This window comes from Dioscorea cayenensis, chromosome 7 (genome assembly GCF_009730915.1).
Source record: "Dioscorea cayenensis subsp. rotundata cultivar TDr96_F1 chromosome 7, TDr96_F1_v2_PseudoChromosome.rev07_lg8_w22 25.fasta, whole genome shotgun sequence".
NCBI lineage: Eukaryota > Viridiplantae > Streptophyta > Magnoliopsida > Dioscoreales > Dioscoreaceae > Dioscorea > Dioscorea cayenensis.
This window is the reverse complement of record NC_052477.1, coordinates 1,573,568-1,645,656: the sequence shown is the minus strand read 5'-3', so window position 1 is coordinate 1,645,656 and position 72,089 is coordinate 1,573,568. Positions and strand designations below refer to the sequence as shown.

The 72,089-nt window shown below is 33.2% G+C and overlaps 7 protein-coding genes and 2 non-coding genes across 9 annotated transcripts; 4 read left to right on the top strand and 5 right to left on the bottom strand.

Moving 5' to 3' along the window:
* The first annotated feature begins 30,140 nt into the window (after positions 1 to 30,140).
* Positions 30,141 to 33,028, top strand: LOC120265980 (polygalacturonase-like). The gene is made up of 5 exons (XM_039273928.1): positions 30,141 to 30,225; positions 30,458 to 30,781; positions 31,366 to 31,655; positions 32,398 to 32,626; positions 32,759 to 33,028. The coding sequence occupies exons 1-5, from the start codon at positions 30,145 to 30,147 to the stop codon at positions 32,996 to 32,998; spliced, it is 1,164 nt and encodes a 387-aa protein (XP_039129862.1). The 5' UTR covers positions 30,141 to 30,144; the 3' UTR covers positions 32,999 to 33,028.
* Positions 33,029 to 35,911: 2,883 nt separating this feature from the next.
* LOC120264512 (multiple organellar RNA editing factor 3, mitochondrial) lies at positions 35,912 to 37,174 on the top strand. The gene is made up of 4 exons (XM_039272322.1): positions 35,912 to 36,275; positions 36,360 to 36,457; positions 36,558 to 36,623; positions 36,747 to 37,174. The coding sequence occupies exons 1-4, from the start codon at positions 35,944 to 35,946 to the stop codon at positions 36,965 to 36,967; spliced, it is 717 nt and encodes a 238-aa protein (XP_039128256.1). The 5' UTR covers positions 35,912 to 35,943; the 3' UTR covers positions 36,968 to 37,174.
* Positions 37,175 to 40,488: 3,314 nt separating this feature from the next.
* On the top strand, positions 40,489 to 42,198 carry LOC120265913 (nuclear envelope pore membrane protein POM 121). The gene is made up of 2 exons (XM_039273869.1): positions 40,489 to 41,762; positions 41,847 to 42,198. The coding sequence occupies exons 1-2, from the start codon at positions 40,563 to 40,565 to the stop codon at positions 42,018 to 42,020; spliced, it is 1,374 nt and encodes a 457-aa protein (XP_039129803.1). The 5' UTR covers positions 40,489 to 40,562; the 3' UTR covers positions 42,021 to 42,198.
* Positions 42,199 to 44,704: 2,506 nt separating this feature from the next.
* LOC120265943 (60S ribosomal protein L18-3-like) lies at positions 44,705 to 47,287 on the bottom strand. Its single transcript, XM_039273893.1, has 5 exons — positions 47,233 to 47,287; positions 47,047 to 47,136; positions 46,839 to 46,967; positions 46,575 to 46,757; positions 44,705 to 45,086 (listed from the first exon to the last, which is right to left on the bottom strand). The coding sequence occupies exons 1-5, from the start codon at positions 47,233 to 47,235 to the stop codon at positions 44,928 to 44,930; spliced, it is 564 nt and encodes a 187-aa protein (XP_039129827.1). The 5' UTR covers positions 47,236 to 47,287; the 3' UTR covers positions 44,705 to 44,927.
* LOC120266258 lies at positions 45,558 to 45,658 on the bottom strand. The gene has a single exon (XR_005538100.1). It is a non-coding gene; the product is annotated as a small nucleolar RNA snoR69Y (small nucleolar RNA).
* On the bottom strand, positions 46,171 to 46,251 carry LOC120266263. The gene has a single exon (XR_005538104.1). It is a non-coding gene; the product is annotated as a small nucleolar RNA snoR53Y (small nucleolar RNA).
* An 8,078-nt stretch (positions 47,288 to 55,365) lies between the features above and the next one.
* Positions 55,366 to 56,522, top strand: LOC120265687 (FCS-Like Zinc finger 15-like). Its single transcript, XM_039273637.1, has 2 exons — positions 55,366 to 55,736; positions 56,086 to 56,522. The coding sequence occupies exons 1-2, from the start codon at positions 55,510 to 55,512 to the stop codon at positions 56,222 to 56,224; spliced, it is 366 nt and encodes a 121-aa protein (XP_039129571.1). The 5' UTR covers positions 55,366 to 55,509; the 3' UTR covers positions 56,225 to 56,522.
* A 1,689-nt stretch (positions 56,523 to 58,211) lies between these two features.
* Positions 58,212 to 61,364, bottom strand: LOC120264388 (dynein light chain 1, cytoplasmic). The gene is given in 3 exon segments (XM_039272203.1): positions 58,212 to 58,592; positions 61,005 to 61,065; positions 61,067 to 61,364. Coding segments are annotated over 3 exon segments (330 nt in total). The 5' UTR covers positions 61,253 to 61,364; the 3' UTR covers positions 58,212 to 58,509.
* Positions 61,365 to 62,427: 1,063 nt separating this feature from the next.
* On the bottom strand, positions 62,428 to 68,809 carry LOC120264738 (Fanconi anemia group I protein). The gene is given in 15 exon segments (XM_039272561.1): positions 62,428 to 62,918; positions 62,988 to 63,178; positions 63,262 to 63,754; positions 64,313 to 64,702; positions 64,704 to 64,729; positions 64,785 to 65,258; positions 65,423 to 65,501; positions 65,592 to 65,783; positions 65,905 to 66,021; positions 66,113 to 66,358; positions 66,449 to 66,608; positions 66,708 to 66,772; positions 67,551 to 67,742; positions 67,844 to 67,925; positions 67,995 to 68,809. Coding segments are annotated over 15 exon segments (3,882 nt in total). The 3' UTR covers positions 62,428 to 62,558.
* Between the last annotated feature and the right edge of the window lie 3,280 nt (positions 68,810 to 72,089).

Sequence of the window (72,089 nt, the reverse complement as noted above, 5' to 3'; positions counted from 1 at the left end):
TCCTCAAGAACAACCCGTGCGGCTTCGATGACAAAGGGTTGTTCACGACATATGACAAAGCAACAAAGGTTGATGCACTGCCAAACAGCAACGCTCCACACCGGGCACGCGACTTTCGAGACACGTCGCAGCGTCCAAAGTAGTTGGAAAAAGGAACATTGATGATTCGGTAACCAAAATTGAAAAATATTCTGCATGTAGAAGGGACGAAAAGTCAATCTTCTAAAGTATAAGTCAACCATGCGATCGAAATCGTTGCAAAATTCACTCAACATGTGTGTTGCCTACGGATCGAGCTGGTCATTGTGTCTCTAACCGGTTCAAGATCTTCGTACAACTGCTATTTCAGCGAGAACCGGAAGTCCTCATATAACACATCTCGGCAACATCACCGAAATTTGGCATCGGAAGCTCGACATCTCGAATTACAGAACGATGAAGATTACAGTAGTTCGAAAGTTGTTAAGGAGCCGCCGCTTTACAAAAAGGAAAGACGTGTATGCGGACCTTGTCAATCGGGACAAAGTCGTGTCTCGCCAAAGTTGTGTGCAAGACATTGGTACAACAAGAGCGCCGGAACTTTTCGCGACGCGATCTTACTGGACCCACACAAACGTAAAAGCTTGCGTTGCAAAAGATATGTATTTAAAGCGTGGTGGACGACTATTCTAGGGTAACACTGAAGCGGTGGACTTCTTGAAAAGAGAAAATCGTGGAAACTTATGAAGCCTCTGGCAGTTACGCTTGCAACCCAAAATGAGAAAGAGCGGCCAAATAGGAAAGATTGTCAAAATCAGAGTCGATCATGCAAGGGAGTTTCAAAACGCCTTTCAATTTACTCGAATTTAGCGCAGAAACATGGGATTCGGCTATGAATTTTCGAAAGCACCAAACGCCAACAAAACGGAGTGGTTGAAAGGAAGAATCGCGCACTTTCCGTTAGAAATGAAGCTAGAGTTGGTGTCGAATTCAAAGAAGCTCTCTTACAAAGATTTTCAGAGCGAAGTCAATCAATACCGCATGCTACATCATCACAGAGTGTACATTCGCCTTCAACCAACATGACACCATTACAAGAAATTCTGAAAGGTAAAGGCTGTAATCCCGCAAATACTTTCACATCTTTGGAAGCAACGTTACATTCTCGAACGATAGAGATCACCGAAAGTTTCGACAAGAAAAGCCGACTGAAGTGATTATTCATGGGATACCCTACTAACCAGTAGAAAGATATCGAAAGTTCAATTCAAGAACCAAAAAGACGATGGAGACCACATCATGCCATGCGCTGATGATTTCTCTCGATAAGGAGACCACAGGCACATCAAGCGAGCCAAACACGCTATTATCACCCAGAATAGCGACAGCAGATGAAGCCTAAAGCAAATAGTGGCGATGTTGCAAACACGTGTTACAACACCAATCGCAACAATGCATTAATCGCCGTGTTTCGCATGCACAACATACAGTTATAATCGATGTCGCAACCGGGTTACAAATGTATGAAGTCATTCCGCAATCGAAGGACTTGCTCGAAGAAGATAATGAAGACAAAGGCCTTGGACCATCCCGCGATATAAAGAAGAATCATCCTCATTGAGATGTGGGATTGCATGTGACCGGAAGGAAGAAGAACTCCACCCACTCCGCGCTGCTGACTGGAGGATTATCGAGAACTCGCGCCACATGCACAGCAGTGTTACATCTCTTATTTGAACCAAAGAATGTCAAAGAGAAGCTTTCAGTCGATGAACACCGGATGGCTCAGAATGCAAGCAAGAGTTGAATCGCTTTGACCGAAATGAAGTGTGGACATCGGTCCCAAGGCCAAAAGATGCAGAATGTTATTGGAATCCATGGATTTTCAAGCTATCAAGACCGATGACAGCGCAACATCACCGTAAATAAAAGCAAAGACCAGCGGCTCAAGGATATACTCAAGTCGTAGGAGCGGACTTTGATGTGAAAGATGTGCACCGGCCAGCACGCCTGGAATCCATCGATTATTGAAAGAAGCAGAGAGACGTTGTGCGGGGTTCAAGCTACACCGTACTGGATGTCAAGAGTGCTTTTCTTAATGGCTTTTCTAAGCGAGTTAAGTATTTAAGAGCAAACCAAAAGGCTTTGAAGATCCTCAACACAGATTATGTATTCAAATTGCAGAAGACACCTATGGCTGAGCAAGCCCTCGGGCTTGGTATGAAAGGCTCACAAAATTTTACTTGATAGGGTACATCAAAGAGGGGGAGCAGGCACAAGACTTTAGTCATGGCAAAGAAGTCTCACTCAGATCTGATGCGCGCGCACAAATTTATGTTGATGATATCATATTTGGTCTCAACCTCACAAAGGCAAGTGGACAGAGTTTGTTCATCTAATGCAAAGAAGAGTTTCGAGATGGAGGCATGCAGGGTGGAACCGAACTACTGGTTTCTAAATCAAACAATGCAAAAGAAGGAATTTTATTTCTCAAACCAAGTACGCACGTAATTTCCGGTGAAAAGATTTCGCTTGGAAAAGGCTAGACATATGAGAAACACCCATGAATGTGGAATCGAGTTGACAGATGAGCATGGAAAGTGATGTAGACCCAAGTCTCTATAGAAGCATGATTGGAAGCTTACTCGGCCCTCGCGCACCAGCAGTGCGTATTATTGGTCTTTCTGTTGGAGTTGTCGCGTAAGACATCAAGCAAACACCAAAGGAGTCTCATTTGGACAAATCAAGCTAAACGCATCGACATGTCTACATGGCAATCACAGTATCAGGATGGAATTTGGTGGCCCAAAAGACTCCAACTCACGATCTCATGCGGTATAGAGATGCAGATTAAGCGTGAAAGCATTGGCGATAGATAGAAAAGCGCCGCCAGACGACGTTTCTATCTCGGGTAACAACGTGCTACATGGTATAGTAAGAAGCAAAGTTCCACTTTCACTCCAATCGCGCAGGTCAACACATCATGCAGCAGAAGTCGTTGTACTCAATTGTTGTGGATGGAAGCAAAATGCTTTCAAGACACGCTTTCACAACAAGGGTTATTGGACTATACTTTATCACAACAAAAGTGCAATTGAGAGTTATCCAAGAATCCGCCCAACATTCCGGCACTCAAAGCATTATTAGCTAGATCTTTCGGATAACTACTTATCCCGAGATTTCGGTGAAAACAAGATGTATTGTTATTGATTATAAGCTGCAACAAAAGCAATTGGCGGACATCTTTACCAAACCCCTTGATGCTACAAGATTCAAAAGTCGAGGCCGAACCCAGTTTGCGCTCACAACGACATACCCATTTGGGGATCAGCATCCACCCGCATCTCTGCCACAGCTTTATTAATGTCGCTTATGTGCCAGAAGAAGGAGTTCGACGAAGTGTGGGAGCCGATGAAGCATGATTTCTCGCAAGATAGGAGGAGTTGTAGAAGAAGTTGTAACAAGACTCTTGCAACAACTGGCCACCGACTTTCAGCAGCATCTATTCGCACACAAAGAGAGAGCAAATTGCCCACGCACGAGTTCCAAACCGGCCGCGTAGTGTATGCTGCTTAATTTGTACATCACTAGTTGCGGTGTAACCTCAGGTTATATTTTGTAAGCAACTGATGATGTAAAGTCTCGCGGTCCCGCTCGAGCCGGTACTGCGGAGTCGTAACTGTGAGTCGGGCCCGCGTGCGTAGGGCGCAGTGCCAAATTACGCCAGAGAGAGATTGTTAGTGCAACCCAAGCACTAGTTGGTAAGTGATTTGACACCTTTGCACTGCGTGACGTGGCAACAAGGCCGACAAAGCATAATCGACGATGTGGCAAAGCATGGTGACATGGCAGTAGGGCGAGGACTGGAGCGCAAGGCAAACATCTCAAGAGACTTTGATGGAGCTATTTTTAGTAAGTAAGTCTCTCAACATGTGGAGCCAAATATCTCGAAGATCATGGTGAAGCTATCTTAAAGATCTTGGTGGAGTTATTTTGGCAATACCTACAACTTGAAGACAAGATCATATCAAGCACCATATTTAGTGCCGATTGAAGATTAAATATGAGAGCTTAATTAAAGAGAAAGATCTATTCATGGTGTGAATGAAGGAGGACATGATTTGAAGAACTCTGATGAGTAATCATCGAAGCCTATTAATCCAAGAAGATTCGGAGGACCAAACTGGGTGAATCGAAGATCAAGTTTGAGAATCTTGAAGATCAAATTTAGGAGAGAAGTTTCGAAGCCTACAAGACGGCGGCTGATGCGCGCCCTCATGGTAATCGCTGCTGCGATGAGCGGGCGTCGGCGGTGAGGCCATAGTCGGGCTTACAATGGATCGGAGATTTACCGCATCGACCCTGACTGGGCACGACCCGGAGGTCAACTGGAGGTCGTCCGCAACGCAACCGTAACCCGCCTGTCGTTGTCAGTGGCCATGTTGGTAAACTTATATATAAACCGAGTTGCAAACAGCTAATTTCGCGTGTTTCAAATTATTAGTAGTCATGCAGATCCCAAGAGGTATGTGCGAGATTTTGGGACGTTAGAGTGCTCTATAAGTACTGGCTCAGATTGGCAAAGTGACTCTTGAGCGACTCTTTGAGGAGAAAGGTGAGCACCAAACAATTTAGAGGCAGTGATCTTCATCGTTGAGAGCTGGCTTAGTCAAAGGTTTGTGACTCCATGTATTTTCACCTCTTTAGTGATTGTTTTTCTCCCAAGCCAGCCTCTGTGACGAGGCTAAGAGAAGCCGAACTCAAGTTACCAAACTTGTGTGTGTCTCCTTCTTGTTTGGTTTGAAACTGTTTTTGTTGTTGTGAGTGTTCACTAAACCACAAACCACATCACCGGAACTAACAGAAACAAAGCCTTTGGGTTTGAAACGCAAAACCTTAAAAAAGAAAAATAATTAAGTTCAAAGAAGTGAAGTATATATTATGCCTACTTTCTTATATACAGTACATGCATATATTGTATGTTTGGATGGAATACAATCCATGAATGACCTGAACAAAGATCAAACAATCTAGGATTAGTTATTTATGCACCGCCTTCGAACTGTATTAAAACATGTAAGTGAAAACTTGACAACTTGAACGAATCTTCTGTTGCTTGAAAAGGGATGCAACCACCAGTTTTTTCAGTGCGGTTTTCTTTGTTAGAAAATAATGAGAATATGTAAGAAAAAAATTTTGGCATTAAAAGGAAATCTTTTGGGCTGGAGTATTGACATATCTGTAATAAATAGGTTTACACTCTTTGGAATGGTGCAGAACTCTCGAAAGTACATATCAATTGGTGTAAACTTAATCTTGTTCATATTCTTCTAAACAAACATTAATGTTATAATTATTTTATTATTTAAGAAGAAAAACAACATAGTTGATATGAGAAGGATCTTTTTGGTGTTATTATGAAAGGTATTAAAAATTTTGCCGCTCCTTAATATTTTTTAAGCAATGGAATATCTCATTCCATCCACTTGGAATATTCATTAAATAAAAATAAAAACAAAAGTTACAACTTGCTTTTAGCCATCATGTACCTTTGCATGTGTTGTATCATTAATTTTCTTATTCTCCGTCGATCATTTCATATAATTTGTTAAATTAATGGTTTAACTTCTAATGAATTCTAAATATAAGATTGATATAATTAATTTAAATCTTTTATTAAAATTTACTCAAAAGAATCAAAGTAGTATTCAAAATATTATAATTTAACTCTAGTCTTAATTAAGAGAGCATTTGAATTTAATATTATCAAAGTTTTATTTTCCTTTTTTAAAATATAATTATTTTTACCTTATTTCAATAATTTCTTCATAATGTTAAAGTAAATAATTTGTTGATCATCATTTGATTTTATAACATTGGACGAGTGATTTAGTATGCACAAGAGAATCATTTGTTTTTTTAACTATTAAGTGAAAATACATTCAACTTTGAATAGATGTATAAGGTCGGTATCAATAAACCAAACATATATAAGATCTATACTTGTTTCCTGCAAAAATTAAAATTAAATAGTCTTTTAAAAAATCACCAACTTATGTATCAAAGATTCATGAAATATAGTATGGATAGTAAGGGTTCGGTTCGATTTGCTCAAATTAAATCTCCAGTTGTTTCATATATGATATTCAATGGATAACACAATATTTTATGTTGTTTGGCATTTCATTCATATAGAGATTGGATAAAAAAATGGTAAAATTACCATGATATCCTTTATACAATTCTCGTGATCTATCGGTGATGATGGCCGAAATAATGTCGATGTTCAATAGTTGGTGAACAAATAGTCAAATGATGCTGGTAGCTAGCCAACATTAATGGTCAACAATGGCCAGTCATAACTGGCCGACGATGGTAATTGGATGACAATAGTGGGTGGCTGGAGTGAGGATCCGGTGGCCGATGGTTTGCCGATAGTGATTATTGGTGGAGTACTAACAACGATTGACAATGATTAGTGAACATGGATGGTGACAAGGGCATCATTATAATTTTTGCTTGAATTTTTGTACCATAACTATGGTGGGAAAAAACCTATCAGATTCTGTTACCCATCACCATTCTTTTGTTCAAAATATAAAAAATAGTTATGTGTTTTCCCATGCTTTTTAAGGATGAAACGCACCCTAAATTAAACAACGGAGTAGATAAGCATTCCCATTTTGTACCATGCATCTTAAGATTCACACAATATTAATTAGATGCTTGCCAAAACTAGCTACTCATACGTCTAACCAATTAAATGAGAATCTAAGTATATGTGCAAAGAAAACCTAAACAGTTAATTAGTGAGAAACAGAACATGTGTCTAAAAAGGCCTAAGTTATCAACACTGTATAAAAATCTGAACATTTAGGTTTAAGCACACTAAGGATTAATTAGATATACAAACACATTCTTTAAAAAAAGGAGATTATAGGAAGAAGGAAAATAAAAGAAGATAATGAGAAATAAAAAAACGTAAGAACAAAAACATTTACAACAACAATAATAGCATATATATATATATACAAAAAAATAATAATAATACTAATAAAAATATTATATATAATTGGATCGTTTACCTTGGAATGAGAGGTTCAGGATCAACTCATTTTTATGACAGTTAAGGTGAGTAGTTTACCTGCTCTATCAAACATAAATAAATAAGATATATAGAAGGAAAAAAAAGTAATAAGATGAAGTTGTAAATCATGGTAGTTTAGGAATAAAAAATTAGTGAAGAAAGTAATAATAGATAATTTTAGAAAAAACCTCTATAAAAAGGACCTACACCTAATTTTTAGCTTATCATTTTGCTTTATGTACCATGTATTGTATTTTCCCCACCAAAAATCATGGATTTTAATCTATTATTTATTTTTTAAAACATTATCTCAGCTTTGTTTTCATAAACAGTGACAGATAGACACATTGCATAAATAGTACATTCAATAATTAAGGATTCCTTGAGCTTTATTCTTTGTGCTATTGATTTCCTTATTATGTGTTATTTGATTAAAAATTTATCATCCTTCATCAATCATTTGACATATTTTGTTAAAATAATGATTTTATTTATAGTTTATTCCAAACCCAAGATCAATGCAATTAATCTAATTAATCAGTTAATAAGACTCACTAAAAGAAAATCAAGTAAATTTAAAAATATAGCTCTTTGCTATAGAAGAGCTATCACATTTAATTAACAATTTCAAAAGTTTATTCTCTTTTTCTAATTTTAAAAAAATATAATTAATTTTATCATAATGTTTTATATCTACATTATAAATAATTTCTTTATTATCTTGTTCAATTAGAGCAAAGTTAATTTCAATATTATTAATTATAATATTAAAACAAATAATTGTTTATTCATTAATCTGGTTTTATAATATTCATTATTCAATGGATAATTTACTATGCACAAAACAAATCTTTGTTTTTTTACTAGCTATCAAATGAAAATTTGTTCAAAATTAAATAAATATTATTTCTAGACTACTTCTAGGTTTTTTTTTATTAACCAAACGTAAAATTTGTACTTATTAGTAAAAATATTAAAATTAAAGACTACATATGATTTTTCCTTTTTTCAACTACTCATGCATAAACTTCCATTTCCTTACCATACATACATATATGCATTTAATTGCATACATACATATTCCCTGTCACGTAAGCAAACTTATATATCAAGATTCATGAACACATGTCAACATGGAATTTAGATTAGCATTCCTATCTATCTAGAGATTCCCACAACCTCCCCACAACCTCCCCCAACCCTAAATTATTTGCATTAGATGCATGCTAACTCTAATTAATATGCCAACTTATCTTCACCATGCTGACACGGAGTCAACAAAAGACAGAGAAAAAAATTCTATATAAACCCATGCTTGCATCCTCAAACCAACTCACTCCAAAAACCCTAAAAAACTCTATACCCTAATTTGCTTTGCATGGCTCCTCAAGGAGATCATCTTGAGAAGGTAGCAAAAGAGGCCTTTGATATGCTTGATGAGCATTTAGGAAAGAAAAGAGAAAGGCAAGTTTATTATTATACTCGTCAAACACAATACTTTTCCGCAACACCGAGGAAAGAAGTGGTGTTTGATAAGAGTGAAGCTTTAAAGAGGGAAATATTTTACCATTATAATAGCAAGCCTGTTGGAGCAAAGAAAGAAGAAGTGATTGATAGTAATGAAGCTGCCAAGATACATGGAGGGGTTCTTCTTGTTGGTTTTCCTTCTCAAAGGAAACGTAGTGGTTGGGCTTTCTAGACTTAACCCTAAAACAAGGTTAAAAAGTAGCTAGTGTGCCTACTTTCTTATATATATGTCCTACGGGTTGTGTAGTTTTCTCTCTTTTCTCTCTTTGTACATCTTACTTTCTGTTTCTCTATGTATATATATATATATATATATATATATATAGGGAAAACATCATTTAGGGACGTCCCTAGATTTCAATTCTAGTGATGTTTTTAAATCTAAGCCGTTGGATCATCATCCGATGGTTGATTGATTATATAAACACTGTACACCTTTTTCATCGTTCACGATCATCGTACAACACCTGTAGAGCGTGGTTTCTACTCGTTTCATAATGATAAGAGCTGTCGATTTTTCATCCGATGGCTACTTATGGACATCCCTAGATTTGAAATCTAGGGGACGTCCCCTAGATGATGGGTTCTCATATATATATATATATATATATATATATATATATATATATAGTTATGTTGTTTGTAATTAACTAGTACTTTTTATTTATAAAAGTTGTATATATATAACTCTCTATGTACAAATCTATATATATGTACTCTCTTCTCACCTTAGTGAACTATCTACTTTCTTTTATGCAGTCGGGTTTGTGTACTATACGTAGTTTTGTTGTCTCTGTGTCTCTCTCTGTGTATGTTATATGTTTTCCTATGTAGCATATACACATACATTTATGTATATATATAGTTATGTGGTTAATTAATTTGTAATTAAGTAGTTAGTTATATATAGGTTCACATATTTGTTTATATATATATATATATATGCCTGTGTATGTATATGAAGAGAGAGTGATATATATTGATGCAACGATATACTTGAGACCTTTGATTCGCGCACGAATACCGGAGCCTTCCAACACTTGTTGATCAACGATAACCAAGATTGTTAAAGATCTTATTACTTAATGAAAATAATGATCACAAAACTGATTTTCTCTTACCCGTAGGCTTACATTAAATAGGCGAAATACCCTTCTATCGAACTTCTTCATGTATGCACATGCTAATTTATCTATACGCTAAGGAAGGCAACGGGTCGGGTCGGGTGCGGGTTTTACTATACCCGTACTCGTACCCGCTACCCCGCTAGTATACCCGAACCTGAATCCGAACCCGAATCCGACGGGTTTTAAAAACCCCAACCCACACCCGCACCCGATGAGTAATTGGGTACCCGCTGGTATACCCGCCCCCGCCGCCATATGAAAAAAATTAATAAAAAATATATTTTTTTTATAAAAAAAGTAACTTAAAAATAATTATAATTTTTTTAATAAAATAAAATAAAATTATTATAAAATTACAATACTAAACAAAGAGGAAAAATAAAACCCCAAATTGTTAAGTTGTAGAACATATTAGTGTATATATATATATGTATGTATATATTATATAAATATTTTAGTAATTTTAATTTTGGGTCGGGTACGGGTTCGAGTGCGGGTTGGGTATTAAAATTTCCATACCCGCACCCGCACCCGCACCCGTTCCATTCAAGTCGGATTTTACCCGAATTCGACCCGAAACCGAGTCAAATCGGGTTTTACCTGTCAAACTCGAAATCGAGTAGGGTCGGGTTTGAGCATTATTGCCATCCCTACTATACACCCGTCATCAAGAGGTCTTTTTGGTGTCAAGATATATCAAAAATCTTGCCCACTCTTCAATATTTTTGAAGTGATGGAATATGTTATTCCGTCTACTTGGAATATTCATAAAAAATAAAAGGAAAAATCAGAACTTGCTTTTTAGCTTTCGTGATGCTTCGTGTATCATGTTTTGTATTCCATTTTACCAATATTTATATTTTTTTAAGCTCTAAAAATTATGGATATTATCTTCAATTCTTTGAAACAATATCTATATTTTGCTTCATTCAATAACTAAAGTTTCCTTGGGCTTTATTCTTTGTTATATTTCCTTAATATTTCATGTATCTTCATCAATCATCTGGTATATAGTTTTTTTTTAAAATAATATTTTAACATGCCTTTAATTCAAAGATTAATTTTATCAATCTAAACATGTTAATTATAAGACTGATCGAAAATATCAAGTATTTTTTGAAAAATTATTTATATATACTCTGATACTTTTGCAGGTCTCGAATACTTTTCTAAGGGAATTATTGAATGTAATATATTGAAAAGTTTTTTTTCCAAGAAATATTATTATTTTTGTATTAATGTTTTATGTCTACATTATAAATATTTTTTTATCAACTTGTTTATATTTCTAATTAAGTTTATTTCAATATTACTTTTCTTAATATTAAAACAACTAATTCATCAATTTGGTTTTATAATATTCGATTGCTTGATTTAATATGGGCAAAACTACCTTTTACCTTTTTGACCTATTGATATTAGGTTTAGTAGACTGATCGAAAGAATCGAGTATTTTTAGAATAATTATTTTTATATAAAGCATGCATGATGCTTTTTGCTCCTATTAGATACCTTTCAAGGAGAATTATCAAATTTAATATATTGAAAAGTTTATTTTCTCTTGTTTTTCATGAAATATAATTATTTTTACATTATATCTGCATTACAAATATTTTTTTATTATCTTGTTTATATTTCTAAATGCGTCTAGTTCAATATTATTTTTCTTAATATTAAAATAAATAATTGGTTGATTATCAATTTGGTTTTGTAATATTCGATGAGTAATTTAATATATATGTGTAAAACTATCTATTATCTTTTTGACTTATCAATATTATTATTATTTTTTTATATAAAACTGGATAAATCACATATCAATATTATGTTTTTTATGAGTCAACCAAACATAAAATTCATACTCATTAGTGAAAGCAATTAAATTAAAACTCCAATATGAATTTGTTGATCAAGTGCTAGATGCATAAGATTTTTTTTTTTTTGTTTTCTTTGGGTTTGTCTTTTATTTACACACCTAAACTTCCATTTTAAATATTCCTTCCTTCTCAGTACAAACAAAAACACTTACATATCATGACTCATGAACAGATATTGACATCAACTTAATTAGCAAGGAAGTTTAGACAAAAATTCCCATCAATCTTAATATTCCACTACCCTAAATGAATCTGCATTTATTAGATGCTTGCCAAACCCACTAACATGCCATCTTAGCTTCACCATGTTGACTAGAAGTCAACAAGAGGTACAAGAAACACAATACATTCCATTAAAGAAAGTAGTGGTTGATATATAGTGAAGCTTCAAAGAGGGAGAGCAAGAGTGTTGGTACAAAGAGGGAAGTAGTAGTGATAATTGATAACAATGAAGTTGCCAAGAAATATGGAGGGTTTCTTCTTATAGAATTTCCTTGAAGGAAACAAAGCCTTTGGGTTCGAGACGCAAAACCTTAAAAAAGAAAAATAATTAATTAGTTCAAAGAAATGAAATATTGTGTCTACTTTTTTAATTATATGTATACGTAGTAAGCGTTGTGTCTTTTTGTATCTTAGTTTCCGTTTTCCTATGTACATATATATATATATATCTAAATATATATACGTGTTTGTTTTGTATAAAAGTTTACATGCATAGTTCTCTATATATGTATATTATATATAAGCTTCTAATTTTACCCTGTTTGTACCCCTCTCTCTCTCTCTCTCTCTCTCTCTCTCTCTCACTCACTCATTTTGGTTCCTACTCCTTCAGAGAAGACAAAAAATTAGTTTTGAAAATTTTATCTCTACTTCTAATTAGAAAATGATCTCTCTTAATCTCTTTCAATGTTGTTTTTTTGAGAATTATGAACTAGCTAGCAACTAATCAAACTCAATTTTAATCTCGTATTGGGGATGACAATTTATAGATTTTCAACAATTGTCACCAATCACCACTGTTATGTTTATTGCAAGAAAAAAAAAATCAATATTTATCTTAATTTATTTAATTTATTATTTTTATTGGCCTAAAAATAAGTTTTAAATTTTAAATCATATATGGGTTTATTTACAATGGAAGTGGTTTATCCGCTTTATTAGAAGTAAATAAATAAATAAAATAGATAAAAACTAGAACTTAATTAAAGAAAAAGAAAATAATTAATTAAAGAAGAGTTGTAAGACAATGTAGTTTTAGAATAAAAAATTAGTGAAGAAAAATAATAATATATAGTTTTATAAAAAAAACACAAATAAAAACGACCTACTTAAGTAAATAATAAATGAGACAAGTTACATAGGCGTCGATCGTTTGGATGGCCCAAATTTGATATGACACGCCAAAGTATAAAGGAGGAGGTCGTAGGTCAAATCCCTCCCCTACTAACGATCTTATTCACCATATCTGTTTATACACGGGTTCTAAGACGATTCAGATCTGCTTTATATTCATATAAAAAGGCGTTTGTCGCCTATTATTCAAAACAAACAAGTTACATGGCCATTGAACTACTCAATTCAATGCACAAGTGTTGATCTAACCATGTGCCCGCATTATGCATTGGCAATGAGTCAAACTCAGAAGAGGCCTTGACACAAGGGTTCCAATTAATGCCATAGACTATAATTAATTGTCTTGATATGGTTTGTTAAAAATAATAGTTAAATTTATATTTAATTTCATCAATTCAATTATTCTAAACCCGTAAGTAAGACCATATACAAAAAAAATTCAAGTACTTTTTGAAATATAACTCTTTACGATAAAAGAGCCATTATATTTAACATTTTCAAAAATTATTCTCTTTTTTATTTTAGAACAAACGTGATTATTTTTTATCATAATTTTTATATCTATATAAATAAATTTGTTTATTGCCTTGTTTATGTTTCTAAAGTAAAGTTAATGTCAATATTATTTTCCATAATATTAAAGTAAATAATTGGTTGGTCATTAATTTGATTTTATAATTAATTTTCGATGAGTGATTTAATATGCAGGATACAATTTTTTTGTCTTTTAATTTCACTATCAAGTGAAAATATGTTTAAGACTAAGTAAATATTATTTCTAGATATTACTAGCTATGAGATTTTTTATAATTAACCAAACATAAAATTTGCACTTATCCGTAAAAACATTCAAATGAAATAGTACACATGATTTTTCCTTTTTACCTTTTATTTTCCACTCATAAACTTCCATTTCCTTACCATACATACGTATATTAATTGCCTCTCATGTGCAACACACTTGTGCGTCAAGATCTAAAATTTATGAAACACATGTCAACGTGGAATTTAGATAAACATTCTTATCTATCTTGAGATTCCCACAACCTCCCTAACCCTAAATTATTCGCATTAGATGCTTGCTCTTACTTATATAGTCATGTAGTTCTCTCTTTCTTCTTTCTTTGTGTATCTTACTTTATGTTTTCCTAGGTACTAATATATATATATAGTTATGTTGTTTGAAAGTAGTGAGTAAACAGTTAACACAAACGTTACATAATTCTCTATGTATATATGTATGGATATGTACTCTCATCTCACGTAAGTGAGGCATTTTCTTTCTTTTATATATGTAGTTTGTGTCGATCTCTCTACTTTTGTGTATATGTTTTCCTATGTAGCATTTATACATACATATATATATATATATATATATATATATATGTACACATGCATACATACATATTTGTAGTTATTTCGTTTGTTAGTAGTTCCTTATACATGTAAGTTCACATATTTGCCTATTTATTGATATATATATATATATATATATATATGGAAAGAGATTTGTCTATGTATATATCTACAAAGAGGGACATGCGTACTCTTCAAACATCTCTTTAATATTTTTTAAAGGAATATGTTGTTAATTCCAACTTCTTGGAATATTCATTAAAAATAAATATGTATATATCTACAAAGAGGGACATGCGTACTCTTCAAACATCTCTTTAATATTTTTTAAAGGAATATGTTGTTAATTCCAACTTCTTGGAATATTCATTAAAAATAAATTAAAATAAAAATGACAAGTTGCTTTGACTTTTTTGTGATGCTTTTGTGTATCATGTTTTTTTTTTATAATACAAATGAGACAAACATAGTGTATATACAAATGGGCCAAACGAGGGGGTATGCTTCCAGAAATTGATCATCTAACTCATGTGATCTTTATCCAGTCTCATAAAATTTTAGGTTATACTAGAGACCAATCATCATCATCAATATCTTGCAAAAATTCAAACTTGGGACACCCCACACCATATATGTTTTTTGTAACGAGGCCGATATCACTGAAATATGAACTCTTTGGTGCTTTGTATTTTGTTTTAGCTCCAAAAATTATGGATTATTTCACCAAGTTTTTGAAACAATATCTATATTTTGCTTTCACAACCTGTGGGAGATGAAAACATAAGCTTAGCAATTCACTCAACAAGTAAAGATTCTTTGGTCTTTATACTTAATTTGTTCTATATATTTCCTTAATTAAGATTGCATGTATCTTTGCATGTAATATATTATTTTTTTTTATTCTTCATCAATGATCATTTGGTATTTTTTTTAAAAATAGAGTTTAACATGTCTTTAATTCCAAGCCAAAGATCAATTAATTCAATGAATTGAAAGAATCAATTAAGTACTTTTGAACAATTATTTATATCTACTTTGATCCTCCACTCCAATATATTGGATGCTTTTCTAAAAAAAATCATCAATTTTAATATTTTCAAAAGTTTATTTACTCTTGCTTTTTAAAAAAATATAATTATTTTTGCCATAATGTTTTATATCTATATTAAAAATACTTTTTTATTATCTTGTTCATATTTCTAAATTTTATGGCAACATTATTTTTCTTAATATTAAAACAAATAATTGGTTCACCATTAATTTAATTAGTTCTATAATATTTGATGAGTTATTTTTTGCATGGACGAAAGTTAATTTTCTTTGCCATATCGAGTAAAAATAAGTTTAAGATTAAAAATACATATGTTTATATGTTGTCGATATTAAATTTCTTCGATCACAAAACATAAGATTTATGTTGATTAGTAGTAAAACAAAAACTAATTTAATTTAAAACTAAAACTCCAAAATGAAGTTGTTGATCAAATAGTGCATAAGATATTCTTTTTTTGGTCTGCCTTACATTTCCACTCCGGATATCCTTATATGTATTCCTTCAATTCCTTCTCAATACAAACAAAAAGACTTGTATATATATATATCATGATTCATGATCTCAATGCCAACTTAGCAAGGAAGTTTACATGAAAATTCCCATCTATCTTAAGATTCTCACACCCTACAATGATTTTGCATTAGATGCTTGGCAAACCCACTAACATGCAATCTTATCTTCACCATGTTGACTAGGAGTCAACAAGAGGTAAAAAAGTAAGTTCTATATAAACCCATGTTTGCAAGAAGTCCTTAAACTGACTCAAAACAAAACCCCCCACTCCAAAAATCCTAACTTGCTTTGCATGGCTCCTCTGTCAAAAGAGGACTTTGATTTCATTGATAAGTGTTTCGGAAAGAATAAAGAGCATCCGATTGTTTACAACCCTGATGACAAGCATGTTGGAGCAGAGAGGGAAAGAGGAGTAATTGATTGCAATGAAGCTGCCAAGAAATATGGAGGGGTTCTTCTTGTAGAGTTTCCTCAAAAGAAACGAAGTATTTTGTTTCGAGACACAAAACCCGGCCCTAAAAAAGAATAATAAGTTCATGTAGTAGTAATTTGTGTACTTTCTTATATGTAGAAAGGGTTGTGTTGTTTTGCACGTGTCCCTCTCTTTAAATCTTAATTTCTGTCTTCCTATGTAATATATATATATATATATATATTGTTAGATGTATATTTTGATATATATATATCTTATATATATGTGTACATACATACGTGTAGTTGTATATGTATACTTATTTGTTCTATAAGTATGACCCAAAGGGGTCATACATAGTTGGGTTGGCTAAATACATATCCATCTTCTATCATGGTATCAGAGAGCTTGGTGGTTTTTCTTTTTTACCCCTCCGGCCGCCTCCGCCAGCCCCCGTCGCCACCACGCATTCCTCTCCTATGCCAGATTCTTTGCTGGATTTGTCCCTTCTTCGCCGGCTTTGTCATTTTAAAAAAAAAATCAGTAAGTTGTCTTTCCTTCACTGGTTTTTTGTCAGTTTTTCGTTAGCTCTTCGCCGGAATTCAGTCCGAATTGTTGTAGCTCTGATCGTTCTTCTTGTTAGACTTCGCTCTTCGATGGCCCTTCGCTGTCAAGGCCATTTATTCTTTGTCGGTGATCGCTTTTAGCCCTTCACCATATCTCCGGCCACCGCACAACACCAACTTCTCCGGGCGATCCATTCAAGTGCACTCACGTCCCGACCAATTGAATCTTTCATGTGCCATTCAACATCTCGAGAAGGACATTTGTCTCATCATTCAAATCCCATAAACACAAGTTGACAAAATGGTGGGTTCTTCTTTGTTTGCAGAATTTTTCCAAACAAGATAATGGCAAATTTGCTAGGGTCCGCCAATCCATCCCATCCCTAGATTCCAGCCATTTCAAACTTGTTTCCCATTGTTTCACACTTGTTTCCTTACCATTTCCCCAACAGTGTCAGTTATTCCTGTCACGATTTCCTACGGTGTGCGTTGTCCCTTGTTTCATCTCAATGCTTCTTTGCCGGTTTGTTTCTTAATTTCACCTGTTTTTACCGGATTTGTCTTTCCGGCGGTTTGTTTCTGGCTGACGTTGAAGTTGTGACGAACTTCCCTTGTCGGATTGTCTCTTGGCCGACATTGAAGTTGTTACGAACTTTCGTTGTCAGATTGTTTATTGGCCGGCGTTGCAAGTTTTCACGAACTTCTTTTGTCGGATTGGACCATTTGGTTTGTTTTTTGGCCGGCGTTGCACGTTCTCACGAACTTTCGTTACTGGATTGTTCGCCGGATTTGTGTTTGTCCGGTTTTGTGCTCAATTTGCCACGACGTGCATCCGATCTTCTCAGCTCATCGTTCAGTCACTCTCCCATTACTGCCCTGCCCGTTTCGTGTTATCCAAACTCAAAATGTTCAACCCGCTTTGAGTTTGAGGAAGGGTGTTAGATGTATATTTTGATATATGTATATCTTATATATGTGTACATACATACGTGTAGTTGTATATGTATACTTATTTGTTCTATAAGTATGACCCAAAGGGGTCATACATAGTTGGGTTGACTAAATACATATCCATCTTCTAATATATATATATATATATATATATATATATATATATATATATATATATATATGTGTGTGTGTGTGTGTGTGTGTGTTTGTTTTGTATGAAAGTATACATGTTTCTCTATGTATATGCATAAATATGTAGTCTTTTTATCAAATTCTTGTGTTGTCTCTATTCCTCATGCACTCATGCATTTTGGTTCATGTATATGAATGATATTGACTGTGATTCTTTAATGGAAGCGGAAAAACAAACCAAAAATGCAAGGATTTATAAGTTTGATAATTTTATCTTCTTTTAGAAAGTGATTTATCGAACTTGATCTTAACCTCTGATGGGGGATGGTAATTTTTGTGTGCCATTATGGATTATTAATTAGCAATTGCCATGAACCACCGTTATGTTTATTGTAACCAAAATTTAATAGCTATTTTAATTTATTTAAAATGAGTTTCTATAGATCATATGGAGGCTTATTTGCAATGCATCAATTTGCTTTCAAAATGATTAAGGTTAGTATTTTATCAACTTTATCATATATAAATAAATAAGACATGCAAAAAAAACTAAATAAAGAACTTCAGCCAGGAAAAGAAAAAGAATGAGGAAGAGTTGTAAAACATGATAGTTTTAAAATAAAAAATAAGTGCAGAAAAGTAATAATAGATAGTTTTATAAAAAAAAAACACAAATAAAAAGGACCTACACTTGCTTTTAGCTTTTTCTTTTGTTTTATCTACCAGGTATTATATTTTTTTAGCTCAAAAAATCATGGATATTATATATTATTTTTCAAACAATATCTCTATTTTGTTCTCATAGCCCATGACAGAGAGACACCTTGCATATATATCACATTTGTTGAGGATACGTAGCCTTTAATTAAGGTTTTTCATATATGACCCTTGATTATATGCTAATCTTTTGTATTCATTCTTTTCCTTTCTCGTTTGATATGATTTGATTTGTAATAGTTCTTCCTTTCTCCGGGATATGATTTGATTTGTAATAGTTATGTAAATGATTATAAATATAACACTCTCACCACCCTTTCAAGTGTGGTGGTTTAACATTCTCATGGTATCAAGAGCCTGTCTGGTTTAGCAACCCTGATCCTTTCTTTCCAATGGCTTCTGAATCTTCTTCTTCTCATCTTCTTCCTTTCAACACCCTAATCCATATGATCACCATCAAGCTTTCTTCGTCTAATTATCTTCTCTGGAAAAGCCAACTTCTTCCTCTTCTTGAGAGTCAAGACTTGCTGGGCTATGTTGATGGAACTATTGTTCCACCACCCCATTTTGAACCAACAACTTCTACCACACTCAGCACCAAATATCAGGCATGGAAAGCAACTGATCAACGTCTTCTCTGTCTCTTGCTTTCCTCTCTCACCAAGGAAGCCGTCGCTGTCGTTGTCGGTCTCTCTACTACCCGTGATGTTTGGCTTGCATTGGAGAATACATTTAGCCATCATTCGAAAGCCCGTGAACTGCGACTCAAGGATGACTTGCAGATGATGAAATGCGGCACCAAACCCGTTACTGAATATTCCCCTATCTTCAAAACACTTTGTGACCAGCTTCATGCCATTGGAAGACCCGTCGAGGACATTGACAAATTGCACTGGTTCCTTCGCGGTCTTGGCACCGATTTTTCCAGTTTCTCTACTGCTCAGATGGCTCTCACCCTGCTTCCCTGTTTTGCAGACTTAGTTTCTAAAGCGGAAAGTTTTGAGTTGTTCCAACGATCCCTTGAATCTTCTGCCCCCACTACTGCAGCACTCACAGCCACTAATCGTGGCTGCAGCAATTTCCATGGTACTTTCTCTACTTCGCTCATAGCAACCAGTAAGGTCGTTCTCATCCTCATGGCAATAATCCTTCCAACCGAGAACGAACCCATTCTGGTCAGGGTCGTCGACCACCTCGCTGTCAAATTTGTCGCATGGAGGGCCATTATGCCGATCGTTGTAACCAACGGTATGTTCTGACTGATTCCTCTGCTCATCTTGCTGAAGCCTTCAACACATCTTGTTCCCTCTCTGGATCCGAGGCTGTTGACTGGTTTTTGGACACTGGGGCTTCAGCCTATATGACAATCGATCCATCTGTTTTGGATCAGTCCAAACATTACACGGGTAAGGACTCTGTGATCGTAGGAAACGGTGTCTCTCTACCCATTACCCGCACTAGTACTCTTTCTCCTCTTCCACATATTCACTTATTAGATGTATTAGTTGTCCCTTCTCTCACTAAAAATCTTTTTTCAATTAGTAAATTAACATCTGATTTTCCACTCTCCGTTACTTTTACTAATAATCTTTTTACTGTCCAGAATCGCCAAACAGGAAGGGTAGTGGCAACCGGTAAAAAAGATGGAGGGCTATATGTGTTGGAGCGTGGCAACTCTGCTTTTCTTTTTGTTCTTAAAAATAATTCTCTTCGTGCTTCATATGATTTATGGCATGCTCGTCTAGGCCATGTGAATCATTCTGTTATTTTTTTAAAATAAAAAAGGACATCTTTCCCTTACGTCTTTATTACCTTCTCCCTCACCATGTACTATATGTCAACTTGCGAAAAGTCATTGATTACCTTATTCCCAAAATGAACGCAGGTCATCGCATGTGTTAGATCTTATTCATTGTGATCTTTGGGATCCTTCTCCCGTCAAATCCAATTCGGGTTTTCTTTATTATGTCATTTTTATTGACGATTACTCCTGATTCACTTGGCTTTATCCTTTGAAATTTAAATCTAATTTCTTTGACATTTTTCTTCAATTTCAAAAATTTGTGGAAATCAACATTCTACTAGTATATATCAAGGTTTTTCAAAGTGATGGAGGTATCGAATTTACTAGCTCTTGCTTCCAAACTCACTTACGTAATTCTGGCATCCATCATCAAATCTCTTGTCCATATACACCAGCTCAGAATGGTCATGCTAAGAGAAAACATCGTTATGTGACTGAGACTGGTTTGGCCCTTCTTTTCCACTCCCATCTTTCTCCTCGTTTCTGGGTTGACGCTTTCAGCACTGCAGCCTATATTATCAACCGGTTGCCCACTCCACTTCTTGGAGGTAAGTCACCATTTGAAATCCTATACGGCTACTCTCCACATTATGCAAATTTTCATCCTTTTGGTTATCGTTTTTATCCTTACTTGCGTGATTATATGCCTAACAAGCTTTCTCCTCGTAGCATTCCTTGCATTTTCTTGGGTTATAGTCCCTCTCATAAAGGGTTTCGCAGTCTTGATCCCACCACCACTAGGCTATATATACATCACCCGCCATGCTCAATTTGATGAAACTCACTTTCCTACTATCCCTAACTCCCAGGCCCAACCTCTTTCCTCTCTCCATATTTCAAATTTTTTGGAACCATGTCTTCACCATATAGATCCATCCCCCTTTTCCCCTGCATCTCATTCCCCCCATATTCCTCGATCCAGCTCCTCTCTGTGTAATATTTGTTCTGACCTTGTGGATGAGTTTGTGCAAGTTGATAATTTTCTTTCAGGATCCTCTTTGCCATCCTCAGTTTCCAGTTCGCCTTCTATTGAGCCTGCTGCCAATTTCTCTTCTTCCTTGGGCTATCATCCTATGATCACTCGAGCAAAAGCTGGTACTTTCAAGACTCATCATCCAGCAAATCTTGGCGTCTTGGGCTCCTCTGGACTTCTTTATGTCCTTCTTGCATCCATTGAGCCAAAAGGATTCAAATCTGCTGCTAAGAATCCTTCTTGGCTTACTGCCATGGATGAAGAAGTTCAAGCTTTACAACAAAATGGTACTTGGATTTTGGTTCCTCGCCCTGCCAATACCAACATCGTGGGCTCTAAATGGGTGTTTCGTACTAAATATTTGCCAAATGGATCTATTGAGCGTTTCAAGGCTTGCCTTGTTGCTAAAGGTTATACCCAGATACCCGGTCTTGACTACACTGACACCTTCAGTCCGGTTGTCAAAGCCACTACTGTCTGTGTTGTACTTTCTCTTGCTGTCACAAATAAATGGCCTCTTCGGCAACTTAATGTCAAGAATGCTTTCCTCAATGGCACCCTTACTGAGCATGTTTATATGGAACAACCTCCTAGGTATATTGATCCTCGCTTTCCCACTCATGTTTGTCTGTTGAAGAAAGCCCTCTATAATTTAAAGCAAGCTCCTCGTGCCTGGTTTCAACGTTTTAGCTCCTTTCTTCTCAAACTTGGTTTTTCTTGCAGTCGCGTTGACACCTCTCTTTTTGTTTTTCATCATGAGTCTAGTCTTATTTATTTGCTTCTTTATGTTGATGACATCATTGTTACTGGCAACAACCCATCTCTTCTTAACAGCTTTATTCGCCAGCTTCACTCTGAGTTTGCTGCCAAGGATTTGGGTTCTCTCAGTTACTTTCTTGGCCTTGAAGCTACGCCCACTCCTGATGGTCTATTTATTAGTCAGTGAAAATATGCTCGAGATATTCTTACTCGTGCTCGATTGCTCGACAGCAATTAAACCTATTCACACCCCGATGGTTATATCCCAACACCTGACTGTTGATGGTTCTCCATTCTCTGATCCTACTCTCTATCGATCTCTTGTTGGTGCCCTTTAGTACTTAACCATTACGTGTCAAGATATTGCCCATGCTGTAAATTCTGTCAGCCAATTTTTGCACACCCCTACTAGAGATCATTTTCTTGCTATCAAACGTATTCTTTGCTATGATAAGGGCACACTTCACTTTGGCCTTACCTTTCATCCATCCACTATTCTGGGTGCACATCCGGACTACTGTATTTATCTTGGTAGTAATTTAGTTTCTTGGAGTGCAAAGAAGCAACCTACTGTCTCACGCTCCAGCTGTGAATCTGAGTATCAGGCTCTTACCATAACTGCTGCTGAACTTCTTTGGCTTATGCATCTTCTGCATAACCTCAAGATCCCTATTCCACAACAGCCGATACTCTTATGTGACAATTAACAAAAGTGCTATCTTTTTAAGCTCCAATCCCGTTTCGCACAAGCGGGCCAAGCATGTTGAATTAGATTACCATTTCCTTCGGGAACTCGTTGTTACCGGCAAACTTCGCACCCAGCATGTGCCATCCCATCTCCAGGTTGCTAACATCTTCACCAAAAGTGTTTCTCGACCTCTTTTTGAATTTTTTTTCTATCCAAGCTTCACATTCGTTCCAATCTGACGCTTAGCTTCCCCCGGGGGGGAGGGGGGGTGTTGAGGATACGTAGCCTTTAATTAAGGTTTTTCATATATGACCCTTGATTATATGCTAATCTTTTGTATTCATTCTTTCCTTTCTCGTTTGATATGATTTAATTTGTAATAGTCCTTCCTTTCTCGTGTGATATGATTTGATTTGTAATAGTTATGTAAATGATTATAAATAGAACACTCTCACCACCCTTTCAAGTGTGGTGGTTTAACATATTCTCAACATTCAACAATAAAGAATTCCTTCGGCTTTATTCTTTATGATATTTCCTTGAGATTGCATGTATTTTTTTTAACAGATAGTCACGTAGACATTGAACTACTCAATTTAATGTAATGCATGAACGTTGAACTACTTTATATATGCTCTCATCCTGTGCTAGCGAGTATTTTTAAATGGCATTAGGCTATAATTAACTTTCTTGGCGCATGCATTTTAATTTTATGTGTTATATCATTAAAAACAATTTAATTTTCATCAATCATTTGATATAATTTGTTAAAATAATAATTTAATTTATATTTAATTCCAAACCCAAGATAAATTTAATTAATCTAAACCTGATGGTTCCGGTGGGGGTGTGATATGCTAAGTTCACTCAAAAACTCACTCAAAGATTAAACACACACACACACACACAAAATCAAACATCAAGAGAAAAGAGGCACGCAAATTGGTAACCCAGTTCGACACAACCTTACCTACATCTAGGGGACCAGGCCCGGAGAAACAATCCACTAAAAGAGGTATAAGAAAAAAGAGTACAACACTCTCTCACTCTCTCAATACAAAGAATATCCTCTCAAGATTGCCCGACGGCCACACACTCAACTCTCACCGAAGAGTCTCCTTGGTTGGCTCATCCTAAATCTTCGAGCAGGATCTAGACGCACCAAAGTCTAATACAGTTACCTCTTTTAGAATTCTCCGTGGCTTCCTAACTTGGACACATTCCAAAGATGTTGCAACACCCAGTTGCAACATGGCCCACCTTACTGAACATGACTGAGTTCTAGCCAGATGCACCTGAATCTGCAACCTTCAACCTCCCGGTTCCTTCAGTCCGCCTCGTAGCAGTTGACTCGACCTGAGCTCCTCCTACCTGCAATTGTTTCCTTCCTCATGTCACTTCAGAAGGTCTCCCTCTCCCGAGGGACGTGCCTACCAAGGCACACGCGACCATCTCACCAAAGATAGCCACAGAAGATCTCCCGATCTTATTTCCAAACTTGGCCCAAGTTTGGTCTTCCCAAATGATCTTCGTTTGACTCATGGAAATATTGTTACTAAACTTGATCTCATCTTCATCCAAGTTTAGCCTTCAATATCTTCAAGCACGATCTTCAATCATCCATGCTTGGATCTCCAAATCTCTAATGCAATCTTCAATCAATCTCCACACATGATAAGTCTCCATGAATAGTTCCGCCCATAGATAGCTTTTGGATCTTCCTTCAATTAGTGAAGCTAAATATGGTCTTGATAATCTCCTTGGCTTGTCCTTACCTTATTTAGTTTATGTCTTTAAATACCTTCACACCAAACTAAATCTTGTGTCTTTCTAGCAGCTTCATACCAAGTTAAACTTTGTGTCTTCTAATAACTTCATACAATCTTCATGATCTTAAATTCTTGCCAATGATAGACTATTCCTCTCTCTTCAAATAGATCTTTCTAAAAAGGAGCTCTATCAAAGATATGATTTATCATCCCGGATCTTACCAAGGATAGATAAACATACTTTAAATAAAACTTGTCTTTCTTGAAGAGATCTTTTAGACTTGATGATCACATGACTTTATTGAGAGGAGCATCTTCTAAATAAAATCTTCACCTTGATCTTCATATCTCTTGAAGCTTCATTAATGTTTTACCACATTATCATCCTAGTCACCTCTTCCTTTGATGAGTCATCACATGTCACGTCACCATTGTCTTGCCATGTCACTACTTGGCTTGTCATATAACGTCAATCCATATCATCAGACTTAACAAAACCCTTAACTAGACTCACAAAAAAAAATCAAGTATTTTCAAAAATTAAAAACTCTTTGTTGTACAAGAGGATTAATATGTACGCAGCTCCAAAACTTATGGATATTATCTCCAATTATTCGAAATAATATCTATAATTTGCTTTCACAACCAGTGGAAGATGGCTAGATAGCTTAGTACAATGATTTCTTATATTTCCTTAAGATTGCATGTATATTTTTGCATGTATTAAATTATTAATTTTTCTTTTACCTCATCAATCATTTGGTATATTTTTTAAAATTATAGTTTAGTATGTCTTTAATTTCAAGCGAAAGATCAATTCAATTAATCTAAACCCCGTTAATAATTAAGACTGACTTAAAGAATCAATTAAGTATTTTTGGAACAATTATTTATATCTGCTTTGACACTTTTGCTCCTATATATTAATTGGATACTTTTCTAAGAGAATCATCGAATTAATATTTTAAAAAGTTTATTTTATCTTTTTTTTACATAATGTTTTATATCCATGTTTACGTGAAAAATACTTTTTTATTATCTTGCACATATCTTGCTCATATTTTTAAAGTTTATGACAACATTATTTTTCGTAGGATTAAAAGAAATAATTGATTCGCAGTTGATTTAAGGTTTTGTAATATTTGATGAGTGACTTTCTGGTATACGTAAAAATTATTATTTTTTTACTTTTTTCTCATCAAATAAAAATAAGTTTAAAATTCAAAAAAATATATATTTTTATTAATTGTCAATATATTATGTTTTTTTGGATCAACAAAGCATAAGATTCATACTGATAAGTAGTTAAAAACAATTAATATTAAAAGTAAAACTTCAAAATGAAGTTGTTGATCAAATAGTGCACACTGTAGGATTTCCTCCTCAAATTAAGGGAACAAAGTGGTTGTGGTTTTTAGTTCCCTGTCTCCCCTCTAGTGTGTGTATCATTACTTTCTTTACTGTGTTATGTACATGGTTGTGGCGTTTGTAAGTAATTATATAAAAGTTCACATAATTCTGTGTTTGTGTGTGCATGTCATGTGTGTATTAATGCATTCTCTTCACCTTAATGAAGCATATAATTTCTTCTATGCAGCATGTTTTCCTATGTTAATATATATATAGTTATGTGGTTTGTAAGAAGTTAGTCACGTCTTCTTACTGTGCATTAGTGTCAAGATCTCAAAAACTCTTGCCCTATTTATTTATTTATTTATTTATTTATTTATTATTTTTTATAAAAATAGACAAATCACATGTTAAGGACGTACATATGCACCACTAAAAATTAATTGTCTGCGTCTCACATGGTTCAGAGTATAAATAATCGAAGTCTTCAAAAGACATTTTTACAGGTGGATAAGCATCGGCATTATTAGATTAAAAGTCCTTTGGCTTATTATTCAATATTTTCTAATTAATAAAATATATAACATTTACTTGGAATATTTATATAAGAAGTAAAAATGAAAATCACAACTTACTTTTACCTTTATTTGTGATTCTTTACTTATCATGCCTTTCATTGTTTTTCTCCAAAAATCATGGATATTATCTATATTTTTTTAAGTAATATCTATATTTTGCTTTCATAATTAACAGACGGATATAGTCTATAGACACATAACCTTAGTGCTTCATTCAATAATATTTAAAGATTCCTCTAGCTTTATTGTTTGGTATATTTCCTTAAGATTGCATGTAGGCTAGCTACATGTAAAATATCATTAAGTTTTCTTATTCTTCATCAATCATTTGATATAGTTTTCTTAAAATAATTGTTTAGCTCGTCTTTAATTTCAAATATAAAATAAATTCAATAAATTTGAACCATTTATAAGACTCACTAAAAGAATCAAGTACTTTCAAAATAATTTTTCATATTTACCCGGTCACTTTCATGGGATACTTTTATAATCGGATCATCTAATTTAATATATATTTTCAAAAGTTTATTTTCTCTTTCTTCAAAATTTAATTATGTCTATCGTAATATTTGATATCTATATTACAACTATCATTTTATAATTATCTTATTTATATTTATAGATTTTATTTCAATGTTATTTTTCTTCATATTAAGCAAATAGTTGGGTTTTCATTAATTTGGCTTTAAAACATTCAACGAGTGATTTAATTAGTATATATGCACCAAAAAAAAATCCTTTGTCTACTAATTTTTTCCATGGAGTGAAAATATGATTTATGAAATATATCTATAATTATGCACACTTCTCCATATTGTGTTTCTTCAATCAACCAAACATAAGTTAAGATCAATTAATTAAAATTAAAACTCCAAAATTAAATGAAGTTGTTAATCAAATAGTGCATAATTTTTTTTCCCCTGGTTAACTTTTATTTTCGCTCTTAGACTTCCAATTTCTTATATTCCTTACTTTTTCAATACAACAAAAACACATATATCAAGATTCATGAACAATTAGATATCATCACTACCAACTTAACAAGGAATTAAGTTTAGAGACAAATTCCCATCTATCTTAAGATTCCCACACCCTCCACAACATCAAATGATTTAGCATTAGATGCTTGCCAAGCCCACTCACATGCCATCTTATCTTCACTATTTTGACCAGGAGTTAAAACTCTATATAAACCCATGTGTATGTGCAAGAAGTCTTTAAACCAACTCAAAACAAAACCCTCCACTCCAAAAACATTAAAAAGCTGTAAACCCTAACTTGCTTTGCATGGCTCCTCTGGGACAAGAAGACTATGATTTCACTGATCAGTATTTCAGAAAGAAGAAAGAAGGGCAAGAAAGGCAAGTTACTTCCTACTACATTCCACTAAAGAAAGTAGTGGTTGATAAAAGTGAAGTTTCAAAGATGCCAATAGTTTACTACTATAATAGTGAGAATGTTGGAGCAAAGAAGGAAGGAGGAGTGATTGATTGCAATGAAGCTGCCAAGAAATATGGAGGGTTGTTCTTGTAGAGTTTCCTCCAAGGAAACGAAGTGTTTGGTTTTGAGACACAAAACCCTAAAAAGGAATAATAAGTTCATGTTGTAGTAAAGTGTGTACTTTCTTATATGTAGAAAGGGTTGTGTAGGGTTTGCACATGTGTGCATGTGTCTGTCTGTCTGTCTCTTTGTATCTTAGTTTCTGTTTTCCTATGTACTATATCTAATATATATGTATATATATGTGCTTGGTTTGTATAAAAGCTTACATGCATAATTCTCTATGTATATATATAGATATGTGTGTCTTTTATCAACTACTTGTGTTGTTTGTATCTCTTTTTTCCCCCTCCATGCATTCATTTAATTAGGTTCATGCATTTTCTTATATATGAATGATAGAGACGATTAATACCTCAATGGAAGCCCAAAACAAATTAACCGAAATGACAAAGATTTATAAGTTTGATAATTATTTTCTTTTCTTAATTACAAAGTGATCTCTCTGAATGCAATTTTTTTTTTCAATGATGTGTGTTTTTTTTAAAAAGTATGAATTAGAAGATACCCAAAAATTGAACTCTTAACCTCTGATAGGAGAGGGTACTTTATAAACACCATTATTATAGGCTATTGTTACAAAACACTGTTATGTCTATTACAGCAACAAAAAAAAAATTTAACAGTTATTGTAATTTATGTATTCTATTATTTTTATTGATGAAAAAAGAATCTTTATAGATCATATATATTTCTATTAGTGAACTACTCTCCACTAATTAATCAAACCTTTGATTTACTTAATTCTAATATTAGATTTTAAATCTTATTTTAAAATAAATGCCGTGGAATCTAAATATATTAAATCTTTGTCAACTAATAATTACCATCCAAACACATAAGAACATCCTTTTATTCTTCTCTCTCTGTCTCTCTCGCTCTCTTTATTCTTTTATTAATTTGTTTATATATAAATGTCTCTCTCTTTATTCTTTTATTAATTTGTTTATATATAAATGTAATTAAAAGCAAAGTTGGATAATATTTTTGTTTAGATTATTTCCAAAGTGGATGCAATAGACATTATCACAATTTTTCCAAAAAATATTGATTAATCTAAGGATGATACCTTCATTCAATAATTGGTAAGTCATGGAGCTTTATTCCAAGGTATATGTCCTTTATAATTGCATATCTTGCCCTTCACTTTATTCATTCCTTCTGAAAATATTCTCTCCTTGCCTTAGTTTTTAAGTATCCACTTGGTCACAAATAATAACAAGATTTTTAAAAATATAACAACCAATTCAAACTACCAAATAAGAAGAGTTATATATATATATATATATATATATATATATATATACATTAACAAAATTCGAAAGCACACGTAACTCTCATTAAATTAATTTGTTTTTCCACGTACACTGTTAAAAAAAATTAAATTCTTTCATATATAATAAACAACCTTATGGCCTTAAATTATTTATTATTATTTAATTATGAGGATTATATATAATCACTTATAAAATAAAATTATATTAAAAAAAAATTATCGACACACTTATTAGATTTATACACCTAAGAAAGATATTTAAGAGTTTAAGGTATTTAAAATATTTAAGTGAATGGCAAATGTATATTTATATTTTTGTTATCATTGTATGTATGTGTGCATAACTCTTAATTCATGAATATATTATTAAACAGAAATTTTGCGAGGATATATGTGTAACTTTATATTTTTCTTGGAGTTTATATTTAGAAAAAAAAAACCTAAAATAGGAAAAAAAAACCAAAATAAGAAATTAATAGAGAGAATAATTTTTTTTAAGCCTCATTTGTTTCAAATAAGAGGCTCAGAGAGATTCTTGGGCTATATGTGTATATTAAGGCAACCTAATGTTAAACCTTTTTCCATTATAAAAGCAAAATAGATTATGAAAATTTAAACAAAAAAGTGGAAGAAGGCAATCTGATTTCATCCACAAACAAAGAGAAGTTCAAACATAGCCATGAAGATAAACATGGCAATCAAGATGATTTTCATGGCTTTTTTAGCCATGAATATGGTTAGAACTTCTCTTTGTAAAGATTTCGTTGTTACTGATTATGGTGCAAAACCTGATGGCAAGACGGAGAGTAGTAAGGTGAATTTTCTATAAAAATTTGTCGTATTTTATTTTTACATAGTGGACAAACCACGTTATTTTATCTTCAATTTGCATAACGGGGATTCAATCCCCAGTCTTTGCTTATGCACAAGAGACTCACTATACCAATAGATTAAGGTGTCGTTGGCATTTGCCGTATTTTATAACATGTTTGAATGTGTTTATAAAAATAATCATTTAATTATTTTTTATTTTTTAAATATGATAGGCATTTTTGAAGGCATGGAGTGAATCATGTGAATACAATGGAAGTGCAAGGTTTATAATACCAAAAGGGACATTCTATTTATATCCAGTGACTTTCGCTGGTCCTTGTTACAATCATTCATCACCAATGGTGGTGATTCAAGGGACACTCAGTGCTCCATTAGGCCTTGCTCAATTCGCTACTACTAGAATGGCTTGGATTGAGTTTAGGGTTTTGAGTAAGTTGGTTGTTAATGGAGGAGGTATCATTAATGGCAATGGTCAGCAAGTTTGGCCTTGTATTCCTAGATGTGGTGCTGGAAGGAAGAGCAATAAAATGCCCATTGTAAGTTCTTCTTCTCTCATTATTCCTAATTATTATCTATCATATCCTTTATATTTACTTAACTATAGAAAATAAAATAAAAAATAAAATATTGGTAAGTATATATAAGTTGATATTGAAATATATATATATATATATAGAATTTAAATTCAAGTATGAAAAAGCTTTTATGTAGAATTTATCATATTTTATATATATGAAAGTGATATGTATTAGGAGAAAACAACTAAAATTATAATCTAATATTCATAAATATAGAAAATTATCGTATATAATTAAAGGTGAAATCAATCAAAAGGAGGGCTAGGGTTTTCCTTTGTTTGTGTTTGACATAAATTCATTTATAGCTAATAAATTTGAGTATGCAAGAACCTTTGTGTATAACATCTTATATTTTACAAGAAATTTATATAAATAAATTTAAAGCGATAATAAAAAATAAAAACAAGGATTTGTTGTACGTAAGTCTATATATTATGAAATTCTATGTCTGATTTAACCATTTTGATGTATCTTTTTTTTTTCTGTGTTGGTTTTATTTTTACATAAAATTGAGATATTAATTACATATCTAATCAATGCAGAATATATTATTTTCCCAAGTTCATGACACAACAATCAGTAATATACATTCGTTGGATAGCAAAGGAGTTCATCTAAAGATACAAAGGAGTTGGAATGTGACTGTTCATAACATTGACATAACTGCTCCAGGGAACAGTCCAAACACAGATGGGATTTATTCAAGCTTGACCAACCTCCTGACCTTATCTAACATCAACATTAAGACTGGTGATGATTGCATTGCAATTGGCCAAGGTTGCACCAATGTTCTTATTTCAAACATCCATTGTGGACCAGGACATGGAATCAGGTGATCATATATATCCTCTTTATTTATTTTATTTTCCTTACCCTTTTTTTTAAATTTTAAAATCGATCATAGGTTTGGTTCGATTAAATTCCGCTCGAGCTTAAATTCAAAAATTAACTCAATAAGTATTTTGAGCTATTAGAATGAGTTCGATCAACACCTTGAGCTTAATTTTATTGAGTTGAAACTTAGATTGCTTATTAGTAACTGGATTAATCAATAATTTACTCCACTAGTAAACCCTTATTTGAGAGCTATGATTTGAATAATTTACACTAATGCATATATTGGTAAGTTATTTATGTTACCATAAACCGCCATAGTAATATAATGTAGTATTTGTTTCTAGTCTAAAATCATTATCAATCCATGTATATATATGTACTCGTATATATATTTTACTAACTTAAACTAATATGGGAATTATCAATTCACCTTTGACTTCCGATCAATATAACAAAATTAACCAACCACTTAAACAAGCTACAAAATCATGTTAGATGAAAGCGGCTATACATCTAGAACTTAAAAATAACTTTTTTATTATAATTTCACTTTTAAGGCTTTATTTTTACTAGCCAGTCTTGAATAGTAGCATTATATATAGATTTATCATAAGAAAACCGGACTAATATACTCTTAACTAATCAAAATTATTTTTTTACTTTTATTTATTTAATTATTTTTTATAATTAATAATTACAATGATAACAATAACAAACGGGGACCATATATAATGCAGTGTGGGGAGCTTGGGTGCCCATGAGAATGAGAGAAACGTGGCAGGATTGGTAGTAAAGAATTGCACCGTGTCAAACACTACAAATGGAGTTAGGATCAAAACATGGGGAGGATCAAAACCCGGCAAGGCTTCAAACATCACATTTGAAAACATTGTCATGAAAAATGTCTCCAATCCAATCATCATTGATCAAGGTTATTGCCAAAAATACAAAAGATGCACCAATGAGGTATATATATGTTCTATAATACATATACATATATACATATATAATTAATAAAAAAAAATTAAATCCTTTTTTTAGTACAAATACTAATTGTTTTGCATGTTTTTTATATGTTCTTATGGGACGTGCATGAAGCCATCATTAATTCAACTAGAAAACATCAAGTACAAGAACATATCAGGAACATCATTTGATGAAGTTGGAGTGACCTTTGAATGTAGCGAAGCAGTGCCATGCAAAGGTGTGAGCCTTGAAGACATTAACTTGAAGTATGTTGGAGATGATGATACCATTGCTAATATCACTTCTTCTTGTACTTTTGCATTAGGCAAAGCTATGGGGTTCCAAAACCCTAACCCTTGTCTTTCTTCCTAACTTTAAAAAACATGTATTGTTAATTTATTCATAAATCCGGTTGTCATCTTAATTTGTATCAAAAGCAAGGGTTATCTTTGATGATAAAACCCATATTCCAGTTTGGATCGGTATGAAATGAATTTACAATTTGATAATTGAATTGATTCAATGATCTCTTCTCATTGTATGCAAGACAAATCTATTATTTTTTTATTTTTTATTATTTTTTTTTGGTGACTCTAGTTAGAATTAGTGGAAACTTATGAATAAAATGATAATTATAATTTATTGTAACTTGTGTTAGTAAAAAATTTAAAAGGAAAAAATATCTATATTTATAACCAAGTAAAATTGAATATCTGTGAAAATTGACTTGATTTCAATTCTTAATTAACATATATATGTTATTTCTCTTCTTAATTTTCTCTTTTTCTTTTAAAAAAAATTGAATTTGTTGCCAATATATATTGAAAGCAATTGCAAGGTTCAATGGAGTAAAAACCCAATGAATAAAAAAAAATAGAAAATAAATAAATTTATTACAATTTATATCAATAAAAAAAAGAGAAGAAAAGATATATAAACAAATAAACTCGAAAGACCGGTGAACTAAATATAAATTTAATTTTTAATTAATCTATATCTCAATTGTGGGCCCCACATGTTTTTAATTTATTTCATTTAATTGTTTTGCATGTAAGGCTGTTATGGAAGAGGAAAAGAAACTTTCTTTTTTTATTAATTTTTATATCTTATTAGGTTTTCAAACCCTAGAATCTTGTCGTGGCATTACTACATATTCTTGTTTAGGGTTATGATATATGTTTAGTGGTTTGATTATTATAGAATAAAACCGGCCATTACACAGTGGTTTTTCTACATTGATTTGAGTGCTTCTTGTTGCCTTCATTCATGCACAAATTCTTTATGTTTTAAAAAAACATTATTATTATTATTTTTGGGGAAAAATCAGAATTTTTTTCAAATTTTGTTTTTCATTTGAATGTGGATTTGCAATTAGTGTGTTGTGGTCACTAAGCACACACACATAATATATATATATATATATATATATTAAATTGATAGGTTATAATGGCTTCATGATCTGTGTAGAGTTGTCCAAATCTTTATATATTGATAATATATATATTCTTTTTATTATAATGAAGCATAGTTTTATAATTTTTGTAATTATTATTTTATTAGTTATTAGAGTTCAGATGCTCATGAATTTTAATGATGATAATGTCATTAATTTTGTTTTTTTCTAACTATTAGAAACTATTCATGTATAGTATTGGGTTGTTGGATGTTTAAGTGTTATGATAGTTAGTGTAGGAATTTGATCTACTGTATATTCTTGTGTATTTTTAGTATGTTTAGCATCTTAATACTTTTGGGATATGCTCTCAATTATAGGGTATTTTGTGGAAGCCTAATTTCGTGGCGCTTATAGTTTTGATGTTAGCTAGTCAGGTAAGTAAACCACTTATAAATATTAATATATGATGTATTTGTGACACTTGTTAAATTGTTTTTATTAAATTATTTCTTCTATTGTTTGGTCACTTGGCTATCTTATTAGTAATTATTATTTTTTTTCTAACATTGATTTCAGACTTATTTTTTATTTAATTCTCAGTATTATTTTATTTTTTTTGGAATTTGTTTAAAAAGGTGAAAAATTCCTGGATTGTTTGATGATTCAATATTGAGTAAATTTCTATATATTATGTTTCAGTAGGTTATTTCTTTTGAATTCTAAGTTATTTGTATGTATATATGTGTGTATAAATATGTATATTAACTTTAGTTATTTATTTGTTGTTTTGTTAAGTGTGTTATTGTTGATATAATTGTTTTAATTTTTGTAAGAAAAACGGGATCACCGAATTTTAGTATTTTTGTGTGGATAATGATTTTGGACCCAACATATTTTGTTATAGAAACTCGTAGTCCCCAATTAACTGTGCAATAACCTTGTCACTGGGGGTTAAACATCGACCGGGTGTCGACACGTGCTCGACATAGAAACTATAGTTTCGCACCGTTCTGTCGGTGAAGAATAATGTCTTCTAATATTCTGGCTCGGGTCACCGAGGGTAAACCCTATGAGTTTCAAAATCCGACTCGGGTCACCGAGTTTAAATAAATGAGTTATGATATTTTTGTTTTGGCATTAGTTGTTTGGGGGACATATATGCTTGTTATTATGGTAAAAGTAAATCATTATGATTTATTTCCGATTTCTAAATTTCACTTTTGTTATTTATTCCGCTTTTGTTACATTTTTGTATGTTTTTGAAATTATTGAACATTTTTGTGATCCCGATATTTTTTTAGTGGTTTGCTTCATCGGGCTCTCAAGCTCATTAAGTTGTTCTCTCTCTTCGGATCGGGAGTAGGGTTGGGTGGTGGGACGACTTAGCGGGGTCGTTGAGCAAGTCGCTGCCTAGTTATATTTCAAGTTAATAATCTTTCCTTGTTATAGACTTAGAACTTTTGTCTTATGTTTAATGTCATATGAGACACTTGTTATTTGTTTTTGTCATATTTCGGGCATTGTATCTCTATGTTGTTTTGAAAGTTAATGTCTTTGTTAAAGGTTGTGTTATCTAGTGTGAGACAGGTTTTGAGGCCTTGCGTGCCTACTTGGTCACGACTTTGTAGGCACGCGGCCGTTTGTCAATGCTCCAGGTTCGGGGCGTGACATCAATGTTCTTCTCATTTTTGTTTTTCCTTTTAAAATGGATGCATATATTTATGAGAAAGTAAGATTGAATTATCTGTGAAAATTAATATGATATTTTTTATTTTCATTTTATATTTAAAAAAAAAGGGAAATTGGAGGTTATATTTAAAAAAAAAAAGTGGGAGTAATAACTAAATATGAAAAATCAAGGGTTTAAATTGAAATAATCCGAAACCCTGCTTCACTACCGAGCTTCTCCCATCGATCTCCAATGGCGGCGGCGTCGCGGCGCTTGCTCTCCTCCCTCCTCGTGCGCGCTCTCCGCCCCTCTCCTCCTCTCCGCCCTGCCGCTGCGGTCGTGCTAGCGCGCCTCGCCCCCCGCTGTGTTCCCTCGCGGCCGAAGACGACTGCGGGGTCGGGCTACTCGCCGCTTAACGACCCTAACCCTAACTTCAGCAATCGACCTCCCAAGGAGACCATTCTACTCGATGGCTGCGACTATGAGCACTGGCTCATCGTCATGGAGTTCCCTGAAGACCCTAAGCCATCGGAGGACGAGATGATCGCAGCGTATGTTAAAACCCTTACCGCCGTTGTTGGGAGGTAAACCCTAAATTCTCGTTTGCAATCGATTCAATTGCTTTGGTTTCGATTTCAATGGGTTTTGGTTTTGTTTTTGGAGTTCAGTGTGGAGGAAGCCAAGAAGAAGATTTACTCTGTTTGTACTACGACATACACTGGTTTTGGTGCGTTGATATCGGAGGAGCTTTCTTACAAAGTTAAAGGTATTGGATTGATGGTGGAGGAGTTGAATTATTGAAGAAAAGATTTGATCTTTGACGATGTTTTAATGGAATTATTGTGTTGTTTCTGCTTTGTTTGCAGGATTGCCAGGGGTTCTGTGGGTTTTACCTGATTCTTACCTTGATGTGCCAAATAAAGACTATGGAGGTTGGTTTTAGGAAGAGAAATGATCTTCATGTTTTACTAATTTGAATTTTTAAAGAATTTGAAGGTTTATATGGTTGATTTGCTGATAAAAATGTGTTCTTTTTTTATTTGTAAATGTGACAGGGGATCTTTTTATTGATGGTAAAGTAGTGCATAGGCCGCAATTTCGGTTTGATGAGAGACAGCAGACGAGAAGCAGGCCTCGCCCACGATATGATCGGCGTCGGGAGACAATGCAGGTTGAGAGAAGGGAGACAATGTATAGAGGAGGGCCTGGCTCACGGCAAATGCCTCAGAATGCGCCTCATGGAGACCAGACTGTTGTGCCAAGAGATGGGAATTAAGGTTTGTTCGAAACTGTTAATTCAGAATATTTTATGGGAAAATGTTCGATTATTCTGGCTTATGAAATATAATTGCATTATCTGTAGTACATTTTCTCATGTCTAATAGTTATATGTGACCAAAATTGATCTTTTATTGTGATTAGACTTTGTATTCTGTAAATTGAAGGAATGGAACCTCTTTTATCGCATTGGATTGCACTTGTATCTTCTGAAATTCTTCTTTGTCTGCTTTTAATGTGCTATGCAGCATCTCGATGTACTTGAGATTTGCTTAAAGATAATTTGGAATGTAATGTATACCTTGAGATGAGATTGAATGAACTCCATAGTTTTATCTTTGTCAAATTAAACATTTGGGTTGCCAGCTTAAAGATAATTTGGAGTGTAATGTATACCTTGAGATGAGATTGAATGAACTCCATAGCTTATCTTTGACAAATTAAACATTTGGGTTGCCATGAGATTACTTGTTGAACTTCTACTAGATAACTAGGGACTCCCTAGAAACAAACCTCTGGACCTGTAGCATTTGAAGTGATCACAGCTTCTGAAAGATCGGATTTTTAACAGTTGGTCAGCCAATCCAGGTAGTTGGCATTTTGTGTAGTATTCATTTTATTATCATGTGATGTAAGTCAGGCTTCATAAATAGATGATGTATCTAAATGATCTCCACATTATTTTAAGGTATTGTAGGAATGGAAATTTATTGATGCTTGTGAAATCTTGAACACACTTACAGCTTGTTTAGCTTTTCACCGATGCCATTCAACACTAGAAATTTACTCTTCTCATAACACCTAGTTTTTCCCATTTAAGTGATGGACAAAAGAAGAGTGGTAAAAAGACGCAATATTCAGATCTTGTTTTCTCTAAATGTATCTTTTCTGTCAAGTATTGGTTCCCTTCAGTGATATTGAACTACCAATTTAAGTGCAAGTAGCTTGACTTTGGCATATCTGAATGAGATTAGTGCATGGTTGACAAAAAGAGTAAGATATATATATAAATTGCTTATTAACAGGAATCTTAAATCCTAAACCTTCATCTAAATGAAGTATTTCTAAGGTGGCCTATAACATTTGAAGAGAAGGAAATTTGATATAAATTAGATATGAATTTCAGCTGAAACTACTGTAACTTATGCGGTGAACTGTCATTTAAGCAATCGGAAGTAGCTTCTTGTGCCATTGGTCCCTTAAAGGTGGTAAGAACATGACCATACTTAAGATTAGAAATATTTATCTTTGTCAGTCTAAATCAGATGGAAACAAAGAAAATTTGAAGTAAGAAGATGTAGTTTATGGCCTCAGTATGTCCTAGATCGTCAGACTATCTATGAAAGTTTTTTGACAAGTGAAAAACACATTTTCATTGCCCCTTTTAGGACTATTTCATGCACTCTGAAAACCATTGACTATCGGTAGCTTATTTCTCATTGGAATGGGCATTCCAACTTGAAAACATCAACATCCATTCCCATGTTTGGTGCCAATTTACAAAGTGAGAATGGGAATCATAACTTGTTCTATGGCAATGTTTGTTCCTGTTGGTTACGTTTGGTGCTTTACCATAAAAAATATTGTGATGGAATTTGATTGATGGTAAAGTAATTTCAGGAAAAATAATGTTCTTTTGTTATTTTTCCTTTGTTTGGTATGTATTGAAAAATTTGATTAAATTGATAGGAAAGTAATATTACTGGGTTTGGCATTGGAAGATATTTTACTGGGTTTGGCATTGGAAGATATTTTTAAAAAAATTTTGGTATAATGACATAAATAGCTTTATGTTATTCTATTCATCAACAATTTGGTAATATTAAAATAAAAAAATATTTTTAAATATACAAAATGTTTTTAATGTTAAATATTTAAATAACAAATAATAATAAATTTTTTTTTGGAAATTAAAATAATAAATAATAATATTTTTAATAAAATATTTAAATATTTTTTTATTTTAATATTTATGTGTTTGAGAAACACCAGGAGGGGAAGTAATTTTGGAAAATAAAATTGAGGGGTATTTTAGTAAAATTAAATAAGTTAATTTTTTTATTCCAATGGAAATCCAACTTTCTAGTCATCTTGTGAGGGAATCATTTTTTTTTTTAAATGGAAATGGTATTTGTCTTCCATGACAAATTACATTTTAGCAAAAATATTTTACTAAACATGATAAATAATGAGATATGTTATTTTTTAGAGAAAGTAATTAACTTTTTCATATATTAAAGGTTTAATCGTCGTACAAGTCTATGTAATTGTCTATTTTTTGTCTTTTTAGTTCTTCTAATATTTTTAGGTACAATTAAGTCTTTATATTTGGTCAAATTGGGTCATTCTAGTCCACTCTAATATTTTTAGGTATAATTAAGCTCTTTATAATTTACACTTCCCTATCTACACTACAGACTAGAATGACCAAAGAAAAATACACAATTACAAGGACTTGTTCAGCAATTAAACCTATATTAAAAACTACTTTAAAGTGAGAATGTGAATTTACCATTAAAACCTTTTAAAAATTTTTTTAATTTTTCCTCAAGGGTGCTTGTGGGATACCCATCACTTGTATAGCTTTCACACTCAAAAACATTTTCTCTTTAGCATGTTCAAATTTCTATATTCTCAAGATATACATATTTTGATGTCAAGTAACAGGTCTTTATACATAAATATAATGAAAAATATATATTTATTTGATAAGATGATAGCATTTGAGGTCATAGTTTCCCAAACATGCAGATGATTAAATAAAATGCAATTTAATTTTTTTTAATGAATTAATTAAATCCTACTTACCTACCCAACCTTTTGATTTTTACCGCCCACTTGAAAAATATTCAAATTGATAACTAAAAAAAGCGGGGGGTTTTCTACATAGACTTCATAGAAATCTTTGTACTTTGCAACAAACTCCCTTCTTTTTGTTTAATTATTTCCTATAATTTCAACTAAAAAAGTTATTCTAGAAATATAAAGAAGTGTGGATGGTACCAAAACAGAAATTAATAAATACCAGGGTGTTTTAAAAAAAATTCAATGCAAAATAAAATAATAATAATTAAAAACATTATAAAACCCAAAAGACGTTAAAAAAAAAAAAAGTTTAATGAGTCCATGTATGAAAACACCTTAAAATTTTTAAATTAAATAACACAATTACTGTTTTACAATGTTTTGGAGTTTTTTTTCTTTTTACTTATCACATTAAAAATTTTATACAAAATTAAATAATATTTTTTAAAATTTATTTTTTAATTTAATATATTTATATAATTTTTAATAAATTATAATTAATTAAGTATTAAATTATATACATCAAGTTTTAAATATGAGTAATTTTGAAAAACAATGAAATTTTTTATAAAATATGAGTAACTAATTAATTTTAATCAATTTTTTTAATAAATATAAATTAAATAAATATGACAACTAATTAAAAAACGAACCGAGAGAGTATTTTATATATATATATATATATAAACCAAGTCTTATTATTCTTCTCCTCAGATCGGTTCACTTTCTCTTTACCATTTTCTCTTCTTGATCACCGACGGTGACCAGATCCCAGATTGCCTCGTGATATGAACTCTCAGCGTGGCTCCTCCGCCTCCGGCGGCTCCTTCAACAACTACCAGTTCGACTTCGGCCTCGCCGGCGCCGGCTCCGGCTCCTCCCGGCCCCTCCGCCCCTCCTCCAAACCCTCATGGACCCATCAACCCGCCCCATCCGCCGCTCCCCGCCCTACCTTCGCCAACCCCTCACCCTCCATGGTCGGCGATATCTTCGGCAAGACCTGGACCTCGTCGTCGTCGTCGTCCTCCTCCTCCTCCGGCATCGGCATCCCCACCTCCAACCCTAATCTCTTCTCCGATCTCCTTGGTCCGGCCCTCGGCTCCTCCCGCGCATCCTCCAACACCCCCCTCAAATCCACGAAGAACTCCTTCTCCACCGGCAGCTTGTCCGATTCGCTTCCCAAGCAGACCGCTCCGCCGTCCACCACCGCCTCCGCTGCTGCTGCTGCTGCTCCGATTAGACCTAGCTGGGGATCGGCGGAGAATCTTGCCGGTTTTGGTGTCTCCAAGGGCGCCGGCCAGGGTCAGCCGATGAGATCCGCTGCTGGGGTTGCTGGATCCGCGATGAATTCCAAGAAGGCAGATCCCTTTGGATCATTGCTCGATTTTGGATCCATGAATTCGAAGAATTCTTCAATAGCATCAGCGAAACCCAAAGCTCCCTCCACCGGCGGCAATGGTTCCGGATTTGGCTCTTTCCAGACCGCGAATCCATCGAAAAAGGACGACTTTGGGACATTCCAGAACGCTAATCCCCCAAAACCAGAGAATTTTGGAATCCCTCCTCCTTCTCAGAAGCCAGCTCCAGCGAAAGCCGCCGGAGCTGATCCATTGGATATGTTCTTCTCAGCATCCGCCCCTGCCGCGCCAGCTCCAACAGAGGCCTCAGGTAGTGAGCCATTCTCAGAGTTGAATGACTGGGATTTGGGATCAGAGTTTGGAGGGAATGACAGTGGTGGTGGGACAACCACGGAGCTCGAAGGGCTCCCTCCACCGCCTCCAGGTGTCTCCTCCTCCGGGGCGAAGACGAAAGGCTTGGATAACTACAAGCAAGGGCAGTATGCAGATGCTATCAAGTGGCTCTCTTGGGCTGTTGCACTGTTGGAGAAGTCCGGGGACAATGCTTCCACCATTGAGGTTTTATCTTGTAGAGCTTCGTGCTATAAGGAAGTCGGAGAGTATAAAAAGGCGGTGGCCGATTGCTCGAAGGTGTTAAGCATGATGTTCTGCATTGTTTCTCTTGATTTCTTTGATGTGTTTTGATGCGAATGACTTTGTTTTGTGGCTCTGCAGGTTTTGGAGAATGACGGGAAGAATGTCGCCGTGCTGCTGCAGCGTGCTCTCTTGTATGAGAGCATTGAAAAATATCGACTTGGAGCTGAGGATTTGAGGATGGTTCTAAAGATTGATCCGGGTAATAGACTTGCAAAGAGTACAATTCATCGTTTGAATAAATTGGCCGATTAAAACATCTCCAACATTCCATACACTGCAAAATTGTGTTGTTGAATAAGCATGCTTTGTTTCAAGATTCTGTTTTGTTCTTTGAGAGTGTTTTTTTTTACATATGATATCCACTTTTGCGATATTATCTTGTAGAATTGTTTGATAATTGAGCTTTTTAGTTGACAGTAATGTTTTTTTACTGCAGCTTCCAAACATGTTATTGTGGTGAAATAGCCAATATCTTGAAATTATTTCTTTCATTGTCACTGAATTTTTTTTGACATCTTGATGTGAAATTTGGTTATTATTGCAGTCATTTATTTGATTCACTATGAAAAATTGCATGTTCTTTAGTGTGATTTAAGATCCGGCACATGCTGACCATGCCTGCAAATTAATGCAAATACGCCAAGCTGAAGTACTTGAACCTATTTATTTGATATTATTGTAGAAAGTTGAGTGTCTTCAACATGGCTATTGAAATCTTTTTCTTGCTTTGTCATGTAACATTGTTTTTCATCTGATTTCTTGCTACCTCGATTGCTGTTTGTGTTTTTCTAGCATTTCGTCTGTGGATGGGAATCGAATTTGTTGTGTAGACTTAGTGGAATAAATCATGCTGGAGAATTAAGTCGGTAATATGAATATGATGAAATAGAGTAAACCATCAAATAAGGTCTGTATCTATTAGCTGGGATGTTTGTTGGTGGAAAACTTGATAGTTGAACCATCACTAGTAGCTACAATAAATTAGCATTTTGCCAACCATTTGAGGATATATTCTTTCATGAATAAGCCCCCTAAATATCTATGCAAATTTTTTTGTCTTCCCTCAAGAACCTTGTTTGAGAAATAGATGTTTTCTTTTAGATAGTTTGGAAGATAAATATGAATATACAATGAAACAGAGGAAATAATGAAATAAAGTGTTTTTATCTATTAGCCATTTGAGGATCTTTTCTTCCATGAATCATTCTTTACCAAGAATTCTTGTTACAATATCTAGGCAAACTTATTTAGGTCTTTACTTAAAAACCTTGTCAAGAGAATGCTGATCTCGTGGAAGAAGTTTCAAAATATTATTTGCCTTTGTTATTGAAATGATTGTTTAAAATAGTTGCAGGTTGGCGTTAAGGTCTTTTCTTGGGATTCTCTCACTCGACCTTTTGATACAAGTGTTGTGTTTTTTTTGTTTAATTTTTTACTCTTTCCTGTGCTTTTTATTTGTCCATTTTAACTAAATCACGCGGATTTAGAAAGTTAGTTAAAATTAGTTTAAGAAAGTTGAAATTAGTTGGTAATCTAAAATTTATAAAAATTATATTAATTTTTCAAAATTATTTTTATTTAAAATATGCTTAAAAATAATGTGTAGTCTAATATAATTTATTGGAAGTTATAGAATTATATTAAATGTGAAAGTAAATTTGAAAAAACAATATTTAATGTTTTAAAAAAATTTAAATAGACAAGTAAAAAGATAGAGAAATTCTCTAAAATGTGACAAGTAAATAAAGACCGGATGGAGTATTTTTTAACAATGCTGATCAGTCTTAGCACCCGTCACCCAAATTCTCTTTTTTTTTTTTTATAAAAATAGAGAACATATAAATAGCTCTTATTCATTGTAATTGATAATCAGATTCAATGAAATTTGTTTCTCTTCTCTTCCAAGCTTTCCCTCTTCTTTCTTTAGGTTTTCTCTTCTTATTAATGGTGTTTGATTGCAGCTTCTTTTCACGTTCTGCAAGGCTGATTTTCATTGCTGTAGGATTTGTGGAAGGGGAGTATTTCTTGGATCTTTTGCAGATCAAGATTTAGCAGTGAGTTTTCTCAACTCTTTTCTGATCATCTCACTGCAGAAGCTTGATCTGCAATGCAAAAGAACGGAGAAATACTCTTTCCACAAATCCAACAGCAATGAAAATCAGCCTTGCAGAACGGAAAAGAAGCTGCAATCGAACACCAGAGAAACGAATTTCATTGAATCTGATGATCAATTACAACGAATAGGAGCTATTTATATGTTATCTATTTTTACAAAAGAAAGAGAATCAGGACAAGTTATAACAAACTCTACTGAGTGGACATTCTGTTATGATAAACTTTGTAAACTACTCTTCTTTTTGCTTTTTAACTTAATTTTAAACAATCTCCAACTTCTATATATATATATAACATATATGCTGGGAGGGAGACAAATTCTCAATCTTTTAAGAGCGAGAATGTAAATGTATGCCCATTTTTCTTCTGTGGAACATAAAAATATCACCGTCTTTCTTTCTATCTAAAATCGATCCACCAGCTATATTAAATTTATTTCTTGAAAATGAATTGTGAAACAGCTTTGCACCAATTACAATTTATTTATAAACTTTGGCGAAGCCGCATAAGAAAGAAAAAAACACAGCAAATCTGATATAGTGACTTGTTAATTTGTTAAACCATGTCTTGCACCAAACTTACAGAATTGGATAAAGGAGCTCGTCGTGCCCATTTTCTGTTATCTTCCAGCTGTGCAGCTCTAAGTGGGAAGCAAATGCACTTTTATTTAATTAAAATATACATTTTGTGATTAAAATTAAACTAGTATTTTACAAGTGCTTCACACAATTTCCTTGACAGCAAATGTCAATGATAAAAGCTGACATAGTCATTTGAGGAAAAGCAGGAGAAGGTAATTTAAAAATTATACATTTATCCCGTCATAAAAATGCATACATAAATTCAGTTAATTATAACAACAAAGGTAATAATACATCTTAGGATAATTTAACAGCAAAAAAAGGCACTTATAAAAATGCTCATTGGAAATTTAGTCCAACACATGGATGTATAAATAGTTAAAAAAAAAAAAATGCATTGCCGGTGGTGCAGCCGAAATGATGAAAACAAAAAATGCATAATTTAGAAATATGTAAGTCTGACTCAAACCCTAAATCCACGGCTCTCTCTCCTGCCTCTGGCTTTCTCAAATTTCCTACCCTTGGCACGGACATATGGCTTTGTGCTGCTGTGTGGAACACCTGGGGCTGGACCGAAGTGTTTCACAGCTTCCCTGGCATTTTTAGGACCTCTCAGAAAAACCTGCAGTGCATGGAAATTTAAACAGCAACATAAATGTATACCCTATGTCAATTTATACAAATCTAGAAGCCCTTTTGAGGTATAGCAATTGCAAGTCTGTAGCAACTTTTACACTAACCAACAAATAAACATACAGCCAAAATATAACAAAAACCAACTGCTGAACTATAACAATAAAAGCATTTCCTAAAGATAGGCATACTTCAAAATTGCATCTTCAAGTAAAAGTATTGCATAAAAAAGGAGATAGATACCCAACCATATGCCATACTTCTGGACAAGTTTGACAAAAAAAATCCTAACCCTCAATGGTGTTGAATGTAAGCACCCTTAGAGACTGATATAGAATTAATAGTCCCTCCTTTAGAATCTAGTACATTTTGTTGCAACAAGCAGCCTTAAAAGGGGAAAAAAAAAGGCAAAAACGGCAAAAACAGCAAAACTTAACCAGAAGGGGGGAAAACAAAGCAACACTGAGCTCAGATAATGTTATAGCAACTTTTCCTTGATCTTCCACTAAGGAAGATCTCATAATGAGCTGGGTTTTCAACAATATCATCATGGCTTCAACCAGTAAAAACAAAATTGAAAGAAAGAAAGAAAGAAAAACTTGGCACTAGCATGTGAAATACTGTCAGGAAATTGAAACATGGTGAGGAACTTGATATGACTCAAAAGTGATACCAATAGAAGCATCCAAAAATATTTTATAAGGCAACTCAGATAAATGAGATACCTTTCAATATATTGGCTGAATCATGGCACAGAACCAAAGGAAAAAAAAAACCTTTATGCACTTTGTGATTATGAACGTCCTTCAACCAGTTTGAATACTACTGAATAAATGTTAATGTTCCCTCAGTGTATCAAGTATTAAATCAATAATCAGCAAAATACAGCAATAGCATCGTTTAATTTGCCATCATACGAAACCCAATTCATCCTACTTAAATACAAAGGGTCAAGACAACATATTTAATAAATGATACAGAAGAGTCCTAATTGATTTACTATATCAAAACTCATTCTTTGATATTCACACAGAAAAAACCAAAAACAGCATCAACATAGAGAAAAAAGCACAGGTTCCCTCAGCGTATCAAGTAATGTATTAATCATCAATATATTTCAGTATTAGCATGGTTTCTTCAGCATCATTGGGAACCCAAGAAAAATCATAGCTGCAAAGAACAGAAAACCAGAATGAGAATAAATGATTCAACCGGATCCTAATTGGTTCATTGCTAAAACTCCAGTTTTTAACCTTCAAATCAATTGAAGCTTTCATCATGAATTGCAAACAACACAATGCCATAATCATTCTACTCCATTTTAAGCATTAAATTAATCATTTACCAAATATGAGATAATAAACATTTGGAAAAAAAAATGTTGCCAACAAAAAAAAAAACTAAAAATAAATCAACCAATCAAACAACAAACAACGCTGAGATATTTACACAATAAACACAGTAAATCAAACCATACCGTGTTCTGACCGAGAGGAGCACGAAGAGCGAGTTGATCAAACGTCAAACACTCCCCACCGGCTTTCAAGATCCTGGCTCTCGCCGTCTCAGTGAACCTCAGCGCCGTAACCATCATCGCCGGCACTTCATAAACCCTCTTATCATCCGTCACAGTCCCCACAATCACCGAAATCTTATCATTCTAAAAATTCCACCAAAAATCACAAAAATCAACACAGAAACACCAAATCGCACAAAAAATCGTAACCAAAAAGATCCAGACCTTCCCATCCATGAACTTAATCAATCTACGAAGCGAGATCGGCGGCCGATTGGTCTTGCTCATGAAAAGCCGCTTCAACACCACGGCATTGAACTTGCTCCCCGTCCTCCGGACCAGAAACCGATAAAGCTAACACGAAACAAGCACATCAAGATCAAAATCACCAAATCAACCAAAAAAACCATCTAAAAATCAACACTAATCTCACCTTAACGAGAAGCTTGAGATAAACATCGTCAGACCTGGGAGCTGTGCGCTTGACCCTCTTGCTACGGCCACCGGCGACGAGATCAATACCCTACAAGACACGGTGGAGAAGAAGAAGCCATTAGAGAGAGAGAGAGATGCATGAGATCTAGGGTTTGAAGAAGCTCTTCGAGCGCGAGAAGACTACCATTCTCGTCGGAGCTCCGGCAGCGGCTAGGGTTTTGAGAAACACTGAATGAGCTTCCTTTTATAGTGAGATTGTTGGGCTTGGATCGGCCCAATAAGGCCCAAAAATTAAAGCCCAACTTATGATTGTCGTTTTTATGGGCCTTTGTGTGCTTACTTATTATATTATTATTAGCAGGAGAAAAATGCGGAAAAGTCCTCAAATATTTTTGACTTGATTACGTGATCCCCTATACTTTTTGTAAGATTTAAAGTCAATATTATTGTGACTTTATTTAAAAAAATATATGTTTAAATATATTTATAAATTCTACTAATATGATATGATGAAATTTCCTTCTTAAATACAATTAAAAAATTACTTATTAACAACCGACACAAATGAAACTATAGAAGTATGAAAAGAAAATAAAAGAAAAAATATTGTAATTTATTAAAAATCTCTCGTTTTGAAATATATATATATATATATATATATATATATATCAGGAACCTTTAAAGAATTTAAGGTATTAATTATATGGAAGGCATTTGGGGGCCTCTTTGCACCATGAGGGCAAATAATTAAAACAATGAAGGGGGTAATGAATGAATATTCAGTTTAAGTCCTTTCCGGCTGTTTGAGAAGAACTTGAATAACATATGAGTTTATTTTTATTTAATTTTGTATCATCTAAAATTTTAATTTTTATTTATAATTTCAATACAAAGTTAGTAGCTAATTAGTTATAATTGACGAATGTCTAATAAATTTACAATAGAGATTTAATTTGACCTGATTCAGTATGGGTTAGATTTTGGAAATAAAAGGAATAAAAAAAGTGAGGAAGAAAAAAAAAATTATTTTAGTGAACAAAAATTGAAGAATTTAGAAAAAAAAAACAATATTTTCTTAAAAATTGTTTTTACTTCGCGAGATATGTTATGTGCAAATTTTATTGTTTTTCTTGGGACATATATACAAATATGCAATAATGATAATACTAACATAGTGTTTAATCTGGATCAAAATTACTTGTTTAATTGTTTAGAGTGAGAATATTACATTTTCAAAATCTGATTAGTTAAGTAACATTAACAGTTACTTTTATGTGTTTATTTAACTGAATTCTAGAATTTCATATAAAGTAATTTTTCTTTTAACAATGGAGACAACCACCCCACACATCTCAAATAATCAATTATAGTTTGAAAAAGAGTTATATCCTCTGCATAGATTTTAATCAATTTACGACTCTTACTATTGCATCATTGATATTAAACTGAAAAAGTTATAATTTATGACAAAAATATATAAACTAAATTCAAATTTTAAAAATAATATTCTCTAAATCAAAATTAATAAATTTAAAAAAAAAAAATAGAACTACTTCCCCGCTTACTACTAGGCTACCCTACACATATCTCAAATCTTCAATTATAATCTGAAAAAAGTCATATCTTCAGTGTAAACTTTAACGAATTTACAACTCTTGCTATTGCACCGGTGATTTTAAACTGAAAAAATTTATAATCTATAACAAAAATATACAAACTAAATTCATATTTTAAAAATAATATTCTCTAAATCAAAATTTATAAATTTTAAAAACATAGATCTACTTCCCCGCTTACTACTAGCCCACCCTACACACATCTCAAATCTTCAATTATAATCTAAAAAAAAAGTCATATCTTCTGCATAAACTTTAATCAAATTTATGACTCTTGCTATTGCACCGGTGGTATTAAACTGAAAAAATTTATAATTTATGACAAAAATATACAAACTAAAATTAAAACTTTCAAAAAAGACACATTCTCTAAATCCAAAATAATCAATTGAAAAAAAGTTGGACCACTTAACCCCACTTCCAACTTGACCCAAGTCTGTTTTATACATTACAGTGGAAGTAAGGTCATTCCTTTGAGAGTTGTTTGCTATCAACCATTGAATTGAATATGAGAGAGATAAGGTAGGACCAAGATGCACTAAATTCACACTCCATTCTAGAGAAGAAACTTGAAGGGGGATTTTACTTTGAATGCCCTTGCAAAAATAAAAAATAAAATAAAAACCAGTAATATAACCCCTATAAAAAACTATATTCTCTAAAATATCCTTAGACAACATTCTTGTTATTTTTATATCCTTATGACCAAAAATCAATTTTAATATTAAAAATAAGAACAAGAAAAAAAGACCAAAATATATCTTTATAGTATTTAAAAGGCTAACTTTTTAACTATAGGATATATGGACAAAGGAGCCAATAATTTTATTTTGGGGAAGGGTATTTTAAGTAAATTTGATTTTTATGAAGACGTATTAGTAATTATCTATTTATTTAAAGTATGCACACCATCAAATTAAAGGTAAGAAACCAATGGAGATAAAATTATTGTTATATCTTTGTAAAAACTATATTTATTTTATATACTTTTGCGAAATTGTTTTTATTTATTTTATAGATTCCTATCTTAATATCAACTTAGATTTTAACAAAAAGCAAAAAAAAAAAATGATATATCAAGCTGTACTTTTATAAAATTTAAAAAGTTGACTTTGACATAGCTGACTTTGACTTGTAGTCCCTTGGGTTATATAAGCCAATAAAATTACTATACAAGCAAACATGATTTTTATAAGGGTATTTTAGTCATTTCTCTTAACTCAAAACGAATCACCATATAGACAAAAATAAAAAAATAAAATAAATAAATAAATAAAAGGTTGAAGCACTGAAACAATGGAGGGACCCTTGTCCTCAATGATACATATTCATGCACATAAGTAGACAGACAAGATGAGCAATAATGCCTTAAAAGAGTTAAAAGGAATTGGTTGGGGGGAAGAATAATTTAAAAAAACTTTTGCTAATTGTATGAAACAAATGCATGGGCAATCTTTTTTGTTGTTTGTGTGGTTTTCGGAATAAAAGGAAACAACTTAGTGTAGGCCATGTATGTTTATGTCTCATATATTTCATACATTATAATTTAATAATATAGTCTTTTTCCCAAGAAAAATACTAACAAGAGAGTGGTTCAAAAAGATCGAGTTTGTATTGGTTTAGATATTATTCTAAATATGTATAATATTTATTTACTTATAAATAAATAAAAAAATTAAAAAAAAACAAAGTAATACTTTAAAAAAAACAAAATATTACAAAAATTAATCGATCGACTAAGAATTGTTATTAGGTACATAAAATATACAAATTTAAAATATTTTTGATTGATATGTCCACGGAAACAATAGAACAATAAAAAAATATTTTAATTAAAAAAAATTATTAGTTTAAACACTACAAAAATTATGTATATATAAAATTTATTTATTAGTAAATCTATGAGAATATTAAAATAAAAAATAAAATTAAAGAAAGAAAGAAAAGCTGACATGCATGTGCTAAACCTTCTATTTTTCTAGTCTTTAACACAATTGAGTTAGAGAAGAATAATTAAGATTCATGCATGGTTGAATCAGTTAGAAATGCTTAACAGCTTAAGACATTTGAATCCTTTCATGGTTCAATCATGAAATTCTCATGTCTTTCAAGATAGAGAATTAACTTATGATAAGTGATGTCCAATCACTATATATATATATATATATTTTTTTCACAAATACAATAAATTTGCACCACAAAAAGATTTATCAGAAACATGATAGTGCATCAGTTACAATAGCTTAATGACATCATAAAAATTTATCATATAGAATGGATCAATACAAGTGGTAATGATAATTTGTCACATGTACATAAGATAATATAACATGGACTATAACTTTACAATAATAAATCTTTCATATCTTGTAAACATAAAAGAATAACGAGATGCGACTATTCTAAAAACCCCAATAAATAATAAATAAACAATATTATACAATATTTTTATATATTATATGTTTTTTTTATAATATTATACAACACCGCGGTATAGGGTTTTAATTTTATGTACGTCATTATTCATCTACCATTTAGATAATTTTCCGCTTGATTAACTAGTGGTTGTGAAAACTATAAATTTATATTATGAAGTTTGTCATATACATTTTATAAATTTGAGAATTTTTAACAGTTTTACTGTACTTTTAACGTTGTTAATATAGAAAATGTCAAATATGAATGATTGAAGGGTATTGAACAGTGACTTCAGAATCTGGTACATGAGAGAGCCTCAGACGTGAACCTTTCTTTATATTTTCCACCGTTATATTTGCATGCATAAATCCCCAACACACATATAAACCACTCACTCAATTATGAATAATTTTGTGACCTTCTTGGGGAACATGGCATTGCATTTGCAATTTAGTTAATGATCACTAATTAATTTAACATCCCTCCACACACACACACACACACACACACACACACACACACACACACACACACACATATATATATATATATATTAATGATAACTAAATATGTATATATATATATATAATTGGAAAAAAACTAATAAAAGATTAGGAGAAGATGACTATGTTAAAAATTTAGCATAATGGCAGCAACTTAGTTTACTAAAATTATTTTATCATAATAAAATTTTAAAATATAAGTCGAGTTGATCTGGATTCAACATAGATTGCGCATTGTGTGTACTGCTACTATATAAATGCAATTTGAACATTTAAATTCTCTAAACATATTTATACCCTTAATAACATCAGTGATAGACTATGAAATTAATTGAACCTTTCAATTTTAACCTTTACCTAGCTATCACCATAAATTCTTAAAAAGATTTCATAATTCAAAAAATTATGTAAGTATTCTATTATAATTTTTTTGGGTCGGATTAATAAAAATTGGAATCATAAACTCTAATATATATATATATATATATATATATATATATATATATATATATTATGTGTGTGTGTGAAAAAAGAAAGAGAAGGCATAGGAAGCAAACAAAGCTAAGAAAAGCAGGGACACGCGTATGCTATTTTATCACTACTAAGCATGCTCCACTGCCAATTCATGTCCTTCTTCACCTCCACCACATCTTTCTATGTTTTTATTTTCTTTTACTTTTTCATGTACTATAATATATATTTATATATTTGGATTGCTTGATGTTGGATATATGTCTATTTGCATTGGTTTTTAAAAAATATAAACTATAAGCGAGTTTTCTTTGTGGCGAAGTAACTGAGAAAAATAAGCTTTGAGAATGTGAGTTGCTCATTGTGAGTTTGACTTTAATTTGAAATTGGTTTTTAAGGTTTGACTTTATTAATTAAAGATAGAATTAAGGCCTTCTTTGGATTAACTTCTCAAAAGTTTTTTTTTTTTTCAAATTAGTAGATGCACTTTCCCAAAAAAATACTTATCCAGAATAAGTTAAGCATTTTTTTTATTTTATATTTTGGATTAGACTTACGTAGAAAGCATGACTCTGTTAAAATAAAAGTTTAAAAAATAGCTCGGGAGGAACCGATCTTATAAAATAAAAAGAGTTATTTTTTTAGACTTATTTTTTTACGATCTCTGGCTGACCAGCTCCTGACTTTGCATTTTTAGACTTTTATTTTTCTGAACACGTTTTTGTAGAAAAGTTAATACACACAATTTTTTTTTAGCCCAAAAGCCATTTTTTATAAGTTAAGCGCTTTTGGGCTTTCTAGAAATTAATCCAAATAAGACCTAAGGTATATAAGTTTCTTCATGAAAAATAGGCTATCAAATTTGTAAAATAAAACATGCTACACTATCTATTAAATAACCAACAGGTTCGAATATCAGCTCATGCAAACTGAGGGCACATATATCTTAAGATATTGACTACACAGTTATACATATCTATGATATAACTTGTCTATATTTTATCAAAAAAAACTATCAACGTTAAGATGAGTCAATGTACTTGTTCGTTCAACTAGCAATCAAATAAGTGTATTTCAATTAGCAATCAAATTTTAATGATATATATACACTAATTATTCGCTAAAAAATTTAAGCAAATTTAAAAATGTTTAAGATTATCTAAATACTTTGCATTCTTATTTATTTTATTCCATATATTTTTAAAACGTTCAATGTAACAGACACTTAGCGAAAGACCCCCAAATATACTATTACTTTTTATGTTAGTATCTTATAAGTTATTTTTAAAAAATAAAAAAATATTTTAAATTATGAAATAAATAAATAAATACCATATGTTACCATATGTTTCATGTGGTATATCAAGCAATTCTTATATTAATTAATATTAATATATATATATATATATATATATATATAAAGTGAATAAACCACAAAACTTATTAGAAATAAAAAAATAAAAACAATGTACATAGAAAAAAAACCAAGCTATAGAATTAAAAAAAACATCCTCTGAGAATAGAAAGAAAACAATAATAATAACAACAAAAGAAAGAAAAAACACAGTCTACTGGTTTAGAGAAAGTCTTCTTTCTGAGAGATTTTCTAGAACACCTGTTCTTCAGAATTTTTAAAATATTAAATATTTTGAAAATACAGTAATTTAAAACAAAAAAAAAAAAACAAAGCACGGGACCATCTTCGATATTTTAAAAGTATATAAACAAAAATAAACATTGAAATAAAGTGCATTGATGAAAAATGTACTTGAGCTTCCGGGGTATCTTTTTAATATTAAATATTAAATATTATACATTGATCTATCATTTAATTACCAAAAATTAGGCACAAATTAAGGGCCAAAGAGTGAGTTTGATTTTGTGTCAATAACTCTTTATTGGTTGTGGATGACTAAAATACATCAATGTATTAAATGTCTAGTGAATGGATCCGGATCCAAAGTGTACATTTCCCTTGTAAACATGCCCAACTTTTCCTACCCTACTATGCATGGTACACACAAATTAAAATAAAATCAAGTCGATAGTTATATACAATTACGTAATGAATTTTAGTGATGTAATTTCATCTCACTGCTGTACAACCAACTAATTGCTTCATATAACTGACACCGACATATGTCAAATTTCTTATAAATATTTTGATATTTTTATTTTAAATTATTTATAAATATTATGTAGCTTTTAAAATAGATTTTTTATTTATAATATTTTTTAAAAATTCTAATCGTTTTATTTCCTCTAAAATGTTGTAAGGTCTATATATATATATATATATATTTTTTTCAAAAAACTTCATCAATATATGCAAAATAATGTATTATATAAAAACCATTGAATATGTATGGCGTGTGGCAATGAATTGTAAGATGAATTAATCAAATATAAATTTAGCATCACAAGATATCCCATGCACATAAAAATTAAAAGTGAAGTAGCTAGATAAAAAAATAATATTTACATAGGTACATAGAGATTATTAAAAAAAAAGGGTTCTTTTCAAAAGAAATACTTACAAATAAATACTCAACAAAACAACTAGCTTGACACTTCTCAATATTAATGGTAATTCATGAAAGACAAAGTTGTAAGCATTAGGGGTGGCAAAAATTCGGGTCCGGACAAAACCGGATCCGGACAACTACTAATATAAATAGAAAAACTTGTGTCCGGACCGACTGGGTTTTAAATCCGGACGAAACGTGGTATGTCCAAACCCGGTTTATTTTAAAAGCCGGGTTGTCCGGATGTCCAGAATTTATTCAGATTTCATAAGTTATTTTTAAGTTCAGCTCAAATATTAAATTATACGAAAATAATTTAATTCACATTAAATGCAAAAAACATTAATAATCCAAAAACTCAACTCAAATTATAGAAAAATCTAAGTCTTAATAGAAAAAAGCGATATATGTTTAAAGTTTTTTTAGAAGAATGAGACTTAAAAACAAATGGGCTAAGGTTGTGGGATTTTAAAGTTTTAGGGGTTAAAAAGGCGGTTGTCCAAATTTATGTCCGGACTCGGCTGGATTTAAATCCGGACAATGCCAACGTGTCGGGACCCTACCCGCATTTGCAAGCCTTATGTCAAACCCTTTTTATTCCGGGCCGGACAAAACCGGGCCGGCAGGGTCCGACAGATTATTGCCACCCCTAGTAAGCATACTCCAAACTTCCAAAACCCATAGAAACCTCCATCTCCAATCACAGACAATAGTGAACTCACTTTGCTTGCACACACACAACAAACATGTTCCTAGGGAACACCACACACACAAACAACTCCAAACACAACACAACACAACTCAAAGTCATCTTCTTTAAAAACCCCCCACAAGAAGTCCATGACATGAAGAAGAAGAAGAAGAAGAAGAAGAAGGAGAAGGAGGAGGAGAGTAGAAGTTAGAGATATAGAGAAAAAGAGGGGAAGTAATGGAAGGGTTGGGAGTGGTATTGGAAGGGAAGGGGATGACAAAAGGAGGTCAAATACTAAACAAGGTGATAAACATGAAGAAGTACACAAAAATGTTAACAAGTAGTAGTGATAATATTGAACATGAAGCCTCCTCCTCCATCAACATCAACATGACCTCTTTCCTTCAATCTTGCTTTCTCTGCCACCGTCCTCTTTCTCATTCCAAAGACATTTATATGTACAGGTTCTCTCTCTCTCTCTCTCTCTCTCTCTCTCTCTCTCTCTCTCTCACACACACACACACACACTCAAAAGAGTTTTTTCTCTTGAGAATGAAAGCATATTTGTGTTCACTTGGCAACATGGACTTCTTCTGTATGTTCTCTTTATAATGTTTAGTTCTTCTTCTTAATTATCTTCTTTTTTTTCTCTTTATAAAAGATGGAAAAGGTACTAACTTGGTAGCCATTAATGCACTCTATTCTTCTTCTTCTTCTTCTTCTTCTTCTTCTTCTTCTTTTATATATATATAGATAGATATACATGTTTTCATAAACTCATTAAAGAAATTAAGAATAAATGTATTAATGCAGGGGTGACAGGGCATTCTGCAGTGAGGAATGCAGATGCATGCAAATAAGAATGGATGAGGAGATGGCTCTGGCATTGGCTTCCGGTGGCGCCGCCGCCGGCCGGCTAGGAAAGAAGGCCTGTGGTTTTGTTAAACATTAACAAAGAGAAAGAGGACAAGAGGGAATATGGCCCATGGTTTTGAAAGGGAAGACAGTACTGCTGCTGGTTTTCATGCTTAGTGTTTTTTGACCAAAATAACCTTGAAATAATAAATGCCAATGGATATGTGAACGGTAATATTAGGGTGTTTTGGTCCTTTTATCTTGTTATCATTTGTTCTCATTATTGGCTTATTTAATGCTTCCGCTTCGAATAGATCAACAAGTATTGGACAAGTACATGGATATGAAGCATCTTTTCTTTTCTTTTCTTTTTTTTCTCTTTTTTTTTAATTTCCATGTATGTACAAATTTAATAATAAGAAACTTACTTTAATGGTTAAAAGTTTTTTTTTTTTACCAAATGTGGCATGCATAAGTCAAATACGTGTACAGATGTGGAATAAGTTTAACAGATAAATGTATCTTTACTTTGCATACTTTTTGGGGCTTTACGGATGTGGAATAAGTTCAACTGATAAATGTATCGTTATTTTGCATAATTTTGGACTTTACGGATGTAGAATAAGTTCAATAGATAAATGTACCCTTATTTTGCATAGTTTTGGGGCTGGATTCAGGTTCTCCTATAAACAAATACTCTATGCACAAAATCTAGTACTAATAGCTCAAACCGCTATTAATAAAAGTTAATTTTTATGAAAAATATTTTATTTTATTACTTTTATATAATATTTTTTTTATTACTTTAGTAATAATTTAACGACTAAGATGTTGATTTGATACTTTAGCTTCCTCCAATACATGATTGAAGTATAATAACAAAAAATGTATAATTAGAATGACTCATCTATTTTTTCCATATATATACTTTTAAATTTTAGTATTATATTGTAAAAAAAAAAATTAATGCATAAATTTTTATTTAAAATTTATTTTATATATAAAAGATAATGTCAAATATTCCTATGCTCATATTTGTTATATGTAGTCCTTCAACCCTTTTATCAATTTAATTACAATATCTCAATTTTGATGTGTCTTTCCTTTTAATAAAATCACACATTGTAATCGACAATACATTATTAATTAAAAGAAAAAGACTCAAAAAATAAATAAATAAAAACAAAGAAAATTGCCTTAATAAATCTTTTTGTAAAGTTAAATTTATTATATCATGTTGTATCTAATAAATTTTTTGTGTGAAAATTATTGCACATAAAATATAATGTCATGCATTATGCTCATGTTTTTATATATATTCCTAAAGCTTTTTTCAACCATGCAACAAAAAAAAAGTCTCAATTTTGATACTATAGTTTTATGAAAAATAAATATATTTCATAATACATTATTAATAAAAAAAAAAAGAAGAAGACTTAGAAGACAATAATAAAACAAAAGGAAGACACGTTGATAAGTCTTGGCTAATATTATTGATGCCATGATGTGAAACTTTATTAAATGTATCAAATGCAAAAGTTGAATGCCTAAGTTGGTTGCTAGAACTAATAAAGTAAAAAGTAAAAGCATCTTGCTTTTGAGCTTTGCAATGGATTTAGAGTTCAAAGTTTGTGGATATCAAGAGAAATTAGACTTGTTCACCATTTTAGGTGGGATCTATTTGCTTAGGCATCATCTCAAAACCCTAACTTTCTTTTGTTTCCATTCACTCAAAATTATTGAGCTAGTACACCCCAAATCAAGCATTAGATTTGAGAAGAATGAGAGGCCACAAATTAATGCTCATGTTAACTAGAGATGTTTGGTATGATAACTCAGTGTCTGTCATGCATGGAACTTCTAATCATTCAATTTCAGAAAAAAGGGAAACAAAAATCTCATAATATGATTTTTATTATAAAAAACCAAAAACTATATTTTCTTTTAAAAAAAAAAAATTAAATCTCAATCGGGGGTATTTTAGTCAATTCACATCTTCGATCTATGAAAATAGACCAAATGTACAACATTTCAGCCTAATAAAAGGATCGGAAATGACTTTTGCCAAACAAACAAACAAGATATTCAAGAAACTAGTGTGAGTTCTCTTTGAGGTAAATCGTTCGACTTAACATTGATGATTGATCAATCAGCGACTCAGCGCACATATAAAGTCATCTCCTGAAGAAATAATACATTCCGAGTTTACCGTACACAAATTTTGTTTAGATAGATGCCCCGGCAAGATCAGGGCAGAATGTGGTATACACAGATCGAAATGCTGGCGGTTGCATGGACAAACACTCTGCGGATCGAAGTTATATATTGATATACTAACATGGACTGGCTGGAGCTTCAGGTTTTCCGGGTGAAAGGCCAGTGTCAACCGGATTTGAATAAGAGGATCGCTTTCTGATCCAGATAGAAGTAGATGAAGTGGTTGGTCTCGTGTGTCACGTATGAACCTGCACATGTAGATAAATTTGGTTATTCGGGTAATGATTTGAAGAGACATGGCAATGTTTAAGTTGCTAATAATTCTGCAGTTGAACTAACTAGTTCACACTAATCATTGATTACAAGCTGTGAAGCAAGGAACAGTTTGAGTGTCAACACAAGTTAGCTATTGGTGTATTTCAGGAAGATAACAATAAAGCAAACTGGAATTCATTTGATCAATGGGGAAATGAAGCAACAATAAATCAAAGCTGCTTTGTTTTCCACTGTGAGAGTTCAAGATAGGAATCGAGTTTAAAAGGAACCGTAATAAGCTTAAGGTTAATTGTAGTACATGGAAGAAAAATAAAATACTAACTTCATGAACACCTTTAAACCACATTTCTTGATCGAAACTATTACATTAAAAAATTTCTACCTTCCCTTGTCATCCTCAACAATATCCACTTAGCGTGCATGCCACAGTTTTGCAACTTCATTAGAACTAGGATTCAGTTTCCCAGGCATCACCCAATAAAAGTTAATCCAGAAGACACTACCATGGAGTTTGCAATCATTTATTTTATTTCACAATGAGGAGATGATGACCCAAAAGATATGTTTAAATGGGATCTCTGAAATTCTGAAGAAGCTACCATTCACTCATTAGTTTATCATGCCATGGTATGATCCCCAAGAACAACGCCATTGAGGTTGCCTGTACATGGTTGGTGTAAAAACCATTTGATAGAATGGACTTTGGAGTCTTAAGATGCTGAAATTAGGACTGATAACAGAGTGAAGATCACTAAAACAACCTAAAATTCATGTAGCTCAATCCTAGGAAGAAATTAAGTTACCAATTCAAAGTTATAGCTTATGGTTGTGGTCGTTCTTTTGAAACCTCAGATAGGGACCATTTGAATAAGCCATAAGTTGGTTGTAAACAAAGAACTGACTTAAAGAGGAGGCCAACAAAACATGTTTTCACCACCTAGACTATGAGACAAGAGACTTTCATAATTTGATTACTAAACTCATAATAGAGAACAACTGAAAATTGAAACAAAAGAATCCAAGCATATGGAGGATTTGAGAGAGGCAACTAGAGTTTGAAGAAAGTTGAGTTACAGCCATGATTAAATGCTAACTAGCTTTGCATTGCTTTCATCGTAATCTAGATTAGAATGTATTGTGATGCTCGGATTTCCATATTTTAGCATATCTGTACATGCCATCTCTCTTCTCCTCAAAGAGAATAACATATACTAAAAATTTGTGTAGTAACCCAAAACCAACATTGCCGTCATAAAAACATCATTTCCATTGCAATAAAACAGGTCATATTAATAACCCTCATATTAGCTTGAAATTTTCACAACTCACACTTCCCCCACAAAACCAAAAACTTTGTATTCCATTTTTCACTTTAAATTAAATAAACAAATAATTTTTAATCAAGCTACTACAGCATTCAATCTAAAACCGGCATTGCCATCATGAAACATTTCTCTATTGCAAGAAAGCAGGACATAATACTAACCCAAACACCAACTTTACTTGAAAAGTCCGTACGATATACATTTCCCACAAAACATGAAATATTAGATTTTCCTTCTCCCATTTTCTCTTAAACAAAACACATAATTCACTCAAGCTACAATAGTATTCACTCCAAAACCAACATTACCACAAGGAAACACCATCTCCATTGCAAGATCGCAGCTCATACTACAAACCTCGACGCCAACTTTATTTGAAAAGTCCACAGCTCTTGTACTTTTCTCCCAGAAAGACAAGATTTTTTAGATTTTTTTTTTTTTAAATTCTGCTTAATTGAACACATATTTTTCACTCAAGCAACTATAGTACCGTGTTAAAACAAACATTGCAATCATGAAACACCATCTCCATTGCAAGAATGCAGCCCATAATATCAACCCAAATAACAACTTAACTTGAATATCCACAACTCTTATGCTTTTATGTTTCCCACAAAACAAGAAATTTTAGATTTTTTTTTTTTTTGTTGTTGTTGCACTTTCTACTTTAATGAACCAATAATTTTCACTCATAGTACTATAATAATCACTCTAAAACCAACATTGTCATCATGAAACACCATCTCCATCACAGGAAAGCAGCTAACAATACTAACCCTAATACCAACTTGACTTGAAAATTCCACACTCTCAATACTTTTTCCATCCACAAAACAAAAAATTTTAAATTTTGTTTTTCACTTTCTACTCAACTGAACCAGTAATTTTCCCTTAAAACACTATACCATTCACTGTAAAACCAACAACATGCCACACCATCAAATTTTAAAAAAAAGAAACAGCTAATAACACCAAACCAAAGTCGAATGAAGTGCACTCAACTAGAGATCTATCAATCAAACGAAGAAACACAAAGATTAGGGAAGGAAATTAGAATACCGAAGTTGCGACCAACGATGCAATGCCAAGTGGGACCATAGTTCTTATCAAACTCCTTCTTTGATGTGCTCGGCGACGTCCTTCTCAACTCCCTGCTTCTCAAATGCCTCAATCGCGCAGTCGATCGCCTCCTTCTGCATCTCCTCCTTCATGTCCGCACTCTTCACAGTCACCTTCCTCGCCGCCGCCGCCGCCGCCGCCGCCGCCTGCCCAGCACCTGCCCCACCCTTCCTGGCCTCATCCGCCATCTTTGTACCTCTCTCTCTCAAACTCCGTCGAGATCTGGAGCTCGGAGAGGTTTACAGTGGAGAAGCGAAAAGGGGGAAAAGAGGAGATGATGAGAATGAGGGAGGTGAGATATGACGTATGATCACCGCGATGGTTTAGTACGGTGGGAAACGATATATATATATATAGGAAACGAAAAAGGGAAACGTTACAAAGAATTTGGTAAATTCTTATAAAGTCCCTATACAGAGTGAACCTTTTATTTGAGCCCCTTGATGAAGACCTCGTGACATGGCGCCTGTGGTTGATTAGCCTTTGATTTAAATAAATATTAGAATTACCTTTTTTTTTAGTTATTTTTTATATTTTTTACAAGAGAATTTTATTTTTCATATAATCATAGCATATGTCACTCATTAAATATCAAAAAATTATATGATCAACTATGATTAAAAAATATATATAATTTTTGTTTAACAAGTAGTTTATAAATAAAAAGCGAAAAAAAATTGATAATAAATGGCATACAAAATCTTGACTGAAATTTGGGACAATTCAATTAAATAAACTAATTTTCAACTTTCTTAAAATATCAAATATATTATATACACAACTATTGAAATGGTCATATATTAGTTCAATATATAAGTTCTTTTTTTTTTTGTATTTATTTTCATCTATTACATTAAACAAGAGAATAAAAACAAGCAGAAAAATCTCTAAACCAAAGTAGTTGCTTTTTCAATTCAATAAATTAAAAATGCATCACAAATAGTTACTTGAATTTATGGCTACTATAGATATGCTTCATTATGACTCAAATAATGTGCAACAACTTAAAATCACAGTGTAATATATGAATCAATAATGTATAAAAACTTCATCAATTATTTACACCTAAAATTTTTCATGCTGATCTTTTTTTTACAAAATAAAAAAATCACATCAAGACCATACAGATAAAAAAAGTTAATATCTCAATTTACCCATACTCTAGCTTTACATGAGCTAAAATGTAAATTTATTTTCTTAACAAAAACACAAACATCCTGTATAAAACATCTAATACCAATAAATTAAGAGTTCATTAGACCCGAATGCCAAACCTGATTAAATCAAATGTACTAGATATATATATATATATATATATATTTAAAAATATCAATAAAGCAGAAAGTTTTCAAAACTTTCACTACTCATCAAATTGTTTCTCCCTAGTCATTGTCATAAAATCATAACTGAAAAAAGTATTCACAGAATCTGAAGTTCATTATATACCAACCTTTGATTCATCTTCATGTTTCTTCATCAGAGTCTTGCACCACCTTATTCAACTTTGCTTCTGCTTTTTATCACCATTTCCTCTCCTTCTTCTTCACCTGTGCTCTCTTCATCACAAGGTTCCATGCATGCATCTTCATTAACTAGCTCATGTTCACCTTCACCTTCAGCTTCAGATGATGAAGAACAAGGCTCATCTCTTTCAGGTTTCTTTGCTTCCAAAATCTTAAAATCCCTTGCAGTGCTACGCTTAGCATGTCTCAGTAAATTAACTTTAGTTAGCTTACTCAACTGAATGAGATATTTTTCATAGTCTTCTATCTGGAATATCAGTTCAGGAATGCATTTACTCTCCCTTTTGATCTTGCCGATGATTCCCTTTCTCTGAACATTCTCCTGTTGGTTCTGCATTGCAATATAATTATATAAGATAACAAAGGTAAGAAGAAAAATGGATTTGCTCAATGTGCTCACTCTTTGCACTAGTGCCACAAAGTTATACAGAGGACTAGTAAGCTTTCGGCATGTTGTTTCTGCGAGTTTCTGAAACTTGTGGCCCGGTAGAAGTTGTTTGGATCCCTTCGGCGCGATGCAAAGCTTTGTCATTCTCGCTAAGAGCTTGTAGAACTTTGTGGTTATTCGAAGTAGCTGATCTGATTGAGAGTCTGCAAGAAGATGGTATGATTGTTAATGTCTGTGCAAACATTGGTAATGATGGTTTTTCTTATTTTTTCTGATGAGAACATACCATTGAGGTTCATCTCTGTGAAAGAAGACAGCAGATTTACTAATGCTTCTGTTCTGGAATAGAGTGATTCTTCAAGCACTGATCCATTAGACCTCTCTCCAGAAACTCTGGCTTCTTGATATGAAATAGTGTAGGATTTTAGTTTTGACGTAGACCAATCTAAATCAGTGAGAGATTGTTCAACTAATTGAAGTAAAACGGAAGCAATTGCAGTCTTTGTAGAATAATTTACAATTGCAAATGCTTCAGATAACTCAATTGGTTCTTTATCTTCAGATCCAATGACCTTCACTAGCTCTGAAGCAATCTCATGAGCGAGAATCAGATCATATGGGGATGATACAAGATGAATGGCTAGATCAAGAACACTTCTTGCGGCATTAGGACTTTCAATCATAGTATTCCTGCAGATTTTCACCACCCAACATCCATGAGAAGCCCTTATTTTGTCAGGCAGTTTCTTGCAGATGGTTAGAAACAATTCTGACAAAACCTGAAAAAGGAATGTTCAAGAGTAAGACCAGAACAAAGAACTTGACAAAAAATAAAGAACTAATAAGAATGAGATGATATGACTAGCCTCATCAACTTGGATAATCAAAGAGTATCTTTTTTAATTTATGTAAAAAAAAGGCTTGCTCTGCCAAAAGTAGCAATTTGAATCAACCAGTGTTACATTCTGGAGATGAATGTCTGAAAGGTAAATTACCTTCATTCAACAGCCAATTCAATCAACTACATTACCTTATAGAAGGTTAACTGAGGAAAACAGGATGATAAGGAATCTATGAGGATAAATCATATTTTGTTTTTTCCCTCAAAAAAAGTTAGATGCATTAAAAGTCTTCATAATTGGTCTAGGAATGAAGCCTTCGTGTAACAATATTGTCTTACTTCCACCAATTTTAAATTATAATGGAGTTGAGATTCAGAAGGAGGCAAATATCACACATACTTACATGCAATCTTGAAGCAACATGCAGAATCTACAAGTCTATAGAAGAATGTATAGAAGAATAAAGAAAGTACTGTTGATCATAAATAGAGATACCTCTGTTTCTCGATAAAATGATGCAGAAAGAAGCACCAAATATAGTGGTTTTATCCGTTTCTCCAATAGTAAATTTATGGATTTCACATGACTGTCATCCATCATCAAGTCTTGTTCATGGATGCTACCCTGAACATCATCCATTTCACACTCCAATTCAAACTCTGGAGCAGCCACACAGACAAGATCCTCAATCAGCTCATTGAAACTGTCATGATATGAATTCAATTTAAACAACTCGTTCAAGCATAACAGTGATAAATGGAGCTGATCTCCTTTGGCTTCTTTTTTCTTGGCACTGCTTTGTAACTTTGGACTTGATTTGAGTAACCAGGCCAACTGCATTACTGGACGTCCCAGCGGTTTGACATCTCCATAAATTAGAGTTTCAAACGGATCCCCTCCATAGTGTCCGTCCTACAGAAGTGATGAACTTTATTTGATGAAGACAAGCTTTTAAAGCAAAGGACACTAGTTTCAAACACTGATCAAATGCTTTCTTAAAGTGATTGACTGTTGCTCTGAGAAACTGCCTGGTTATTATAATTGCCAGCACTGAATAACTTAACTGCAATCCCAAGCAATTGATGAATACTTGAGGTTACAAGGAAATGCCTTCTCATTTGAAATAATTTTGGAGCGGAAGGACGAGAGCCCTCTTTGGATGCATTGTCAGTTTTATCAGGGATATCTTGCACATTTACCTTAGACCCTTTTCTAAGGAGAGTTCCCTGTTTGTTGGTACCTGATGCCTTTTCTAAAGAATCATAAACGTCAATAAGTTCCAGGATTTCTTTTTCAAAGGTCATCTTTTGTTCTTCTGATGCTTTTTCCAGTTCTGCAATAATTATGTTCACTATGACCTCTATAATTCCAGCAAGTATAGGACCATCACAGCAAGTCTTCTCACCGTTGGCAGGATGAGATCCAGACTCCTGGTGCTCACCTGGACGGTCAAACCAACATGGAATAGCAAAAATTTATCAAACAGAAAAATTCACACACTACTACAATACCAGATACATCATGGTGCAGAGAATGACAAAAAAAGAAAAGGCCGAACCAGCAAATGAATATAAATATGTATCAGGTAATCAGTATGGATATTACCTAATCTGTATTGGCTCAAAGTTGTACGGATTTTCTTTAAGGCATTTGAGAATAGTTCACCAGATGTTGATGTTCCTGCCTGTAAGAGTTTAAAGAACAATATAGCCACAAGATACATGATAAAAAAATTGAGTGTTTACATCTGTTGTATGGGACAGAGATCCATCACCTCATTCTCTTGTGAAAGGGAAAACCCAAAGCATGGCAAAGAGAAGTCAGATGGCCGGTCAGGTTTACCATGTGGCTGAAGAAGAAGAATACATGAAACACACGATAGAAGACTGTCCAGAGGTTCTATTAATGAAAATTTTCCACTATCCAACTTTGAACAATTATCAAGCCTAAGAGGGGTAGCAGCATCCTGCATGACACAGTAACATACTCTATTCAACCTGTCATCTACAACATGCTCCCAATCATCTGACACAAATTGTATCTATGATTCTAAATTGCATGAAGCTATATTTTACAGAGAACAATACCTCCTTATAGAATTGCAGGAAGTGAGGCCACAGGAAGTCAAAAACACAGCTAGAGGCAGAAGGGTCCAACAAAACAAGTTTCACAAGGCCCTGGTACAAAATCTCTTTAACTCTGGCCTGTCTAAAGCAAGATGTTGGCATCACGGTTTGCACACCAATTAGATTGGAGAAAGATCAGTAAAAACCTTAAAGATTAGATGAAGCGCACCTGCTGTGAAAGACACCTTCGGAGCAAGCCACTCAATTCTTGAAAGAGACCTTCCTTGTTCTTACAGTGTAAATCAGCTTGCTGGCTACAACTGGCTTGGCTAGAAGAATCTTGCAAAGAACTTGTATTATTTCTTTTCAACCTATTTTCTGCTAAAATCATTTCAATGATAGCACTTGTTGCAGCCAAACGGACTGCGTCTTCTCTTCTGAACATAGCCTTCCTTACAACCAAAATAATGTAATCCTGTAGAAGACCATGGGAGATCTGCATTAAAATTTGATACGAAATATGCTGATCATGAAGGATATTAATACATGCCAACAGAATCACTACCTGGAGATCACAGCTGAACCTAATGAGTGGCAAGATGGCATTGACAAGACTAGTAGCAGTTTTTTCATGCATAAATATGAAATAATCCAATAGTTCCTTTAGTTTTCCAACATGTTCCAGCATGGGGAACGGGTAACTTTGAACCAGATTGCCAAGCAACCTTCAGAACAGTTTGCATCAGTAATAAATGTCAAGTGCTTGGTTACTGGAAAAGAGATAAGAAAATAAACCCCAATCAATGCATTTGCACAGATGCTACCTGATGACAGCTGCACTCTGCTGGGGCTTCAGAGAAAGGACTCGAAATTTACACTGCTCTATAATCTGCAGCTTAGCGAAAAAGATAAAAATAAAAAAAATAATAATGAGATGTTCGTAGTGATGAATGAATTTGCAATGATTAATTTTCCTACATCAATATTTCATGGGCAGATACAGGAGTCAGATTTAATTGTGTTGCAGTGTTTGGAGGGAGACGAAAAGCTAGAAAATGTACTAAAATTAAGACATTATAAATAATTCTAACTATTACATTGAATGTAATAATAGATGAACAAAATTCTAGCCTTCCTCTGTACCATGTTCTTTCTTCTCTTTGTTTTTTTCTTAACTAGTAACTTTGAAAGATAATGGAAGTATGCAAGTACCACTGCATCACATAATGTCTTGGGCGGTTAGTGATGGAGTAATGTTCTATGCAATTTCAGGACGAATGAACTAAAGACAGGATTCCCATCCAACTCCAAAAAGATTTTCTGGTCCCATTTGCTTCAATTTCAACAAAAAGAGATCTTAAAGAAAAGCCAAGCATTTCAAATTAACAACTACTTCCTATCTGATGCTTTTTTAGGTGATTACAACCAACCACAATGAGTTCAGTTCTTAATCATATTAAAAAATGCCACTCATTCTAAAATGTTCCATGGCTAACTCCATGGCTAAAAACAACTCTACCAATCTATCGTCACATTCATAATTTCTCTAGCTCATCATTTTCAGTATTGAACAAAATTTCACAAGTTACAACAATTCAACAAGGAGTTCATACATTGTCAATAACTACATTCATCAAGGAGTGCTAAAACAAGCAAGATAGACCGACCTCATTCCTCGCCATATCATGGACCTCAAACAGAGTCTTCAGTGTCGAAATCCCAAGCTCCTCAATACTCACCAAACCTCCTGAACAACCAGCATCTTCCCCGTTCTCACTCTCCACTGATTCCAACAAAACAAACCCGAATTGAACAATGCTAGGCACCACATGTTCTCTTCCACAATTACTCTCATTAATCTACATAACCAAAGACTAGAACTTAACATCAAAATTATAGAATCCACACCACAGTTTCAATAAAAGGATGGAAAATAAATTCAAGAACAAAACTTTATTACAGCTTTCATGAATGCCTTCTCAACAGACAGTGCAATCTCCAAGCACTCTTCTTTCAGGCAATCCAGCAACCACTTGCAGTCCCTGCAAACCCTCCCAAAACCTCAGAAAGCCAAAATTTTTATAAAAATTATTTACATTCCTATTCCTCACCTTGCAGCCTGGAAGTCCCTGCGAGAACCAAGCACTGCCATGCGGAGAGCTCCAATGGAGCTCTCATTGAACCTCCGAACCCTAGCAATGGAGAACAGCACGGCAACCACGAAATGGCTGATCGATCGCAAGTCTAACCGAACAGATGCCACGATCTCCTGCCCTAGCGCCGGGTCCTGCTTCACAGCAAAGTTCAAATGCATCAGCACCGTCCCCTCCACCTGCCGCACGACCGCGCCGGCGCCACGCACCGGGTTCCCAAAAAACCCTAAAAGCCCTCGGACGACTGATCTCCTATCGGGGCCCTTGGAAGCCACAACCAAGAGCTGGTACGCCAGGGACGGCAAGTCCTGGAGATCAATCCCCTTCATTTCGGTCAGGATCTTGTGGAGAAACCCGGAGAGCGGGATGCTGGCCGGGAAGTCACGGAGGATGGAGGCGAGCTTGAGTAGGAGGTGCTTGGGCCAATCGGCATCGAGGAAACGGTCAATGATCGGAGAGACAGACGCATCGGCGGAGGCGAGATCAAGGATGCGGGGGAGGAGATCAAGCGGGTGGGGAGAATCGGGGACGGAGATGGAGGGGAGGAGGAGGGTGGGGAGAGAAGGGGTGAGGGCGTGGAGAAGGGAGGGGCAGGGGGAGCAGGAGAGGAGGGAGAGGAGGGCGGAGAGGAAGGAAGCGGAGTTGGGGGCGGTGGCGGCGGCGGCGACGAGGTCCGAGTCGGAGAAGGAGGAGGGGAGGGTGGAGAGAGGGTCTTTGGAGAGGATGATGATTTCCTCGGCGATTTGGGACGCCGATAAATCGCCGACGGACATCGTGGTGCGCCGGCGATTGGCGAGGAATTGATTTGAGTCGGCGATGTTTTGGGATTAATAGAGGGTTTGTTAGGGTTTGGCGGGAAGAGTTTGGCGGGAATATTTAAGTGTGTGTTTAAAACTCATAGTTAAAATGTTAATTAAAAAAATTAATAAATAAATTAAAATAATTGGGTGGGAATTTTTGTAATTAAAATTTATAAATATATATGTGTGTGTTTTTCTCTAATAGAATTGCATATTTTTCAAAGTGATAATAGAAAATAGTATTAAAAATAAAAAGAACAGTTTTTTTTTTTTAATAAAATCGACAAGTGACAAAACAAATGACAAATGGGTATATAGAATCATAGATACCTCAATTGTAGTGGCTTGACTAAAGATACTCTCGCCATGCAACTCTGGAGAAGAGAACGAAAGATATTTATTATACAAAACTCTCACAAGCGATTCAGAAAATGTATTATAATTTGAGAAACTCGAAATCAAACATAAGTACGGGTAGTTACCAATGGCCTAGCCTATGGTTCCTAAAAGAAGAAAGTTAGACAAGAATGCATGTATTATTTAAAAATATCTAGAAATATTTATATTAAATTGTATAATAGCCTTAGCAGATTGCTGAATTGAGACAATATTTTTGGGCTTGGGGAAAAAAATTATATTGGATGAATAGGGTTTTATATGATTAGTATTGTGGGCTCCTGTTTATTTGCCCATCCTTTAATTAGGATTGACCAATTAAAAATATGGATAACAAATTAAATTTTAATTTTTTTAGATTTCAAGAGCTTGTGAGTTCATGACTTCCATAAGAGGTAAGCATCTAATGTTAATTACCCCAAACTAATGCATGGAAACCTCCGATTAAGAACAAAGTGCGAATGAGAAACAACAAATACAAGAAAAATTAATTTGATCTATTACATAAATCTGATTGAGAATACAAAGATTAGAAACTTCTAACTCTCAAAATTCTATTTCCCTAATCTCTCTCTAGCTTTGCATAATTTAACTCTATTTTGACTTTGTTTTATCCTAACTTTTCGCCAAAGATCACGCCGAGGATGTCTCCTTTGACATTGTTGACCTTTGGTCTTATTTTTCTTGCTTGTATCTTCAATATCAACTGGAATTCAAGTTGTGACTTCTCTTTATTTGTGAATCACAAACTTGATTTCATTTTATTTAGATTTTTTTCTTTTTAAAACCCCGGCATTTCATGCTTGTGAAGCTTTCAGTCTTAGACAAATGAAGCTCTTTCTTCTTTGACTTTTGATGTCTCGAGATTTCTGAACTTATTTGCCTCATCATTTGAACTTTTCAAGCCTCGACTCTCCTATATTTTTGAACCTTAGTTTGTGCATATCTGAGTCATGACCATTCATATGATTCGGTCCCCAACTTGATTGCTTTGACTTGTTTTTTTAAGAATATTTTGTGAATTTTTGTGTGGTGATCCCCATTTGTTTATGAATCATAAACTTGATTTTTTTTAGTTTCAAGGTTTGGTGCCTGGAACTTGTGAAACCTCTTTCTTCATTATTATCAAGGAAACATTTTTTTGTTGATTCACTTGAAATTTTTTTTTTCTATGCTCAAAGCTTTTTTTTAGACATCACTTAGGGAACTTTTATTCACTAATTGAGCTTTTTTTTAGTCAATTTAAGAGAGTTCCATTTCCTTTTTCCATTTCCTTTTTTTTTTTTAATATGAGGTGTGAACATCCTTCAATAATTTTTTTTCTTGCTCGGGAAAAGACTCCTATTTGTTCGTGTGGATCTTAAAAGATTTTTTACGTAAGAAGTTTTTTTTTACTCATTCAAATATTTTCCACTTCATCAAGAGGGTATCAAGAGTTGATGGTCTTCAACATATTTTTCATTTACTCAAGAGAGTCTCAAGAGTTAATGAGGAAACTCTCGAAAAGAGTTCTCTACCACTACATTAGACTTAACATGAGTTTATGGTCTTCAACATATTTTTTCACTCACTCAAAAGAATCTCAAGAGGTAATGAGGAAACTCTTGAGGAGTGCTCTCTACCATTACATTGGACCTCAATATAAAATTGTGGTCTTCAAAATATTTGTCCACCCAACTCAAAAGAGTCTCAAGAGGTAATAAGGAAACTCTACATTTCTACCACTACATTGGACTTTAACACGAGACTTATGGTCTTCAAAATAAAGTACTGAAAAAACTCTATAATGAGAGCTTTCTACCACTACATTGGACTTCAACATGAAACTTGTGGTCTTCAAAGTAATTTTTCACTAACTCAAAAGAGTCTACTTACTCAAGAGAGTCTCAAGAGGTAATGAGGAAACTCTAGAAGAGAGCTCTCTAAGACTACATTGGACTTCAACATGAGACTTGTGGTTTTCATATCAATTTTCCACTTACTCAAGAGAGTCTACTAATTCAAGAGAGTCTCAAGAAGTAATGAGGAAACTCTACAATGAGAGTTCTTTACCACTACATTGGACTTAAACATAAGACTTGTGGTATTCAAAATAATTTTTCATTCACTCGAGAGAGTCTCAAGAGATAATGAAGAAACTCTCAAAAAGAGCTCTCTACCACTACATTGGCCTCAACATGAGATTCGTGGTCTTCAAAATATTTCCCACTCACTCAAGAGAGTCTCAAGAGATAATGAGAAAACCCTACAATGAAATCTCTCTACCACTACATTGGCCTGAACATGAGTTTGTGGGAGTGGGCCTGCAAATGTACAGAAATACCCTCGACTTTTACTAAAATCTCATTTTTCTCCTTTTTTTTTTGCATTTTAATCCCACACTCATGATATTTTGCACATTAACCTTTTGAATTTTTACGAATTTAAGGATTTATGCAATTAGGTCCTCTGGTCTTTCACTTTTTCATATTTCATCAAAATTTGCAAATAAACCCCGAAACTCATCTTTTTATCTTGCTTCTTTTCATTATTTTGCAAATAAATCCAAGATTTTCATATATTTGCATTTTTGTGCTAATTTCCAAATAAATCTAAGGTTGTGTTTGGATGAAGGGATTGGGCACTATTGGCATGAGATTGATTGCTAATAGGGATATATGCCCATGTTTGGGTATTTTACTATTAGCTTAGCAATGAGTACTGTAGGTAATTCTATGGTGCATAGTAAAGGCATTTGATTACCCCCAAAATTGGGGGGCATTGAGGGGAATAAACACTATTGATAGTAAAATGACATTTTTGCCCCTACTTAAGATTTAATTAAATAATAATTATTAATTTAAATAACTAATTATAA

What these genes read in the sequence shown, in the direction of transcription:
- LOC120265980 (XM_039273928.1), top strand. Translation starts at nt 30,145, where the DNA reads ATGGTTAGAACTTCTCTTTGTAAAGATTTCGTTGTTACTGATTATGGT. An exon ending in AGAGCAATAAAATGCCCATT is followed by an intron (nt 30,782 to 31,365) that starts GTAAGTTCTTCT and finishes TAATCAATGCAG; the next exon opens with AATATATTATTTTCCCAAGT. An exon ending in ACAAAAGATGCACCAATGAG is followed by an intron (nt 32,627 to 32,758) that starts GTATATATATGT and finishes ACGTGCATGAAG; the next exon opens with CCATCATTAATTCAACTAGA.
- LOC120264512 (XM_039272322.1), top strand. Translation starts at nt 35,944, where the DNA reads ATGGCGGCGGCGTCGCGGCGCTTGCTCTCCTCCCTCCTCGTGCGCGCT. An exon ending in CTTACCGCCGTTGTTGGGAG is followed by an intron (nt 36,276 to 36,359) that starts GTAAACCCTAAA and finishes TTTGGAGTTCAG; the next exon opens with TGTGGAGGAAGCCAAGAAGA. An exon ending in GCCAAATAAAGACTATGGAG is followed by an intron (nt 36,624 to 36,746) that starts GTTGGTTTTAGG and finishes TAAATGTGACAG; the next exon opens with GGGATCTTTTTATTGATGGT.
- LOC120265913 (XM_039273869.1), top strand. Translation starts at nt 40,563, where the DNA reads ATGAACTCTCAGCGTGGCTCCTCCGCCTCCGGCGGCTCCTTCAACAAC. An exon ending in CGGTGGCCGATTGCTCGAAG is followed by an intron (nt 41,763 to 41,846) that starts GTGTTAAGCATG and finishes GTGGCTCTGCAG; the next exon opens with GTTTTGGAGAATGACGGGAA.
- LOC120265943 (XM_039273893.1), bottom strand. An exon ending in ATCTCAAGCTTCTCGTTAAG is followed by an intron (nt 46,968 to 47,046) that starts GTGAGATTAGTG and finishes GTTTCGTGTTAG; the next exon opens with CTTTATCGGTTTCTGGTCCG. An exon ending in CTCCTCTCGGTCAGAACACG is followed by an intron (nt 45,087 to 46,574) that starts GTATGGTTTGAT and finishes CATGCACTGCAG; the next exon opens with GTTTTTCTGAGAGGTCCTAA.
- LOC120265687 (XM_039273637.1), top strand. Translation starts at nt 55,510, where the DNA reads ATGGAAGGGTTGGGAGTGGTATTGGAAGGGAAGGGGATGACAAAAGGA. An exon ending in AAAGACATTTATATGTACAG is followed by an intron (nt 55,737 to 56,085) that starts GTTCTCTCTCTC and finishes GTATTAATGCAG; the next exon opens with GGGTGACAGGGCATTCTGCA.